Genomic DNA, 72089 nt, shown 5'->3' on the forward strand with positions numbered 1-72089 from the left:
TTCTTCCTAGAAAACTCGAATGTGTGGAGTATGTGACTCCAGGTGGAACCAATTAGCGTTTGCCAGCAGAAAACAAAAAGGGTCCTGCTCAAATGCATTCAAAACCTTAAAGTCCATAGAGAATATCCAAAAAACACAAACACACACAGAGGCTGTAGCAATATCTGGGATTGAGATAGCTACAAATCACCAGATAGTGTTGTTTTCATCCAGGACTATCTGGACAAATTGTTGTGGATTTCGGGTGAAATTTAACCAAAAATCACCGTGAAAGTGGTTTTGGAGAAAAGCACAATCTTCCTGTTTGGCAATTGAACCCAATGTCATGTTTACAGAAAGAAATATCATGTTTTCTCAGGTTTCTGAAGCTTTCTTCCTAGAAAACTCGAATGTGTGGAGGATTTGACTCCAGGTGGAACCAATTAGCGTTTGCCAGCAGAAAACAAAAAGGGTCCTGCTAAAATGCATTCAAAACCTTAAAGTCCATAGAGAATATCCAGAAAACACAAACACACACAGAGGCTGTAGCAAGATCTGGGATTGAGATAGCTACAAATCACCAGATAGTTTTGTTTTCATCCAGGAGTATCTGGACAAATTGTTGTGGATTTCGGGTGAAATTTAACCAAAAATCACCGTGAAAGTGGTTTTGGAGAAAAGCACAATCTTCCTGTTCGGCAAATGTATCCAATGTCATGTTTACAGAAAGAAATATCATGTTTTCTCAGGTTTCTGAAGCTTTCTTCCTAGAAAACTCGAATGTGTGGAGGATTTGACTCCAGCTGGAACCAATTAGCGTTTGCCAGCAGAAAACAAAAAGGGTCCTGCTAAAATGCATTCCAAACCTTAAAGTCCATAGAGAATATCCAGAAAACACAAACACACACAGAGGCTGTAGCAAGATCTGGGATTGAGATAGCTACAAATCACCAGATAGTGTTATTTTCATCCAGGAGTATCTGGACAAATTGTTGTGGATTTCGGGTGAAATTTAACCAAAAAATGACCGTGAAAGTGGTTTTGGAGAAAAGCACAATCTTCCTGTTCGGCAAATGTATCCAATGTCATGTTTACAGAAAGAAATATCATGTTTTCTCAGGTTTCTGGAGCTTTCTTCCTAGAAAACTCGAATGTGTGGGGGATTTGACCCCATGTGGAACCAAGTAGCGTTTGCCAGCAAAAAACAAACAGGGTCCTGCTAAAATGCATTCAAAACCTTAAAGTCCATAGAGAATATCCAGAAAACACAAACACACACAGAGGCTGTAGCAAGATCTGGGATTGAGATAGCTACAAATCACCAGATAGTTTTGTTTTCATCCAGGAGTATCTGGACAAATTGTTGTGGATTTCGGGTGAAATTTAACCAAAAATCACCGTAAAAGAGGTTTTGGAGAAAAGCACAATCTTCCTGTTCGGCAAATGTATCCAATCTCATGTTTACAGAAAGAAATATCATGTTTTCTCAGGTTTCTGAAGCTTTCTTCCTAGCAAACTCGAATGTGTGGAGGATTTGACTCCAGGTGGAACCAATTAGCGTTTGCCAGCAGAAAACAAAAAGGGTCCTGCTCAAATGCATTAAAAACCTTAAAGTCCATAGAGAATATCCAGAAAACACAAACACACACAGAGGCTGTAGCAAGATATGGGATTGAGATAGCTACAAATCACCAGATAGTTTTGTTTTCATCCAGGAGTATCTGGACAAATTGTTGTGGATTTCGGGTGAAATTTAACCAAAAATGACCGTGAAAGTGGTTTTGGAGAAAAGCACAATCTTCCTGTTCGGCAAATGTATCCAATGTCATGTTTACAGAAAGAAATATCATGTTTTCTCAGGTTTCTGGAGCTTTCTTCCTAGAAAACTCGAATGTGTGGGGGATTTGACCCCATGTGGAACCAAGTAGCGTTTGCCAGCAGAAAACAAACAGGGTCCTGCTAAAATGCATTCAAAACCTTAAAGTCCATAGAGAATATCCAGAAAACACAAACACACACAGAGGCTGTAGCAAGATCTGGGATTGAGATAGCTACAAATCACCAAATAGTTTTGTTTTCATCCAGGAGTATCTGGACAAATTGTTGTGGATTTCGGGTGAAATTTAACCAAAAATGACCGTGAAAGTGATTTTGGAGAAAAGCACAATCTTCCTGTTCGGCAAATGTATCCAATGTCATGTTTACAGAAAGAAATATCATGTTTTCTCAGGTTTCTGAAGCTTTCATCCTAGCAAACTCGAATGTGTGGAGTATTTGACTCCAGGTGGAACCAATTAGCGTTTGCCAGCAGAAAACAAAAAGGGTCCTGCTAAAATGCATTCAAAACCTTAAAGTCCATAGAGAATATCCAGAAAACACAAACACACACAGAGGCTGTAGCAAGATCTGGCACTGAGAAAGCTACAAATCACCAGATAGTTTTGTTTTCATCCAGGAGTATCTGGACAAATTGTTGTAGTTTTGAAGGGAAATTTAACCAAAAAATGACCGTGAAAGTGGTTTTGGAGAAAAGCACAATCTTCCTGTTCGGCAAATGTATCCAATGTCATGTTTACAGAAAGAAATATCATGTTTTCTCAGGTTTCTGAAGCTTTCTTCCTAGAAAACTCGAATGTGTGGAGGATTTGACTCCAGGTGGAACCAATTAGCGTTTGCCAGCAGAAAACAAAAAGGGTCCTACTAAAATGCATTCAAAAACTTAAAGTCCATAGAGAATGTCCAGAAAACACAAACACACACAGAGGCTGTAGCAAGATCTGGGATTGAGATAGCTACAAATCACCAGATAGTTTTGTTTTCATCCAGGAGTATCTGGACAAATTGTTGTAGTTTTGAAGTGAAATTTAACCAAAAAATGACCGTGAAAGTGGTTTTGGAGAAAAGCACAATCTTCCTGTTCGGCAAATGTATCCAATGTCATGTTTACAGAAAGAAATATCATGTTTTCTCAGGTTTCTGAAGCTTTCTTCCTAGAAAACTCGAATGTTTGGAGGATTTGACTCCAGGTGGAACCAATTAGCTTTTGCCAGCAGAAAACAAAAAGGGTCCTGCTAAAATTCATTCAAAACCTTAAAGTCCATAGAGAATATCCAGAAAACACAAACACACACAGAGGCTGTAGCAAGATCTGGGATTGAGATAGCTACAAATCACCAGATATTTTTGTTTTCATCCAGGAGTATCTGGACAAATTGTTGTGGATTTCGGGTGAAATTTAACCAAAAATCACCGTGAAAGTGGTTTTGGAGAAAAGCACAATCTTCCTGTTCGACAAATGTATCCAATGTCATGTTTACAGAAAGAAATATCATGTTTTCTCAGGTGTCTGGAGCTTTCTTCCTAGAAAACTCGAATGTGTGGAGTATTTGACTCCAGGTGGAACCAATTAGCGTTTGCCAGCAGAAAACAAAAAGGGTCCTGCTAAAATGCATTCAAAACCTTAAAGTCCATAGAGAATATCCAGAAAACACAAACACACACAGAGGCTGTAGCAAGATATGGGATTGAGATAGCTACAAATCACCAGATAGTTTTGTTTTCTTCCAGGAGTATCTGGACAAATTGTTGTGGATTTCGGGTGAAATTTAACCAAAAATCACCGTGAAGGTGGTTTTGGAGAAAAGCACAATCTTCCTGTTCGGCAAATGTATCCAATGTCATGTTTACAGAAAGAAATATCATGTTTTCTCAGGTTTCTGAAGCTTTCTTCCTAGAAAACTCGAATGTGTGGTGTGTTTGACTCCAGGTGGAACCAATTAGCGTTTGCCAGCAGAAAACAAAAAGGGTCCTGCTCAAATGCATTCAAAACCTTAAAGTCCATAGAGAATGTCCAGAAAACACAAACACACACAGAGGCTGTAGCAAGATCTGGGATTGAGATAGCTATAAATTGCCAGATAGTTTTGTTTTCATCCAGGTGTGTCTTGTCAAATTGTTGTAGTTTTGAAGTGAAATTTAACCAAAAAATGACCGTGAAAGTGGTTTTGGAGAAAAGCACAATCTTCCTGTTCGGCAAATGTATCCAATGTCATGTTTACAGAAAGAAATATCATGTTTTCTCAGGTTTCTGAAGCTTTCTTCCTAGCAAACTCGAATGTGTGGAGGATTTGACTCCAGGTGGAACCAATTAGCGTTTGCCAGCAGAAAACAAAAAGGGTCCTGCTCAAATGCATTCAAAACCTTAAAGTCCATAGAGAATATCCAGAAAACACAAACACACACAGAGGCTGTAGCAAGATCTGGGATTGAGATAGCTACAAATCACCAGATAGTTTTGTTTTCATCCAGGAGTATCTGGACAAATTGTTGTGGATTTCGGGTGAAATTTAACCAAAAATCACCGTGAAAGTGGTTTTGGAGAAAAGCACAATCTTCCTGTTCGGCAAATGTATCCAATGTCATGTTTACAGAAAGAAATATCATGTTTTCTCAGGTGTCTGAAGCTTTTCCTAGAAAACTCGAATGTGTGGAGTATTTGACTCCAGGTGGAACCAATTAGCGTTTGCCAGCAGAAAACAAAAAGGGTCCTGCTAAAATGCATTCCAAACCTTAAAGTCCATAGAGAATATCCAGAAAACACAAACACACACAGAGGCTGTAGCAAGATCTGGGATTGAGATAGCTACAAATCACCAGATAGTTTTGCTTTCATCCAGGAGTATCTGGACAAATTGTTGTGGATTTCGGGTGAAATTTAACCAAAAATGACCGTGAAAGTGGTTTTGGAGAAAAGCACAATCTTCCTGTTCGGCAAATGTATTCAATGTCATGTTTACAAATACAAATATCATGTTTTCTCAGGTTTCTGGAGCTTTCTTCCTAGAAAACTCGAATGTGTGGAGGATATGACCCCATGTAGAACCAATTAGCGTTTGCCAGCAGAAAACAAAAAGGGTCCTGCTCAAATGCATTCAAAAGCTTAAAGTCCATAGAGAATATCCAGAAAACACAAACACACAAAGTGGCTATAGCAAGATCTGGGATTGAGATAGCCACAAATCACCAGATAGTTTTGTTTTCATCCAGGTGTGTCTGGACAAATTGTTGTAGTTTTCAAGTGAAATTTAACCAAAAAATGACCGTGAAAGTGGTTTTGGAGAAAAGCACAATCTTCCTGTTCGGCAAATGTATCCAATGTCATGTTTACAGAAAGAAATATCATGTTTTCTCAGGTTTCTGAAGCTTTCTTCCTAGAAAACTCGAATGTGTGGTGGATTTGACTCCAGGTGGAACCAATTAGCGTTTGCCAGCAGAAAACAAAAAGGGTCCTGCTAAAATGCATTCCAAACCTTAAAGTCCATAGAGAATATCCAGAAAACACAAACACACACAGAGGCTGTAGCAAGATCTGGGATTGAGATAGCTACAAATCACCAGATAGTTTTGTTTTCATCCAGGAGTATCTGGACAAATTGTTGTAGTTTTGAAGTGAAATTTAACCAAAAAATGACCGTGAAAGTGGTTTTGGAGAAAAGCACAATCTTCCTGTTCGGCAAATGTATCCAATGTCATGTTTACAGAAAGAAATATCATGTTTTCTCAGGTTTCTGAAGCTTTCTTCCTAGCAAACTCGAATGTGTGGAGGATTTGACTCCAGGTGGAACCAATTAGCGTTTGCCAGCAGAAAACAAAAAGGGTCCTGCTAAAATGCATTCCAAACCTTAAAGTCCATAGAGAATATCCAGAAAACACAAACACACACAGAGGCTGTAGCAAGATCTGGGATTGAGATAGCTACAAATCACCAGATAGTTTTGTTTTCATCCAGGAGTATCTGGACAAATTGTTGTAGTTTTGAAGTGAAATTTAACCAAAAAATGACCGTGAAAGTGGTTTTGGAGAAAAGCACAATCTTCCTGTTCGGCAAATGTATCCAATGTCATGTTTACAGAAAGAAATATCATGTTTTCTCAGGTTTCTGAAGCTTTCTTCCTAGAAAACTCGAATGTGTGGAGGATTTGACTCCAGGTGGAACCAATTAGCGTTTGCCAGCAGAAAACAAAAAGGGTCCTGCTAAAATGCATTCAAAAACTTAAAGTCCATAGAAAATGTCCAGAAAACACAAACACACACAGAGGCTGTAGCAAGATCTGGGATTGAGATAGCTACAAATCACCAGATAGTTTTGTTTACATCCAGGAGTATCTGGACAAATTGTTGTAGTTTTGAAGTGAAATTTAACCAAAAAATGACCGTGAAAGTGGTTTTGGAGAAAAGCACAATCTTCCTGTTCGGCAAATGTATCCAATGTCATGTTTACAGAAAGAAATATCATGTTTTCTCAGGTTTCTGAAGCTTTCTTCCTAGAAAACTCGAATGTTTGGAGGATTTGACTCCAGGTGGAACCAATTAGCTTTTGCCAGCAGAAAACAAAAAGTGTCCTGCTAAAATGCATTCAAAACCTTAAAGTCCATAGAGAATATCCAGAAAACACAAACACACACAGAGGCTGTAGCAAGATCTGGGATTGAGATAGCTACAAATCACCAGATAGTTTTGTTTTCATCCAGGAGTATCTGGACAAATTGTTGTGGATTTCGGGTGAAATTTAACCAAAAATCACCGTGAAAGTGGTTTTGGAGAAAAGCACAATCTTCCTGTTCGGCAAATGTATCCAATGTCATGTTTACAGAAAGAAATATCATGTTTTCTCAGGTGTCTGAAGCTTTTCCTAGAAAACTCGAATGTGTGGAGTATTTGACTCCAGGTGGAACCAATTAGCGTTTGCCAGCAGAAAACAAAAAGGGTCCTGCTAAAATGCATTCCAAACCTTAAAGTCCATAGAGAATATCCAGAAAACACAAACACACACAGAGGCTGTAGCAAGATCTGGGATTGAGATAGCTACAAATCACCAGATAGTTTTGCTTTCATCCAGGAGTATCTGGACAAATTGTTGTGGATTTCGGGTGAAATTTAACCAAAAATGACCGTGAAAGTGGTTTTGGAGAAAAGCACAACCTTCCTGTTCGGCAAATGTATTCAATGTCATGTTTACAAATACAAATATCATGTTTTCTCAGGTTTCTGGAGCTTTCTTCCTAGAAAACTCGAATGTGTGGAGGATTTGACCCCATGTAGAACCAATTAGCGTTTGCCAGCAGAAAACAAAAAGGGTCCTACTAAAATGCATTCAAAAACTTAAAGTCCATAGAGAATATCCAGAAAACACAAACACACAAAGAGGCTGTAGCAAGATCTGGGATTGAGATAGCCACAAATCACCAGATAGTTTTGTTTTCATCCAGGTGTGTCTGGACAAATTGTTGTAGTTTTGAAGTGAAATTTAACCAAAAAATGACCGTGAAAGTGGTTTTGGAGAAAAGCACAATCTTCCTGTTCGGCAAATGTATCCAATGTCATGTTTACAGAAAGAAATATCATGTTTTCTCAGGTTTCTGAAGCTTTCTTCCTAGAAAACTCGAATGTGTGGTGGATTTGACTCCAGGTGGAACCAATTAGCGTTTGCCAGCAGAAAACAAAAAGGGTCCTGCTAAAATGCATTCCAAACCTTAAAGTCCATAGAGAATATCCAGAAAACACAAACACACACAGAGGCTGTAGCAAGATCTGGGATTGAGATAGCTACAAATCACCAGATAGTTTTGTTTTCATCCAGGAGTATCTGGACAAATTGTTGTAGTTTTGAAGTGAAATTTAAACAAAAAATCACCGTGAAAGTGGTTTTGGAGAAAAGCACAATCTTCCTGTTCGGCAAATGTATCCAATGTCATGTTTACAGAAAGAAATATCATGTTTTCTCAGGTTTCTGAAGCTTTCTTCCTAGCAAACTCGAATGTGTGGAGGATTTGACTCCAGGTGGAACCAATTAGCGTTTGCCAGCAGAAAACAAAAAGGGTCCTGCTCAAATGCATTCAAAACCTTAAAGTCCATAGAAAATGTCCAGAAAACACAAACACACACAGAGGCTGTAGCAAGATCTGGGATTGAGATAGCTACAAATCACCAGATAGTTTTGTTTTCATCCAGGAGTATCTGGACAAATTGTTGTGGATTTCGGGTGAAATTAACCAAAAATCAGGGTGAAAGTAGTTTTGGAGAAAAGCACAATCTTCCTGTTCGGCAAATGTATCCAATGTCATGTTTACAGAAAGAAATATCATGTTTTCTCAGGTGTCTGAAGCTTTTCCTAGAAAACTCGAATGTGTGGAGTATTTGACTCCAGGTGGAACCAATTAGCGTTTGCCAGCAGAAAACAAAAAGGGTCCTGCTAAAATGCATTCCAAACCTTAAAGTCCATAGAGAATATCCAGAAAACACAAACACACACAGAGGCTGTAGCAAGATCTGGGATTGAGATAGCTACAAATCACCAGATAGTTTTGCTTTCATCCAGGAGTATCTGGACAAATTGTTGTGGATTTCGGGTGAAATTTAACCAAAAATGACCGTGAAAGTGGTTTTGGAGAAAAGCACAACCTTCCTGTTCGGCAAATGTATTCAATGTCATGTTTACAAATACAAATATCATGTTTTCTCAGGTTTCTGAAGCTTTCTTCCTAGAAAACTCGAATGTGTGGAGGATTTGACCCCATGTAGAACCAATTAGCGTTTGCCAGCAGAAAACAAAAAGGGTCCTGCTCAAATGCATTCAAAAGCTTAAAGTCCATAGAGAATATCCAGAAAACACAAACACACAAAGAGGCTATAGCAAGATCTGGGATTGAGATAGCCACAAATCACCAGATAGTTTTGTTTTCATCCAGGTGTGTCTGGACAAATTGTTGTAGTTTTGAAGTGAAATTTAACCAAAAAATGACCGTGAAAGTGGTTTTGGAGAAAAGCACAATCTTCCTGTTCGGCAAATGTATCCAATGTCATGTTTACAGAAAGAAATATCATGTTTTCTCAGGTTTCTGAAGCTTTCTTCCTAGAAAACTCGAATGTGTGGTGGATTTGACTCCAGGTGGAACCAATTAGCGTTTGCCAGCAGAAAACAAAAAGGGTCCTGCTAAAATGCATTCAAAACCTTAAAGTCCATAGAGAATATCCAGAAAACACAAACACACACAGAGGCTGTAGCAAGATCTGGGATTGAGATAGCTACAAATCACCAGATAGTTTTGTTTTCTTCCAGGAGTATCTGGACAAATTGTTGTGCATTTCGGGTGAAATTTAACCAAAAATCACCGTGAAAGTGGTTTTGGAGAAAAGCACAATCTTCCTGTTCGGCAAATATATCCAATGTCATGTTTACAGAAAGAAATATCATGTTTTCTCAGGTTTCTGAAGCTTTCTTCCTAGCAAACTCGAATGTATGGAGGATTTGAATCCAGGTGGAACCAATTAGCGTTTGCCAGCAGAAAACAAAAAGGGTCCTGCTCAAATGCATTCAAAACCTTAAAGTCCATAGAGAATATCCAGAAAACACAAACACACACAGAGGCTGTAGCAAGATCTGGGATTGAGATAGCTACAAATCACCAGATAGTTTTGTTTTCATCCAGGAGTATCTGGACAAATTGTTGTGGATTTCGGGTGAAATTTAACCAAAAATCACCGTGAAAGTGGTTTTGGAGAAAAGCACAATCTTCCTGTTCGGCAAATGTATCCAATGTCATGTTTACAGAAAGAAATATCATGTTTTCTCAGGTGTCTGAAGCTTTCTTCCTAGAAACCTCGAATGTGTGGAGTATTTGACTCCAGGTGGAACCAATTAGCGTTTGCCAGCAGAAAACAAAAAGGGTCCTGCTAAAATGCATTCCAAACCTTAAAGTCCATAGAGAATATCCAGAAAACACAAACACACACAGAGGCTGTAGCAAGATCTGGGATTGAGATAGCTACAAATCACCAGATAGTTTTGCTTTCATCCAGGAGTATCTGGACAAATTCTTGTGGATTTCGGGTGAAATTTAACCAAAAATGACCGTGAAAGTGGTTTTGGAGAAAAGCACAATCTTCCTGTTCGGCAAATGTATTCAATGTCATGTTTACAAATACAAATATCATGTTTTCTCAGGTTTCTGGAGCTTTCTTCCTAGAAAACTCGAATGTGTGGAGGATTTGACCCCATTTAGAACCAATTAGCGTTTGCCAGCAGAAAACAAAAAGGGTCCTGCTCAAATGCATTCAAAACCTTAAAGTCCATAGAGAATGTCCAGAAAACACAAACACACACAGAGGCTGTAGCAAGATCTGGGATTGAGATAGCCACAAATCACCAGATAGTTTTGTTTTCATCCAAGAGTATCTGGACAAATTGTTGTGGTTTTGAAGGGAAATTTAACCAAAAAATGACCGTGAAAGTGGTTTTGGAGAAAAGCACAATCTTCCTGTTCGGCAAATGTATCCAATGTCATGTTTACAGAAAGAAATATCATGTTTTCTCAGGTTTCTGAAGCTTTCTTCCTAGCAAACTCGAATGTGTGGAGTGTTTGACTCCAGGTGGAACCAATAAGCGTTTGCCAGCAGAAAACAAAAAGGGTCCTCCTGAAATGCATTCAAAACCTTAAAGTCCATAGAGAATATCCAGCAAACACAAACACACACAGAGGCTGTAGCAAGATCTGGGATTGAGAAAGCTACAAATCACCAGATAGTTTTGTTTTCATCCAGGAGTATCTGGACAAATTGTTGTGGATTTTGGGTGAAATTTAACCAAAAATGACCATGAAAGTGGTTTTGGAGAAAAGCACAATCTTCCTGTTCGACAAATGTATCCAATGTCATGTTTACAGAAAGAAATATCATGTTTTCTCAGGTTTCTGAAGCTTTCTTCCTAGAAAACTCGAATGTGTGGAGTGTTTGACTCCAGGTGGAACCAATTAGCGTTTGCCAGCAGAAAACAAAAAGGGTCCTGCTCAAATGCATTCAAAACCTTAAAGTCCATAGAGAATGTCCAGAAAACACAAACACACACAGAGGCTGTAGCAAGATCTGGGATTGAGATAGCTATAAATTGCCAGATAGTTTTGTTTTCATCCAGGTGTGTCTTGTCAAATTGTTGTAGTTTTGAAGTGAAATTTAACCAAAAAATGACCGTGAAAGTGGTTTTGGAGAAAAGCACAATCTTCCTGTTCGGCAAATGTATCCAATGTCATGTTTACAGAAAGAAATATCATGTTTTCTCAGGTTTCTGAAGCTTTCTTCCTAGAAAACTCGAATGTGTGGAGGATTTGACTCCAGGTGGAACCAATTAGCGTTTGCCAGCAGAAAACAAAAAGGGTCCTGCTAAAATGCATTCCAAACCTTAAAGTCCATAGAGAATATCCAGAAAACACAAAAACACACAGAGGCTGTAGCAAGATCTGGGATTGAGATAGCTACAAATCACCAGATAGTTTTGTTTTCATCCAGGAGTATCTGGACAAATTGTTGTGGATTTCGGGTGAAATTTAACCAAAAATCACCGTGAAAGTGGTTTTGGAGAAAAGCACAATCTTCCTGTTCGGCAAATGTATCCAATGTCATGTTTACAGAAAGAAATATCATGTTTTCTCAGGTTTCTGGAGCTTTCTTCCTAGAAAACTCGAATGTGTGGAGGATTTGACCCCATGTAGAACCAATTAGCGTTTGCCAGCAGAAAACAAAAAGGGTCCTGCTCAAATGCATTCAAAAGCTTAAAGTCCATAGAGAATATCCAGAAAACACAAACACACAAAGAGGCTATAGCAAGATCTGGGATTGAGATAGCCACAAATCACCAGATAGTTTTGTTTTCATCCAGGTGTGTCTGGACAAATTGTTGTAGTTTTGAAGTGAAATTTAACCAAAAAATGACCGTGAAAGTGGTTTTGGAGAAAAGCACAATCTTCCTGTTCGGCAAATGTATCCAATGTCATGTTTACAGAAAGAAATATCATGTTTTCTCAGGTTTCTGAAGCTTTCTTCCTAGAAAACTCGAATGTGTGGTGGATTTGACTCCAGGTGGAACCAATTAGCGTTTGCCAGCAGAAAACAAAAAGGGTCCTGCTAAAATGCATTCCAAACCTTAAAGTCCATAGAGAATATCCAGAAAACACAAACACACACAGAGGCTGTAGCAAGATCTGGGATTGAGATAGCTACAAATCACCAGATAGTTTTGTTTTCATCCAGGAGTATCTGGACAAATTGTTGTGCATTTCGGGTGAAATTTAACGAAAAATCACCGTGAAAGTGGTTTTGGAGAAAAGCACAATCTTCCTGTTCGGCAAATATATCCAATGTCATGTTTACAGAAAGAAATATCATGTTTTCTCAGGTTTCTGAAGCTTTCTTCCTAGCAAACTCGAATGTGTGGAGGATTTGACTCCAGGTGGAACCAATTAGCGTTTGCCAGCAGAAAACAAAAAGGGTCCTGCTCAAATGCATTCAAAACCTTAAAGTCCATAGAGAATATCCAGAAAACACAAACACACACAGAGGCTGTAGCAAGATCTGGGATTGAGATAGCTACAAATCACCAGATAGTTTTGTTTTCATCCAGGAGTATCTGGACAAATTGTTGTGGATTTCGGGTGAAATTTAACCAAAAATCACCGTGAAAGTGGTTTTGGAGAAAAGCACAATCTTCCTGTTCGGCAAATGTATCCAATGTCATGTTTACAGAAAGAAATATCATGTTTTCTCAGGTGTCTGAAGCTTTCTTCCTAGCAAACTTGAATGTGTGGAGGATTTGACTCCAGGTGGAACCAATTAGCGTTTGCCAGCAGAAAACAAAAAGGGTCCTGCTAAAATGCATTCCAAACCTTAAAGTCCATAGAGAATATCCAGAAAACACAAACACACACAGAGGCTGTAGCAAGATCTGGGATTGAGATAGCTACAAATCACCAGATAGTTTTGCTTTCATCCAGGAGTATCTGAACAAATTGTTGTGGATTTCGGGTGAAATTTAACCAAAAATGACCGTGAAAGTGGTTTTGGAGAAAAGCACAATCTTCCTGTTCGGCAAATGTATTCAATGTCATGTTTACAAATACAAATATCATGTTTTCTCAGGTTTCTGAAGCTTTCTTCCTAGCAAACTCGAATGTGTGGAGTGTTTGACTCCAGGTGGAACCAATAAGCGTTTGCCAGCAGAAAACAAAAAGGGTCCTCCTGAAATGCATTCAAAACCTTAAAGTCCATAGAGAATATCCAGCAAACACAAACACACACAGAGGCTGTAGCAAGATCTGGGATTGAGAAAGCTACAAATCACCAGATAGTTTTGTTTTCATCCAGGAGTATCTGGACAAATTGTTGTGGATTTTGGGTGAAATTTAACCAAAAATGACCATGAAAGTGGTTTTGGAGAAAAGCACAATCTTCCTGTTCGGCAAATGTATCCAATGTCATGTTTACAGAAAGAAATATCATGTTTTCTCAGGTTTCTGAAGCTTTCTTCCTAGCAAACTCGAATGTGTGGAGTGTTTGACTCCAGGTGGAACCAATTACCGTTTGCCAGCAGAAAACAAAAAGGGTCCTGCTAAAATGCATTCAAAACCTTAAAGTCCATAGAGAATATCCAGAAAACACAAACACACACAGAGGCTGTAGCAAGATCTGGGATTGAGATAGCTACAAATCACCAGATAGTTTTGTTTTCATCCAAGGAGTATCTGCACAAATTGTTGTGGATTTCGGGTGAAATTTAACCAAAAATCAGGGTGAAAGTGGTTTTGGAGAAAAGCACAATCTTCCTGTTCGGCAAATGCATCCAATGTCATCTTTACAGAAAGAAATATCATGTTTTCTCAGGTTTCTGGAGCTTTCTTCCTAGAAAACTCGAATGTGTGGAGGATTTGACCCCATGTAGAACCAATTAGCGTTTGCCAGCAGAAAACAAAAAGGGTCCTGCTCAAATGCATTCAAAACCTTAAAGTCCATAGAGAATATCCAGAAAACACAAACACACACAGAGGCTGTAGCAAGATCTGGGATTGAGAAAGCTACAAATCACCAGATAGTTTTGTTTTCATCCAGGAGTTTCTGGACAAATTGTTGTAGTTTTGAAGTGAAATTTAACCAAAAATCACCGTGAAAGTGGTTTTGGAGAAAAGCACAATCTTCCTGTTCGGGAAATGTATCCAATGTCATGTTTACAGAAAGAAATATCATGTTTTCTCAGGTTTCTGAAGCTTTCTTCCTAGCAAACTCGAATGTGTGGAGTGTTTGACTCCAGGTGGAACCAACTAGCGTTGGCCAGCAGAAAACAAAAAGGGTCCTGCTAAAATGCATTCAAAACCTTAAAGTCCATAGAGAATATCCAGAAAACACAAACACACACTGAGGCTGTAGCAAGATCTGGGATTGAGATAGCTACAAATCACCAGATAGTTTTGTTTTCATCCAGGAGTATCTGGACAAATTGTTGTAGTTTTGAAGTGAAATTTAACCAAAAAATGACCGTAAAAGTGGATTTGGAGAAAAGCACAATCTTCCTGTTCGGCAAATGTATCCAATGTCATGTTTACAGAAAGAAATATCATGTTTTCTCAGGTTTCTGAAGCTTTCTTCCTAGCAAACTCGAATGTGTGGAGTGTTTGACTCCAGGTGGAACCAATTAGCGTTTGCCAGCAGAAAACAAAAACTTGAATGCTAAAATGCATTCAAAACCTTAAAGTCCATAGAGAATATCCAGAAAACACAAACACACACAGAGGCTGTAGCAAGATCTGGGATTGAGATAGCTACAAATCACCAGATAGTTTTGTTTTCATCCAGGAGTATCTGGACAAATTGTTGTGGATTTCGGGTGAAATTTAACGAAAAATCACCGTGAAAGTGGTTTTGGAGAAAAGCACAATCTTCCTGTTCGGCAAATGTATCCAATGTCATGTTTACAGAAAGAAATATCATGTTTTCTCAGGTTTCTGAAGCTTTCTTCCTAGCAAACTCAAATGTGTGGAGTATTTGATTCCAGGTAGAACCAATTAGTGTTTGCCAGCAGAAAACAAAAAGGGTCCTGCTAAAATGCATTCAAAACCTTAAAGTCCATAGAGAATATCCAGAAAACACAAACACACACAGAGGCTGTAGCAAGATCTGGGATTGAGAAAGCTACAAATCACCAGATAGTTTTGTTTTCATCCAGGAGTATCTGGACAAATTGTTGTAGTTTTGAAGTGAAATTTAACCAAAAAATGACCGTAAAAGTGGATTTGGAGAAAAGCACAATCTTCCTGTTCGGCAAATGTATCCAATGTCATGTTTACAGAAAGAAATATCATGTTTTCTCAGGTTTCTGAAGCTTTCTTCCTAGCAAACTCGAATGTGTGGAGTGTTTGACTCCAGGTGGAACCAACTAGCGTTGGCCAGCAGAAAACAAAAAGGGTCCTGCTAAAATGCATTCAAAACCTTAAAGTCCATAGAGAATATCCAGAAAACACAAACACACACAGAGGCTGTAGCAAGATCTGGGATTGAGATAGCTACAAATCACCAGATAGTTTTGTTTTCATCCAGGAGTATCTGGACAAATTGTTGTGGATTTTGGGTGAAATTTAACCAAAAAATGACCGTGAAAGAGGTTTTGGAGAAAAGCACAATCTTCCTGTTCGGCAAATGTATCCAATGTCATGTTTACAGAAAGAAATATCATGTTTTCTCAGGTTTCTGAAGCTTTCTTCCTAGAAAACTCGAATGTGTGGAGTGTTTGACTCCAGGTGGAACCAATTAGCGTTTGCCAGCAGAAAACAAAAAGGGTCCTGCTAAAATGCATTCAAAACCTTAAAGTCCATAGAGAATATCCAGAAAACACAAACACACACAGAGGCTGTAGCAAGATCTGGGATTCAGATAGCTACAAATCACCAGATAGTTTTGTTTTCATCCAGGAGTATCTGGACAAATTGTTGTGGATTTTGGGTGAAATTTAACCAAAAATCACCTTGACAGTGGTTTTGGAGAAAAGCACAATCTTCCTGTTCGGCAAATGTATCCAATGTCATGTTTACAGAAAGAAATATCATGTTTTCTCAGGTTTCTGGAGCTTTCTTCCTCGAAAATTCGAATGTGTGGGGGATTTGACCCCATGTGGAACCAATTAGCATTTGCCAGCAGAAAACAAAAAGGGTCCTGCTAAAATGCATTCAAAACCTTAAAGTCCATAGAGAATATCCAGAAAACACAAACACACACAGAGGCTGTAGCAAGATCTGGGATTGAGATAGCTACAAATCACCAGCTAGTTTTGTTTTCATCCAGGAGTATCTGGACAAATTGTTGTGGATTTCGGGTGCAATTTAACCAAAAATGACCGTGAAAGTGGTTTTGGAGAAAATCACAATCTTCCTGTTCGGCAAATGTATCCAATGTCATCTTTACAGAAAGAAATATCGTGTTTTCTCAGGTTTCTAAGGCTTTCTTCCTAGCAAACTCGAATGTGTGGAGTATTTCACTCCAGGTGGAACCAATTAGCGTTTGCCAGCAGAAAACAAAAAGGGTCCTGCTAAAATTCATTCAAAACCTTAAAGTCCATAGAGAATATCCAGAAAACACAAACACACACAGAGGCTGTAGCAAGATCTGAAATTGGGATAGCTACAAATCACCAGATAGTTTTGTTTTCATCCAGGAGTATCTGGACAAATTGTTGTAGTTTTGAAGGGAAATTTAACCAAAAAATAACCGTGAAAGAGGTTTTGGAGAAAAGCACAATCTTCCTGTTCGACAAATGTATCCAATGTCATGTTTACAGAAAGAAATATCATGTTTTCTCAGGTTTCTGAAGCTTTCTTCCTAGAAAACTCGAATGTGTGGAGGATTTGACTCCAGGTGGAACCAATTAGCGTTTGCCAGCAGAAAACAAAAAGGGTCCTGCTCAAATGCATTCCAAACCTTAAAGTCCATAGAGAATATCCAGAAAACACAAACACACACAGAGGCTGTAGCAAGATCTGGGATTGAGATAGCTACAAATCACCAGATAGTTTTGTTTTCATCCAGGAGTATCTGGACAAATTGTTGTAGTTTTGAAGTGAAATTTAACCAAAAAATGACCGTGAAAGTGGTTTTGGAGAAAATCACCATCTTCCTGTTCAGCAAATGTATCCAATGTCATGTTTACAGAAAGAAATATCATGTTTTCTCAGGTTTCTGAAGCTTTCTTCCTAGAAAACTCGAATGTGTGGAGTGTTTGACTCCAGGTGGAACCAATTAGCGTTTGCCAGCAGAAAACAAAAAGGGTCCTGCTAAAATGCATTCAAAACCTTAAAGTCCATAGAGAATATCCAGAAAACACAAACACACACAGAGGCTGTAGCAAGATCTGGGATTGAGATAGCTACAAATCACCAGATAGTTTTGTTTTCATCCAGGAGTATCTGGACAAATTGTTGTGGATTTTGGGTGAAATTTAACCAAAAATCACCGTGACAGTGGTTTTGGAGAAAAGCACAATCTTCCTGTTCGGCAAATGTATCCAATGTCATGTTTACAGAAAGAAATATCATGTTTTCTCAGGTTTCTGGAGCTTTCTTCCTCGAAAATTCGAATGTGTGGGGGATTTGACCCCATGTGGAACCAATTAGCATTTGCCAGCAGAAAACAAAAAGGGTCCTGCTAAAATGCATTCAAAACCTTAAAGTCCATAGAGAATATCCAGAAAACACAAACACACACAGAGGCTGTAGCAAGATCTGGGATTGAGATAGCTACAAATCACCAGCTAGTTTTGTTTTCATCCAGGAGTATCTGGACAAATTGTTGTGGATTTTGGGTGAAATTTAACCAAAAATCACCGTGAAAGTGGTTTTGGAGAAAAGCACAATCTTCCTGTTCGGCAAATGTATCCAATGTCATCTTTACAGAAAGAAATATCGTGTTTTCTCAGGTTTCTGAAGCTTTCTTCCTAGCAAACTCGAATGTGTGGAGTATTTCACTCCAGGTGGAACCAATTAGCGTTTGCCAGCAGAAAACAAAAAGGGTCCTGCTAAAATTCATTCAAAACCTTAAAGTCCATAGAGAATATCCAGAAAACACAAACACACACAGAGGCTGTAGCAAGATCTGAAATTGGGATAGCTACAAATCACCAGATAGTTTTGTTTTCATCCAGGAGTATCTGGACAAATTGTTGTAGTTTTGAAGGGAAATTTAACCAAAAAATAACCGTGAAAGAGGTTTTGGAGAAAAGCACAATCTTCCTGTTCGGCAAATGTATCCAATGTCATGTTTACAGAAAGAAATATCATGTTTTCTCAGGTTTCTGAAGCTTTCTTCCTAGAAAACTCGAATGTGTGGAGGATTTGACTCCAGGTGGAACCAATTAGCGTTTGCCAGCAGAAAACAAAAAGGGTCCTGCTCAAATGCATTCCAAACCTTAAAGTCCATAGAGAATATCCAGAAAACACAAACACACACAGAGGCTGTAGCAAGATCTGGGATTGAGATAGCTACAAATCACCAGATAGTTTTGTTTTCATCCAGGAGTATCTGGACAAATTGTTGTAGTTTTGAAGTGAAATTTAACCAAAAAATTACCGTGAAAGTGGTTTTGGAGAAAATCACCATCGTCCTGTTCAGCAAATGTATCCAATGTCATGTTTACAGAAAGAAATATCATGTTTTCTCAGGTTTCTGAAGCTTTCTTCCTAGAAAACTCGAATGTGTGGAGGATTTGACTCCAGGTGGAACCAATTAGCGTTTGCCAGCAGAAAACAAAAAGGGTCCTGCTCAAATGCATTCAAAACCTTAAAGTCCATAGAGAATATCCAGAAAACACAAACACACACAGAGGCTGTAGCAAGATCTGGGATTGAGAAAGCTACAAATCACCAGATAGTTTTGTTTTCATCCAGGAGTATCTGGACAAATTGTTGTAGTTTTGAAGTGAAATTTAACCAAAAAATGACCGTGAAAGTGGTTTTGAAGAAAAGCACAATCTTCCTGTTCGGCAAATGTATCCAATGTCATGTTTACAGAAAGAATTATCATGTTTTCTCAGGTTTCTGAAGCTTTCTTCCTAGAAAACTCGAATGTGTGGAGGATTTCACTCCAGGTGGAACCAATTAGCGTTTGCCAGCAGAAAACAAAAAGGGTCCTGCTCAAATGCATTCCAAACCTTAAAGTCCATAGAGAATATCCAGAAAACACAAACACACACAGAGGCTGTAGCAAGATCTGGGATTGAGATAGCTACAAATCACCAGACAGTTTTGTTTTCATCCAGGAGTATCTGGACAAATTGTTGTGGATTTCTGGTGAAATTTAACCAAAAATCACCGTGAAAGTGGTTTTGGAGAAAAGCACAATCTTCCTGTTCGGCAAATGTATCCAATGTCATGTTTACAGAAAGAAATATCATGTTTTCTCAGGTTTCTGAAGCTTTCTTCCTAGCAAACTTGAATGTGTGGAGGATTTGACTCCAGGTGGAACCAATTAGCGTTTGCCAGCAGAAAACAAAAAGGGTCCTGCTAAAATGCATTCAAAACCTTAAAGTCCATAGAGAATATCCAGAAAACACAAACACACACAGAGGCTGTAGCAAGATCTGGGATTGAGATAGCTACAATTCACCAGATAGTTTTACTTTCATCCAGGAGTATCTGGACAAATTGTTGTGGATTTCGGGTGCAATTTAACCAAAAATCACCGTGAAAGTGGTTTTGGGAAAAGCACAATCTTCCTGTTCGGCAAATGTATCCAATGTCATGTTTACAGAAAGAAATATCGTGTTTGCTCAGGTTTCTGAAGCTTTCTTCCTAGAAAACTCGAATGTGTGGAGTATTTGACTCCAGGTGGAACCAATTAGCGTTTGCCAGCGGAAAACAAAAAGGGTCCTGCTAAAATGCATTCAAAACCTTAAAGTCCATAGAGAATATCCAGAAAACACAAACACACACAGAGGCTGTAGCAAGATCTGGGATTGACGTAGCTACAAATCACCAGATAGTTTTGTTTTCATCCAGGAGTATCTGGACAAATTGTTGTAGTTTTGAAGTGAAATTTAACCAAAAAATGACCGTGAAGGTGGTTTTGGAGAAAAGCACAATCTTCCTGTTCGGCAAATGTATCCAATGTCATGTTTACAGAAAGAAATATCATGTTTAATCAGGTTTCTGAAGCTTTCTTCCTAGAAAACTCGAATGTGTGCAGGATTTGACTCCAGGTGGAACCAATTACCGTTTGCCAGCAGAAAACAAAAAGGTTCCTGCTAAAATGCATTCAAAACCTTAAAGTCCATAGAGAATATCCAGAAAACACAAACACACACAGAGGCTGTAGCAAGATCTGGGATTGAGAAAGCTAAAAATCACCAGATAGTTTTGTTTTCATCCAGGAGTATCTGGACAAATTGTTGTAGTTTTGAAGTGAAATTTAACCAAAAATCACCGTGAAAGTGGTTTTGGAGAAAAGCACCATCTTCCTGTTCGGCAAATGTATCCAATGTCATGTTTACAGAAAGAAATATCATGTTTTCTCAGGTTTCTGAAGCTTTCTTCCTAGCAAACTCGAATGTGTGGAGTGGTTGACTCCAGGTGGAACCAATTAGCTTTTGCGAGCAGAAAACAAAAAGGGTCCTCCTGAAATGCATTCAAAACCTTAAAGTCCATAGAGAATATCCAGAAAACACAAACACACACAGAGGCTGTAGCAAGATATGGGATTGAGAAAGCTACAAATCACCAGACAGTTTTGTTTTCATCCAGGAGTATCTGGACAAATTGTTGTGGATTTTGGGTGAAATTTAACCAAAAATCACCGTGAAAGTTTTTTGGAGAAAAGCACAATCTTCCTGATTGGCAAATGTATCCAATGTCATGTTTACAGAAAGAAATATCATGTTTTCTCAGGTTTCTGAAGCTTTCTTCCTAGAAAACTCGAATTTGTGGAGGATTTGACTCCAGGTGGAACCAATTAGCGTTTGCCAGGAGAAAACAAAAATGGTCCTGCTAAAATGCATTCAAAACCTTAAAGTCCATAGAGAATATCCAGAAAACACAAACACACACAGAGGCTGTAGCAAGATCTGGGATTGAGATAGCTACAAATCACCAGATTGTTTTGTTTTCCTCCAGGTGTATCTGGACAAATTGTTGTGGATTTTGCGTGAAATTCAACCAAAAATCACCGTGAAAGTGGTTTTGGAGAAAAGCACAATCTTCCTGTTCGGCAAATGTATCCAATGTCATGTTTACAGAAAGAATTATCATGTTTTCACAGGTTTCTGAAGCTTTCTTCCTAGAAAACTCGAATGTGTGGAGTGTTTGACTCCAGGTGGAACCAATTAGCGTTTGCCAGCAGAAAACAAAAAGGGTCCTGCTAAAATGCATTCAAAACCTAAAAGTCCATAGAGAATATCCAGAAAACACAAACACACACTGAGGCTGTAGCAAGATCTGGGATTGAGATAGCTACAAATCACCAGAATGTTTTGTTTTCATCCAGGAGTATCTGGACAAATTGTTGTGGATTTTGGGTGAAATTTAACCAAAAATCACCGTGAAAGTGGATTTGGAGAAAAGCACAATCTTCCTGATTGGCAAATGTATCCAATGTCATGTTTACAGAAAGAAATATCATGTTTTCTCAGGTTTCTGAAGCTTTCTTCCTAGCAAACTCAAATGTGTGGAGTGTTTGACTCCAGGTGGAACCAATTAGTGTTTGCCAGCACAAAACAAAAAGGGTCCTGCTAAAATGCATTCAAAACCTTAAAGTCCATAGAGAATATCCAGAAAACACAAACACACACAGAGGCTGTAGCAAGATCTGGGATTGAGAAAGCTACAAATCACCAGATAGTTTTGTTTTCATCCAGGAGTATCTGGACAAATTGTTGTGGATTTCGGGTGAAATTTAACCAAAATTCACCGTGAAAGTGGTTTTGGAGAAAAGCACAATCTTCCTGTTCGGCAAATGTATCCAATGTCATGTTTACAGAAAGAAATATCATGTTTTCTCAGGTTTCTGGAGCTTTCTTCCTCGAAAATTCGAATGTGTGGGGGATTTGACCCCATGTTGAACCAATTAGCGTTTGCCAGCAGAAAATAAAAAGGGTCCTGCTAAAATGCATTCAAAACCTTAAAGTCCATAGAGAATATCCAGAAAACACAAACACACACAGAGGCTGTAGCAAGATCTGGGATTGAGATAGCTACAATTCACCAGATAGTTTTACTTTCATCCAGGAGTATCTGGACAAATTGTTGTGGATTTCGGGTGCAATTTAACCAAAAATCACCGTGAAAGTGGTTTTGGGAAAAGCACAATCTTCCTGTTCGGCAAATGTATCCAATGTCATGTTTACAGAAAGAAATATCGTGTTTGCTCAGGTTTCTGAAGCTTTCTTCCTAGCAAACTCGAATGTGTGGAGGATTTGACTCCAGGTGGAACCAATTACCGTTTGCCAGCAGAAAACAAAAATGGTCCTGCTAAAATGCATTCAAAACCTTAAAGTCCATAGAGAATATCCAGAAAACACAAACACACACAGAGGCTGTAGCAAGATCTGGGATTGAGAAAGCTACAAATCACCAGATAGTTTTGTTTTCATCCAGGAGTATCTGGACAAATTGTTGTAGTTTTGAAGTGAAATTTAAGCAAAAATCACCGTGAAAGTGGTTTTGGAGAAAAGCACCATCTTCCTGTTCGGCAAATGTATCCAATGTCATGTTTACAGAAAGAAATATCATGTTTTCTCAGGTTTCTGAAGCTTTCTTCCTAGAAAACTCGAATGTGTGGAGTGTTTGACTCCAGGTGGAACCAATTAGCGTTTGCGAGCAGAAAACAAAAAGGGTCCTCCTGAAATGCATTCAAAACCTTAAAGTCCATAGAGAATATCCAGAAAACACAAACACACACAGAGGCTGTAGCAAGATATGGGATTGAGAAAGCTACAAATCACCAGACAGTTTTGTTTTCATCCAGGAGTATCTGGACAAATTGTTGTGGATTTTGGGTGAAATTTAACCAAAAATCACCGTGAAAGTTGTTTTGGAGAAAAGCACAATCTTCCTGATTGGCAAATGTATCCAACGTCATGTTTCCAGAAAGAAATATCATGTTTTCTCAGGTTTCTGAAGCTTTCTTCCTAGAAAACTCGAATGTGTGGAGGATTTGACTCCAGGTGGAACCAATTAGCGTTTGCCAGGAGAAAACAAAAAGGGTCCTGCTAAAATGCATTCAAAACCTTAAAGTCCATAGAGAATGTCCAGAAAACACAAACACACACAGAGGCTGTAGCAAGATCTGGGATTGAGATAGCTACAAATCACCAGATTGTTTTGTTTTCCTCCAGGTGTATCTGGACAAATTGTTGTGGATTTTGCGTGAAATTCAACCAAAAATCACCGTGAAAGTGGTTTTGGAGAAAAGCACAATCTTCCTGTTCGACAAATGTATCCAATGTCATGTTTACAGAAAGAATTATCATGTTTTCACAGGTTTCTGAAGCTTTATTCCTAGAAAACTCGAATGTGTGGAGTGTTTGACTCCAGGTGGAACCAATTAGCGTTTGCCAGCAGAAAACAAAAAGGGTCCTGCTAAAATGCATTCAAAACCTAAAAGTCCATAGAGAATATCCAGAAAACACAAACACACACTGAGGCTGTAGCAAGATCTGGGATTGAGATAGCTACAAATCACCAGACTGTTTTGTTTTCATCCAGGAGTATCTGGACAAATTGTTGTGGATTTTGGGTGAAATTTAACCAAAAATCACCGTGAAAGTGGATTTGGAGAAAAGCACAATCTTCCTGTTCGGCAAATGTATCCAATGTCATGTTTACAGAAAGAAATATCATGTTTTCTCAGGTTTCTGAAGCTTTCTTCCTAGAAAACTTGAATGTGTGGAGTGTTTGACTCCAGGTGGAACCAATTAGCGTTTGCCAGCAGAAAACAAAAAGGGTCCTGCTAAAATGCATTCAAAACCTTAAAGTCCATAGAGAATATCCAGAAAACACAAACACACACAGAGGCTGTAGCAAGATCTGGGATTGAGATAGCTACAAATCACCAGATAGTTTTGTTTTCATCCATGAGTATCTGGACAAATTGTTGTATTTTTGAAGTGAAATTTAACCAAAAAATGACCGTGAAAGTGGTTTTGGAGAAAAGCACAATCTTCCTGTTCGGCAAATGTATCCAATGTCATGTTTACAGAAAGAAATATCATGTTTTCTCAGGTTTCTGAAGCTTTCTTCCTAGAAAACTCGAATGTGTGGACTGTTTCACTCTAGGTGGAACCAATTAGCGTTTGCCAGCAGAAAACAAAAAGGGTCCTGCTCAAATGCATTCAAAACCTTAAAGTCCATAGAGAATATCCAGCAAACACAAACACACACAGAGGCTGTAGCAAGATCTGGGATTGAGAAAGATACAAATCACCAGATAGTTTTGTTTTCATCCAGGAGTATCTGGACAAATTATTGTGGATTTCGGGTGAAATTTAACCAAAAATCACCGTGAAAGAGGTTTTGGAAAAAAGCACAATCTTTCTGTTCGGCAAATGTATCCAATGTCATGTTTACAGAAAGAATTATCATGTTTGCTCAGGTTTCTGAAGCTTTCTTCCTAGAAAACTCGAATGTGTGGAGTGTTTGACTCCAGGTGGAACCAATTAGCGTTTGCCAGCAGAAAACAAAAAGGGTCCTGCTAAAATGCATTCAAAACCTTAAAGTCCATAGAGAATATCCAGAAAACACAAACACACACAGAGGCTGTAGCAAGATCTGGGATTGAGATAGCTACAAATCACCAGAGAGTTTTGTTTTCATCCAGGAGTATCTGGACAAATTGTTGTATTTTTGAAGTGAAATTTAACCAAAAAATGACCGTGAAAGTGGTTTTGGAGAAAAGCACAATCTTCCTGTTCGGCAAATGTATCCAATGTCATGTTTACAGAAAGAAATATCATGTTTTCTCAGGTTTCTGAAGCTTACCTCCTAGAAAACTTGAATGTGTGGGGTGTTTGACGCCAGGTGGAACCAATTAGCGTTTGCCAGCAGAAAACAAAAAGGGTCCTCCTGAAATGCATTCAAAACCTTAAAGTCCATAGAGAATAACCAGAGAACACAAACACACACAGAGGCTGTAGCAAGATCTGGGATTGAGAAAGATACAAATCACCAGAAAGTTTTGTTTTCATCCAGGGGTATCTGGACAAAGTACTGTGGATTTCGGGTGAAATTTAACCAAAAATCACTGTGAAAGTGGTTTTGGAGAAAAGCACAATCTTTCTGTTCGGCAAATGTATCCAATGTCATGTTTACAGAAAGAATTATCATGTTTGCTCAGGTTTCTGAAGCTTTCTTCCTAGAAAACTTGAATGTGTGGAGTGTTTGACTCCAGGTGGAACCAATTAGCGTTTGCCAGCAGAAAACAAAAAGGGTCCTGCTAAAATGCATTCAAAACCTTAAAGTCCATAGAGAATATCCAGAAAACACAAACACACACTGAGGCTGTAGCAAGATCTGGGATTGAGATAGCTACAAATCACCAGATAGTTTTGTTTTCATCCAGGAGTATCTGGACAAATTGTTGTGGATTTCGGGTGAAATTTAACCAAAAATCACTGTGAAAGTGGTTTTGGAGAAAAGCACAATCTTCCTGTTCGGGAAATGTATCCAATGTCATGTTTACAGAAAGAAATATCATGTTTTCTCAGGTTTCTGAAGCTTTCTTCCTAGCAAACTCGAATGTGTGGAGGATTTGACTCCAGGTGGAACCAATTAGCGTTTGCCAGCAGAAAACAAAAAGGGTCCTCCTGAAATGCATTCAAAATCTTAAAGTCCATAGAGAATGCCAGAAAACACAAACACACACTGAGGCTGTAGCAAAATCTGGGATTGAGATAGCTACAAATCACCAGAGAGTTTTGTTTTCATCCAGGAGTATCTGGACAAATTGTTGTAGTTTTGAAGTGAAATTTAACCAAAAAATGACCGTGAAAGTGGTTTTGGAGAAAAGCACAGTCATCCTGTTCGGCAAATGCATCCAATGTCATGTTTACAGAAAGAATTATCATGTTTTCTCAGGTTTCTGAAGCTTTCTTCCTAGAAAACTCGAATGTGTGGAGGATTTGACTCCAGGTGGAACCAATTAGCGTTTGCCAGCAGAAAACAAAAAGGGTCCTGCTCAAATGCATTCAAAACCTTAAAGTCCATAGAGAACGTACTGAAAACACAAACACACACAGAGGCTGTAGCAAGATCTGGGATTGAGATAGCTATAAATTTCCAGATAGTTTTGTTTTCATCCAGGTGTGTCTGGACAAATTGTTGTAGTTTTGAAGTGAAATTTCACAAAAAATGACCGTGAAAGTGGTTTTGGAGAAAAGCACAATCTTCCTGTTCGGCAAATGTATCCAATGTCATGTTTACAGAAAGAAATATCATGTTTTCTCAGGTTTCTGAAGCTTTCTTCCTAGAAAACTCGAATGTGTGGAGGATTTGACTCCAGGTGGAACCAATTAGCGTTTGCCAGCAGAAAACAAAAAGGGTCCTGCTAAAATGCATTCCAAACCTTAAAGTCCATAGAAAATATCCAGAAAACACAAACACACACAGAGGCTGTAGCAAGATCTGGGATTGAGATAGCTACAAATCACCAGATAGTTTTGTTTTCATCCAGGAGTATCTGGACAAATTGTTGTGGATTTCGGGTGAAATTTAACCAAAAATCACCGTGAAAGTGGTTTTGTAGAAAAGCACAATCTTCCTGTTCGGCAAATGTATCCAATGTCATGTTTACAGAAAGAAATATCATGTTTTCTCAGTTTTCTGAAGCTTTCTTCCTAGAAAACTCGAATGTGTGGAGTGTTTGACTCCAGGTGGAACCAATTAGCGTTTGCCAGCAGAAAACAAAAAGGGTCCTGCTCAAATGCATTCAAAACCTTAAAGTCCATAGAGAATATCCAGAAAACACAAACACACACAGAGGCTGTAGCAAGATCTGGGATTGAGATAGCTACAAATCACCAGATAGTGTTGTTTTCATCCAGGAGTATCTGAACAAATTGTTGTAGTTTTGAAGTGAAATTTAACCAAAAAATGACCATGAAAGTGGTTTTGGAGAAAAGCACAATCTTCCTGTTCGGCAAATGTATCCAATGTCATGTTTAGAGAAAGAAATATCATGTTTTCTCAGGTTTCTGAAGCTTTCTTCCTAGAAAACTCGAATGTGTGGAGCATTTGACTCCAGGTGGAACCAATTAGCGTTTGCCAGCAGAAAACAAAAAGGGTCCTGCTAAAATGCATTCAAAACCTTAAAGTCCATAGAGAATATCCAGAAAACACAAACACACACAGAGGCTGTAGCAAGATCTGGGATTGAGATAGCTACAAATCACCAGATAGTTTTGTTTTCATCCAGGAGTATCTGCACAAATTGTTGTGGATTTCGGGTGAAATTTAACCAAAAATCACCGTGAAAGTGGTTTTGGAGAAAAGCACAATCTTCCTGTTCGGGAAATGTATCCAATGTCATGTTTACAGAAAGAAATATCATGTTTTCTCAGGTTTCTGAAGCTTTCTTCCTAGCAAACTCGAATGTGTGGAGGATTTGACTCCAGGTGGAACCAATTAGCGTTTGCCAGCAGAAAACAAAAGGGTCCTGCTAAAATGCATTCAAAACCTTAAAGTCCATAGAGAATATCCAGAAAACACAAACACACACAGAGGCTGTAGCAAGATCTGGGATTGAGATAGCTACAAATCACCAGATAGTTTTGTTTTCATCCAGGAGTATCTGGACAAATTGTTGTGGATTTCGGGTGAAATTTAACCAAAAAATCACCGTGAAAGTGGTTTTGGAGAAAAGCACAATCTTTCTGTTCAGCAAATGAATCCAAGGTCATGTTTACAAATACAAAAATCATGTTTTCTCAGGTTTCTGGAGCTTTCTTCCTAGAAAACTCGAATGTGTGTAGGCTTTGACTCCAGGTGGAACCAATTAGCGTTTGCCAGCAGAAAACAAAAAGGGTCCTGCTAAAATGCATTCAAAACCTTAAAGTCCATAGAGAATATCCAGAAAACACAAACACACACTGAGGCTGTAGCAAGATCTGGGATTGAGAAAGATACAAATCACCAGATAGTTTTGCTTTCATCCAGGAGTATCTGGACAAATTGTTGTGGATTTCGGGTGAAATTTAACCAAAAATCACCGTGAAAGAGGTTTTGGAAAAAAGCACAATCTTTCTGTTCGGCAAATGTATCCAATGTCATGTTTACAGAAAGAATTATCATATTTGCTCAGGTTTCTGAAGCTTTCTTCCTAGAAAACTCGAATGTGTGGAGTGTTTGACTCCAGGTGGAACCAATTAGCGTTTGCCAGCAGAAAACAAAAAGGGTCCTGCTCAAATGCATTCAAAACCTTAAAGTCCATAGAGAATATCCAGAAAACACAAACACACACAGAGGCTGTAGCAAGATCTGGGATTGAGATAGCTACAAATCACCAGATAGTTTTGTTTTCATCCAGGAGTATCTGGACAAATTGTTGTATTTTTGAAGTGAAATTTAACCAAAAAATGACCGTGAAAGTGGTTTTGGAGAAAAGCACAATCTTCCTGTTCGGCAAATGTATCCAATGTCATGTTTACAGAAAGAATTATCATGTTTGCTCAGGTTTCTGAAGCTTTCTTCCTAGAAAACTCGAATGTGTGGAGGATTTGACTCCAGGTGGAACCAATTAGCGTTTGCCAGCAGAAAACAAAAAGGGTCCTGCTAAAATGCATTCCAAACCTTAAAGTCCATAGAGAATATCCAGAAAACACAAACACACACAGAGGCTGTAGCAAGATCTGGGATTGAGATAGCTACAAACCACCAGATAGTTTTGTTTTCATCCAGGAGTATCTGGACAAATTGTTGTGGATTTCGGGTGAAATTTAACCAAAAATCACCGTGAAAGTGGTTTTGGAGAAAAGCACAATCTTCCTGTTCGGCAAATGTATCCAATGTCATGTTTACAGAAAGAAATATCATGTTTGCTCAGGTTTCTGAAGCTTTCTTCCTAGCAAACTCGAATGTGTGGAGGATTTGACTCCAGGTGGAACCAATTAGCGTTTGCCAGCAGAAAACAAAAAGGGTCCTCCTGAAATGCATTCAAAATCTTAAAGTCCATAGAGAATGTCCAGAAAACACAAACACACACTGAGGCTGTAGCAAAATCTGGGATTGAGATAGCTACAAATCACCAGAGAGTTTTGTTTTCATCCAGGAGTATCTGGACAAATTCTTGTAGTTTTGAAGTGAAATTTAACCAAAAAATGACCGTGAAAGTGGTTTTGGAGAAAAGCACAGTCTTCCTGTTCGGCAAATGCATCCAATGTCATGTTTACAGAAAGAATTATCATGTTTTCTCAGGTTTCTGAAGCTTTCTTCCTAGCAAACTCGAATGTGGGGAGTGTTTGACTCCAGGTGGAACCAATTAGCGTTTGCCAGCAGAAAACAAAAAGGGTCCTGCTAAAATGCATTCAAAACCTTAAAGTCCATAGAGAATATCCAGAAAACACAAACACACACAGAGGCTGTAGCAAGATCTGGGATTGAGATAGCTACAAATCACCAGATAGTTTTGTTTTCATCCAGGAGTATCTGGACAAATTGTTGTGGATTTTGGGTGAAATTTAACCAAAAATCACCGTGAAAGTGGTTTTGGAGAAAAGCACAATCTTCCTGTTCGGCAAATGTATCCAATGTCATGTTTACAGAAAGAAATATCATGTTTTCTCAGGTTTCTGAAGCTTTCTTCCTAGAAAACTCGAATGTGTGGAGTGTTTGACTCCAGGTGGAACCAATTAGTGTTTGCCAGCACAAAACAAAAAGGGTCCTGCTCAAATGCATTCAAAACCTTAAAGTCCATAGAGAATATCCAGCAAACACAAACACACAGAGGCTGTAGCAAGATCTGGGATTGAGATAGCTACAAATCACCAGATAGTTTTGTTTTCATCCAGGAGTATCTGGACAAATTGTTGTGGATTTCGGGTGAAATTTAACCAAAAATCACCGTGCAAGTGGTTTTGGAGAAAAGCACAATCTTCCTGTTCGGGAAATGTATCCAATGTCATGTTTACAGAAAGAAATATCATGTTTTCTCAGGTTTCTGAAGCTTTCTTCCTAGCAAACTCGAATGTGTGGAGGAGTTGACTCCAGGTGGAACCAATTAGCGTTTGCCAGCAGAAAACAAAAGGGTCCTGCTAAAATGCATTCAAAACCTTAAAGTCCATAGAGAATATCCAGAAAACACAAACACACACAGAGGCTGTAGCAAGATCTGGGATTGAGATAGCTACAAATCACCAGATAGTTTTGTTTTCATCCAGGAGTATCTTGACAAATTGTTGTGGATTTCGGGTGAAATTTAACCAAAAAATCACCGTGAAAGTGGTTTTGGAGAAAAGCACAATCTTTCTGTTCAGCAAATGAATCCAAGGTCATGTTTACAAATACAAATATCATGTTTTCTCAGGTTTCTGGAGCTTTCTTCCTAGAAAACTCGAATGTGTGTAGGCTTTGACTCCAGGTGGAACCAATTAGCGTTTGCCAGCAGAAAACAAAAAGGGTCCTGCTAAAATGCATTCAAAACCTTAAAGTTCATAGAGAATATCCAAAAAACACAAACACACACAGAGGCTGTAGCAAGATCTGGGATTGAGATAGCTACAAATCACCAGATAGTTTTGTTTTCATCCAGGAGTATCTGGACAAATTGTTGTGGATTTTGGGTGAAATTTAACCAAAAATCACCGTGAAAGTGGTTTTGGAGAAAAGCACAATCTTCCTGTTCGGCAAATGTATCCAATGTCATGTTTACAGAAAGAATTATCATGTTTGCTCAGGTTTCTGAAGCTTTCTTCCTAGAAAACTCGAATGTGTGGCGTGTTTGACTCCAGGTGGAACCAATTAGCGTTTGCCAGCAGAAAACAAAAAGGGTCCTGCTAAAATGCATTCAAAACCTTAAAGTCCATAGAGAATATCCAGCAAACACAAACACACACAGAGGCTGTAGCAAGATCTGGGATTGAGATAGCTACAAACCACCAGATAGTTTTGTTTTCATCCAGGAGTATCTGGACAAATTGTTGTGGATTTCGGGTGAAATTTAACCAAAAATCACCGTGAAAGTGGTTTTGGAGAAAAGCACAATCTTCCTGTTCGGGAAATGTATCCAATGTCATGTTTACAGAAAGAAATATCATGTTTGCTCAGGTTTCTGAAGCTTTCTTCCTAGCAAACTCGAATGTGTGGGGGATTTGACTCCAGGTGGAACCAATTAGCGTTTGCCAGCAGAAAACAAAAAGGGTCCTCCTGAAATGCATTCAAAATCTTAAAGTCCATAGAGAATGTCCAGAAAACACAAACACACACTGAGGCTGTAGCAAAATCTGGGATTGAGATAGCTACAAATCACCAGAGAGTTTTGTTTTCATCCAGGAGTATCTGGACAAATTCTTGTAGTTTTGAAGTGAAATTTAACCAAAAAATGACCGTGAAAGTGGTTTTGGAGAAAAGCACAGTCTTCCTGTTCGGCAAATGCATCCAATGTCATGTTTACAGAAAGAATTATCATGTTTTCTCAGGTTTCTGAAGCTTTCTTCCTAGCAAACTCGAGTGTGGGGAGTGTTTGACTCCAGGTGGAACCAATTAGCGTTTGCCAGCAGAAAACAAAAAGGGTCCTGCTAAAATGCATTCAAAACCTTAAAGTCCATAGAGAATATCCAGAAAACACAAACACACACAGAGGCTGTAGCAAGATCTGGGATTGAGATAGCTACAAATCACCAGATAGTTTTGTTTTCATCCAGGAGTATCTGGACAAATTGTTGTGGATTTTGGGTGAAATTTAACCAAAAATCACCGTGAAAGTGGTTTTGGAGAAAAGCACAGTCTTCCTGTTCGGCAAATGTATCCAATGTCATGTTTACAGAAAGAAATGTCATGTTTTCTCAGGTTTCTGAAGCTTTCTTCCTAGAAAACTCGAATGTGTGGAGTGTTTGACTCCAGGTGGAACCAATTAGTGTTTGCCAGCAGAAAACAAAAAGGGTCCTGCTAAAATGCATTCAAAACCTTAAAGTCCATAGAGAATATCCAGCAAACACAAACACACACAGAGGCTGTAGCAAGATCTGGGATTGAGATAGCTACAAATCACCAGATAGTTTTGTTTTCATCCAGGAGTATCTGGACAAATTGTTGTAGTTTTGAAGTGAAATTTAACCAAAAAATGACCATGAAAGTGGTTTTGGAGAAAAGCACAATCTTCCTGTTCGGCAAATGTATCCAATGTCATGTTTAGAGAAAGAAATATCATGTTTTCTCAGGTTTCTGAAGCTTTCTTCCTAGAAAACTCGAATGTGTGGAGCATTTGACTCCAGGTGGAACCAATTAGCGTTTGCCAGCAGAAAACAAAAAGGGTCCTGCTAAAATGCATTCAAATCCTTAAGGTCCATAGAGAATATCCAGAAAACACAAACACACACAGAGGCTGTAGCAAGATCTGGGATTGAGATAGCTACAAATCACCAGATAGTTTTGTTTTCATCCAGGAGTATCTGGACAAATTGTTGTGGATTTCGGGTGAAATTTAACCAAAAATCACCGTGAAAGTGGTTTTGGAGAAAAGCACAATCTTCCTGTTCGGCAAATGTATCCAATGTCATGTTTACAGAAAGAAATATCATGTTTTCTCAGGTTTCTGAAGCTTTCTTCCTAGCAAACTCGAATGTGTGGAGGATTTGACTCCAGGTGGAACCAATTAGCGTTTGCCAGCAGAAAACAAAAAGGGTCCTGCTAAAATGCATTCAAAACCTTAAAGTCCATAGAGAATATCCAGAAAACACAAACACACACAGAGGCTGTAGCAAGATCTGGGATTGAGATAGCTACAAATCACCAGATAGTTTTGTTTTCATCCAGGAGTATCTGGACAAATTGTTGTAGTTTTGAAGTGAAATTTAACCAAAAAATGACCGTGAAAGTGGTTTTGGAGAAAAGCACAATCTTCCTGTTCGGGAAATGTATCCAATGTCATGTTTACAGAAAGAAATATCATGTTTTCTCAGGTTTCTGAAGCTTTCTTCCTAGAAAACTCGAATGTGTGGAGGATTTGACTCCAGGTGGAACCAATTAGCTTTTGCCAGCAGAAAACAAAAAGGGTCCTGCTAAAATGCATTCCAAACCTTAAAGTCCATAGAGAATATCCAGAAAACACAAACACACACAGAGGCTGTAGCAAGATCTGGGATTGAGATAGCTACAAATCACCAGACTGTTTTGTTTTCATCCAGGAGTATCTGGACAAATTGTTGTGGATTTCGGGTGAAATTTAACCAAAAATGACCGTGAAAGTGGTTTTGGAGAAAAGCACAGTCTTCCTGTTCGGCAAGTGCATCCAATGTCATGTTTACAGAAAGAAATATCATGTTTTCTCAGGTTTCTGAAGCTTTCTTCCTAGCAAACTCGAATGTGGGGAGTGTTTGACTCCAGGTGGAACCAATTAGCGTTTGCCAGCAGAAAACAAAAAGGGTCCTGCTAAAATGCATTCAAAACCTTAAAGTCCATAGAGAATATCCAGAAAACACAAACACACACAGAGGCTGTAGCAAGATCTGGGATTGAGATAGCTACAAATCACCAGATAGTTTTGTTTTCATCCATGAGTATCTGGACAAATTGTTGTGGATTTCGGGTGAAATTTAACCAAAAAATGACCGTGAAAGTGGTTTTGGAGAAAATCACAATCTTCCTGTTCGGGAAATGTATCCAATGTCATGTTTACAGAAAGAAATATCATGTTTTCTCAGGTTTCTGAAGCTTTCTTCCTAGAAAACTCGGATGTGTGGAGGATTTGACTCCAGGTGGAACCAATTAGCTTTTGCCAGCAGAAAACAAAAAGGGTCCTGCTAAAATGCATTCAAAACCTTAAAGTCCATAGAGAATATCCAGAAAACACAAACACACACAGAGGCTGTAGCAAGATCTGGGATTGAGATAGCTACAAATCACCAGATAGTTTTGTTTTCATCCAGGAGTATCTGGACAAATTGTTGTGGATTTCGGGTGCAATTTAACCAAAAATCACCGTGAAAGTGGTTTTGGAGAAAAGCACAATCTTCCTGTTCGGCAAATGTATCCAATGTCATGTTTACAAAAGAATTATCATGTTTTCTCAGGTTTCTTAAGCTTTCTTCCTAGCAAACTCGAATGTGTGGAGTGTTTGACTCCAGGTGGAACCAATTAGCGTTTGCCAGCAGAAAACCAAGAGGGTCCTGCTAAAATGCATTCAAAACCTTAAAGTCCATAGAGAATATCCAGAAAACACAAACACACACAGAGGCTGTAGCAAGATCTGGGATTGAGATAGCTACAAATCACCAGATAGTTTTGTTTTCATCCAGGAGTACCTGGACAAATTGTTGTGGATTTCGGGTGAAATTTAACCAAAAATCACCGTGAAAGTGGTTTTGGAGAAAAGCACAATCTTCCTGTTCGGCAAATGTATCCAATGTCATGTTTACAAAAGAATTATCATGTTTTCTCAGGTTTCTGAAGCTTTCTTCCTAGCAAACTCGAATGTGTGAAGCATTTGACTCCTGGTGGAACCAATTAGCGTTTCCCAGCAGAAAACAAAAAGGGTCCTGCTAAAATGCATTCAAAACCTTAAAGTCCATAGAGAATATCCAGAAAACACAAACACACACAGAGGCTGTAGCAAGATCTGGGATTGAGATAGCTACAAATCACCAGATAGTTTTGTTTTCATCCAGGAGTATCTGGACAAATTGTTGTGGATTTTGGGTGAAATTTAACCAAAAATCACCGTGAAAGTGGTTTTGGAGAAAAGCACAATCTTCCTGTTCGGGAAATGTATCCAATGTCATGTTTACAGAAAGAAATATCATGTTTTCTCAGGTTTCTGAAGCTTTCTTCCTAGCAAACTCGAATGTGTGGAGGATTTGACTCCAGGTGGAACCAATTAGCGTTTGCCAGCAGAAAACAAAAAGGGTCCTGCTAAAATGCATTCAAAACCTTAAAGTCCATAGAGAATATCCAGAAAACACAAACACACACAGAGGCTGTAGCAAGATCTGGGATTGAGATAGCTACAAATCACCAGATAGTTTTGTTTTCATCCAGGAGTATCTGGACAAATTGTTGTGGATTTCGGGTGAAATTTAACCAAAAAATCACCGTGAAAGTGGTTTTGGAGAAAAGCACAATCTTTCTGTTCAGCAAATGAATCCAAGGTCATGTTTACAAATACAAATATCATGTTTTCTCAGGTTTCTGGAGCTTTCTTCCTAGAAAACTCGAATGTGTGTAGGCTTTGACTCCAGGTGGAACCAATTAGCGTTTGCCAGCAGAAAACAAAAAGGGTCCTGCTAAAATGCATTCAAAACCTTAAAGTCCATAGAGAATATCCAGAAAACACAAACACACACTGAGGCTGTAGCAAGATCTGGGATTGAGATAGCTACAAATCACCAGATAATTTTGTTTTCATCCAGGAGTATCTGGACAAATTGTTGTGGATTTCGGGTGAAATTTAACCAAAAATCACCGTGAAAGTGGTTTTGGAGAAAAGCATAATCTTCCTGTTCGGCAAATGTATCCAATGTCATGTTTACAGAAAGAAACATCATGTTTTCTCAGGTTTCTGGAGCTTTCTTCCTAGAAAACTCGAATGTGTGGAGGATTTGACTCCAGGTGGAACCAATTAGCTTTTGCCAGCAGAAAACAAAAAGGGTCCTACTAAAATGCATTCCAAACCTTAAAGTCCATAGAGAATATCCAGAAAACACAAACACACACAGAGGCTGTAGCAAGATCTGGGATTGAGATAGCTACAAATCACCAGATAGTTTTGTTTTCATCCAGGAGTATCTGGACAAATTGTTGTGGATTTCGGGTGAAATTTAACCAAAAATCACCGTGAAAGTGGTTTTGGAGAAAAGCACAATCTTCCTGTTTGGCAAATGTATCCAATGTCATGTTTACAGAAAGAAATATCATGTTTTCTCAGGTTTCTGAAGCTTTCTTCCTAGCAAACTCGAATGTGTGGAGGATTTGACGCCAGGTGGAACCAATTAGCGTTTGCCAGCAGAAAACAAAGAGGGTCCTGCTCAAATGCATTCAAAACCTTAAAGTCCATAGAGAATATCCAGAAAACACAAACACACACAGAGGCTGTAGCAAGATCTGGGATTGAGATAGCTACAAATCACCAGATAATTTTGTTTTCATCCAGGAGTATCTGGACAAATTGTTGTAGTTTTGAAGTGAAATTTAACCAAAAAATGACCGTGAAAGTGGTTTTGGAGAAAAGCACAATCTTCCTGTTCAGCAAATATATCCCATGTCAAGTTTACAGAAAGAAATATCATGTTTTCTCAGGTTTCTGAAGCTTTCCTCCTACCAACTCGAATGTGTGGAGGATTTGACTCCAGGTGGAACCAATTAGCGTTTGCCAGCAGAAAACAAAAAGGGTCCTGCTCAAATGCATTCAAAACCTTAAAGTCCATAGAGAATATCCAGAAAACACAAACACACACAGAGGCTGTAGCAAGATCTGGGATTGAGATAGCTACAAATCACCAGATAGTTTTCTTTTCATCCAGGAGTATCTGGACAAATTGTTGTGGATTTCAGGTGCAATTTAACCAAAAATCACCGTGAAAGTGGTTTTGGAGAAAATCACAATCTTCCTGTTCGGCAAATGTATCCAATGTCATGTTTACAAAAGAATTATCATGTTTTCTCAGGTTTCTGAAGCTTTCTTCCTAGCAAACTCGAATGTGTGGAGTGTTTGACTCCAGGTGGAACCAATTAGCGTTTGCCAGCAGAAAACCAAAAGGGTCCTGCTAAAATGCATTCAAAACCTTAAAGTCCATAGAGAATATCCAGAAAACACAAACACACACAGAGGCTGTAGCAAGATCTGGGATTGAGATAGCTACAAATCACCAGATAGTTTTGTTTTCATCCAGGAGTACCTGGACAAATTGTTGTGGATTTCGGGTGAAATTTAACCAAAAATCACCGTGCAAGTGGTTTTGGAGAAAAGCACAATCTTCCTGTTCGGCAAATGTATCCAATGTCATGTTTACAGAAAGAAATATCATGTTTTCTCAGGTTTCTGGAGCTTTCTTCCTAGAAAACTCGAATGTGTGGAGTGTTTGACTCCAGGTGGAACCAATTAGCGTTTGCCAGCAGAAAACCAAAAGGGTCCTGCTAAAATGCATTCAAAACCTTAAAGTCCATAGAGAATATCCAGAAAACACAAACACACACAGAGGCTGTGGCAAGATCTGGGATTGAGATAGCTACAAATCAGCAGATAGTTTTGTTTTCATCCAGGAGTATCTGGACAAATTGTTGTAGTTTTGAAGTGAAATGTAACCAAAAAATGACCGTGAAAGTGGTTTTGGAGAAAAGCACAATCTTCCTGTTCAGCAAATATATCCCATGTCAAGTTTACAGAAAGAAATATCATGTTTTCTCAGGTTTCTGAAGCTTTCTTCCTAGAAAACTCGAATGTGTGGAGGATTTGACTCCAGGTGGAACCAATTAGCGTTTGCCAGCAGAAAACAAAAAGGGTCCTGCTCAAATGCATTCAAAACCTTAAAGTCCATAGAGAATATCCAGAAAACACAAACACACACAGAGGCTGTAGCAAGATCTGGGATTGAGATAGCTACAAATCACCAGATAGTTTTGTTTTCGTCCAGGCGTATCTGGACAAATTGTTGTGGATTTCGGGTGAAATTTAACCAAAAATCACCGTGAAAGTGGTTTTGGAGAAAAGCACAGTCTTCCTGTTCGGCAAATGCATCCAATGTCATGTTTACAGAAAGAATTATCATGTTTTCTCAGGTTTCTGAAGCTTTCTTCCTAGAAAACTCGAATGTGTGGAGTGATTGACTCCAGGTGGAACCAATTAGCGTTTGCCAGCAGAAAACAAAAAGGGTCCTGCTAAAATGCATTCAAAACCTTAAAGTCCATAGAGAATATCCAGAAAACACAAACACACACAGAGGCTGTAGCAAGATCTGGGATTGAGATAGCTACAAATCACCAGATAGTTTTGTTTTCATCAAGGAGTATCTGGACAAATTCTTGTGGATTTCGGGTGAATTTTCACCAAAAATCACCGTGAAAGTGGTTTTGGAGAAAAGCACAATCTTCCTGTTTGGCAAATGTATCCAATGTCATGTTTACAGAAAGAAATATCATGTTTTCTCAGGTTTCTGAAGCTTTCTTCCTAGAAAACTCGAATGTGTGGAGTATTTGACTCCAGGTGGAACCAGTTATCGTTTCCCAGCAGAAAACAAAAAGGGTCCTGCTAAAATGCATTCAAAACCTTAAAGTCCATAGAGAATATCCAGAAAACACAAACACACACAGAGGCTGTAGCAAGATCTGGGATTGAGATAGCTACAAATCACCAGACAGTTTTGTTTTCATCCAGGAGTATCTGGACAAATTGTTGTTTATTTCGGGTGAAATTTAACCAAAAATCACCGTGAAAGTGGTTTTGGAGAAAAGCACAATCTTCCTGTTCGGGAAATGTATCCAATGTCATGTTTACAGAAAGAAATATCATGTTTTCTCAGGTTTATGAAGCTTTCTTCATAGAAATCTCGAATGTGTGGAGCATTTGACTCCAGGTGGAACCAATTAGCGTTTGCCAGCAGAAAACAAAAAGGGTCCTGCTAAAATGCATTCAAAACCTCAAAGTCCATAGAGAATATCCAGAAAACACAAACAGACACAGAGGCTGTAGGAAGATCTGGGATTGAGATAGCTACAAATCACCAGATAGTTTTGTTTTCATCCAGGAGTATCTGGACAAATTGTTGTAGTTTTGAAGTGAAATTTAACCAAAAAATGACCGTGAAAGTGGTTTTGGAGAAAAGCACAATCTTCCTGTTCGGCAAATGTATCCAATGTCATGTTTACAGAAAGAAATATCATGTTTTCTCAGGTTTTTGAAGCTTTCTTCCTAGAAAACTCGAATGTGTGGAGTATTTGACTCCAGGTGGAACCAATCAGCGTTTGCCAGCAGAAAACAAAAAGGGTCCTGCTAAAATGCATTCAAAACCTCAAAGTCCAAAGAGAATATCCAGAAAACACAAACACACACAGAGGCTGTAGCAAGATCTGGGATTGAGATAGCTACAAATCACCAGATAGTTTTGTTTTCATCCAGGAGTATCTGCAAAATTGTTGTATATTTGAAGTGAAATTTAACCAAAAAATGACCGTGAAAGTGGTTTTGGAGAAAAGCACAATCTTCCTGTTTGGCAAATGTATCCAATGTCATGTTTACAGAAAGAAATATCATGTTTTCTCAGGTTTCTGAAGCTTTCTTCCTAGAAAACTCGAATGTGTGGAGTATTTGAGTCTAGCTGGAACCAGTTATCGTTTCCCAGCAGAAAACAAAAAGGGTCCTGCTAAAATGCATTCAAAATCTTAAAGTCCATAGAGAATATCCAGAAAACACAAACACACACAGAGGCTGTAGCAAGATCTGGGATTGAGATAGCTACAAATCACCAGATAGTTTTGTTTTCATCCAGGAGTATCTGGACAAATTGTTGTATTTTTGAAGTGAAATTTAACCAAAAAATGACCGTGAAAGTGGTTTTGGAGAAAAGCACAATCTTCCTGTTCGGCAAATGTATCCAATGTCATGTTTACAGAAAGAAATATCATGTTTTCTCAGCTTTCTGGAGCTTTCTTCCTAGCAAACTCGAATGTGTGGAGTATTTGACTCCAGGTGGAACCAATTAGCTTTTTCCAACAGAAAACAAAAAGGGTCCTGCTAAAATGCAATCAAAACCTTAAAGTCCATAGAGAATATCCAGAAAACACAAACACACACAGAGGCTGTAGCAAGATCTGGGATTGAGATTGCTACAACTCACCAGATAGTTTTGTTTTCATCCAGGAGTATCTGGACAAATTGTTTTGGATTTCGGGCGAAATTTAACCAGAAATCACCGTGAAAGTGGATTTGCAGAAAAGCACAATCTTCCTGTCGGCAAATGTATCCAATGTCATGTTTACAGAATGAAATATCATGTTTTCTCAGGTTTCTGAAGCTTTCTTCCTAGAAAACTCGAATGTGTGGAGTGTTTGACTCCAGGTGGAACCAATTAGCGTTTGCCAGCAGAAAACCAAAAGGGTCCTGCTAAAATGCATTCAAAACCTTAAAGTCCATAGAGAATATCCAGAAAACACAAACACACACAGAGGCTGTGGCAAGATCTGGGATTGAGATAGCTACAAATCACCAGATAGTTTTGTTTTCATCCAGGAGTATCTGGACAAATTGTTGTAGTTTTGAAGTGAAATTTAACCAAAAAATGACCGTGCAAGTGGTTTTGGAGAAAAGCACAATCTTCCTGTTTGGCAAATGTATCCAATGTCATGTTTACAGAAAGAAATATCATGTTTTCTCAGGCTTATGAAGCTTTCTTCATAGAAATCTCGAATGTGTGGAGCATTTGACTCCAGGTGGAACCAATTAGCGTTTGCCAGCAGAAAAAAAAAAGGGTCCTGCTAAAATGCATTCAAAACCTCAAAGTCCATAGAGAATATCCAGAAAACACAAACACACACAGAGGCTGTAGCAAGATCTGGGATTGAGATAGCTACAAATCACCAGATAGTTTTGTTTTCATCCAGGAGTATCTGGACAAATTGTTGTAGTTTTGAAGTGAAATTTAACCAAAAAATGACCGTGAAAGTGGTTTTGGAGAAAAGCACAATCTTCCTGTTCGGCAAATGTATCCAATGTCATGTTTACAGAAAGAAATATCATGTTTTCTCAGGTTTCTGGAGCTTTCTTCCTAGAAAACTCGAATGTGTGGAGGATTTGACTCCAGGTGGAACCAATTAGCGTTTGCCAGCAGAAAACAAAAAGGGTCCTGCTAAAATGCATTCAAAACCTGAAAGTCCATAGAGAATATCCAGAAAACACAAACACACACAGAGGCTGTAGCAAGATCTGGGATTGAGATAGCTACAAATCACCAGATAGTTTTGTTTTCATCCAGGAGTATCTGGACAAATTGTTGTATTTTTGAAGTGAAATTTAACCAAAAAATCACCGTGAAAGTGGTTTTGGAGAAAAGCACAATCTTCCTGTTCGGCAAATGTATCCAATGTCATGTTTACAGAAAGAAATATCATGTTTTCTCAGCTTTCTGGAGCTTTCTTCCTAGCAAACTCGAATGTGTGGAGTATTTGACTCCAGCTGGAACCAATTAGCTTTTTCCAACAGAAAACAAAAAGGGTCCTGCTAAAATGCAATCAAAACCTTAAAGTCCATAGAGAATATCCAGAAAACACAAACACACACAGAGGCTGTAGCAAGATCTGGGATTGAGATTGCTACAACTCACCAGATAGTTTTGTTTTCATCCAGGAGTATCTGGACAAATTGTTTTGGATTTCGGGCGAAATTTAACCAGAAATCGCCGTGAAAGTGGATTTGCAGAAAAGCACAATCTTCCTGTCGGCAAATGTATCCAATGTCATGTTTACAGAATGAAATATGTTTTCTCAGGTTTCTGGAGTTTTCTTCCTAGAAAACTCGAATGTGTGGAGTATTTGACTCCAGGTGGAACCAATTAGCGTTTCCCAGCAGAAAACAAAAAGGGTGCTGCTAAAATGCATTCGAAACCTTAAAGTCCATAGAGAATGTCCAGAAAACACAGACACACACAGAGGCTGTAGCAAGATCTGGGATTGAGATAGCTACAAATCACCAGATAGTTTTGTTTTCATCCAGGAGTATCTGGACAAATTGTTGTGGATTTCGGGTGAAATTTAACCAAACATCACCGTGAAAGTGGTTTTGGAGAAAAGCACAATCTTCCTGTTCGGCAAATGTATCCAATGTCATGATTACAGAAAGAAATATCCTGTTTTCTCAGGTTTCTGAAGCTTTCTTCCTAGAAAACTCGAATGTGTGGAGTATTGGACTCCAGGTGGAACCAATTAGCGTTTGCCAGCAGAAAACAAAAAGGGTCCTGCTAAAATGCATTCAAAACCTTAAAGTCCATAGAGAATATCCAGAAAACACAAACAAACACAGAGGCTGTAGCAAGATCTGGGATTGTGATAGCTACAAATCACCAGATAGTTTTGTTTCCATCCAGGAGTATCTGGACAAATTGTTGTGGATTTCGGGTGAAATTTAACCAAAAATCACCGTGAAAGTGGTTTTGGAGAAAAGCACAATCTTCCTGTTTGGCAAATGTATCCAATGTCATCGTTACAGAAAGAAATATCATGTTTTCTCAGGTTTCTGAATCTTTCTTCCTAGAAAACTCGAATGTGTGGAGTATTTGAGTCCAGCTGGAACCAATTAGCATTTGCCAGCAGAAAACGAAAAGGGTGCTGCTAAAATGCATTCAAAACCTTAAAGTCCATAGAGAATATCCAGAAAACACAAACACACACAGAGGCTGTAGCAAGATCTGGGATTGAGATAGCTACAAATCACCAGATAGTTTTGTTTTCATCCAGGAGTATCTGGACAAATTGTTGTGGATTTCGGGTGCAATTTAACCAAAAATCACCGTGAAAGCTGTATTGGAGAAAATCACAATCTTCCTGTTCGGCAAATGTATCCAATGTCATGTTTACAAAAGAATTATCATGTTTTCTCAGGTTTCTGAAGCTTTCTTCCTAGCAAACTCGAATGTGTGGAGTGTTTGACTCCAGGTGGAACCAATTAGCGTTTGCCAGCAGAAAACCAAAAGGGTCCTGCTAAAATGCATTCAAAACCTTAAAGTCCATAGAGAATATCCAGAAAACACAAACACACACAGAGGCTGTAGCAGGATCTGGGATTGAGATAGCTACAAATCACCAGATAGTTTTGTTTTCATCCAGGAGTACCTGGACAAATTGTTGTGGATTTCGGGTGAAATTTAACCAAAAATCACCGTGCAAGTGGTTTTGGAGTAAAGCACAATCTTCCTGTTCGGCAAATGTATCCAATGTCATGTTTACAGAAAGAAATATCATGTTTTCTCAGGTTTCTGGAGCTTTCTTCCTAGAAAACTCGAATGTGTGGAGTGTTTGACTCCAGGTGGAACCAATTAGCGTTTGCCGGCAGAAAACAAAAAGAGTCCTGCTAAAATGCATTCAAAACCTTAAAGTCCATAGAGAATATCCAGAAAACACAAACACACACAGAGGCTGTGGCAAGATCTGGGATTGAGATAGCTACAAATCAGCAGATAGTTTTGTTTTCATCCAGGAGTATCTGGACAAATTGTTGGAGTTTTGAAGTGAAATTTAACCAAAAAATGACCGTGAAAGTGGTTTTGGAGAAAAGCACAATCTTCCTGTTTGGCAAATGTATCCAATGTCATGTTTACAGAAAGAAATATCATGTTTTCTCAGGTTTATGAAGCTTTCTTCATAGAAATCTCGAATGTGTGGAGTGTTTGACACCAGGTGGAACCAATTAGCGTTTGCCAGCAGAAAACAAAAAGGCTCCTGCTAAAATGCATTCAAAACCTCAAAGTCCATAGAGAATATCCAGAAAACACAAACAGACACAGAGGCTGTAGCAAGATCTGGGATTGAGATAGCTACAAATCACCAGATAGTTTTGTTTTCATCCAGGAGTATCTGGACAAATTGTTGTAGTTTTGAAGTGAAATTTAACCAAAAAATGACCGTGAAAGTGGTTTTGGAGAAAAGCACAATCTTCCTGTTCGGCAAATGTATCCAATGTCATGTTTACAGAAAGAAATATCATGTTTTCTCAGCTTTCTGGAGCTTTCTTCCTAGCAAACTCGAATGTGTGGAGTATTTGACTCCAGGTGGAACCAATTAGCTTTTTCCAACAGAAAACAAAAAGGGTCCTGCTAAAATGCATTCAAAACCTTAAAGTCCATAGAGAATATCCAGAAAACACAAACACACACAGAGGCTGTAGCAATATCTGGGATTGAGATAGCTACAACTCACCAGATAGTTTTGTTTTCATCCAGGAGTATCTGGACAAATTGTTTTGGATTTCGGGCGAAATTTAACCAGAAATCACCGTGAAAGTGGATTTGCAGAAAAGCACAATCTTCCTGTCGGCAAATGTATCCAATGTCATGTTTACAGAATGAAATATCATGTTTTCTCAGGTTTCTGGAGTTTTCTTCCTAGAAAACTCGAATGTGTGGAGTATTTGACTCCAGGTGGAACCAATTAGCGTTTCCCAGCAGAAAACAAAAAGGGTGCTGCTAAAATGCATTCGAAACCTTAAAGTCCATAGAGAATGTCCAGAAAACACAGACACACACAGAGGCTGTAGCAAGATCTGGGATTGAGATAGCTACAAATCACCAGATAGTTTTGTTTTCATCCAGGAGTATCTGGACAAATTGTTGTGGATTTCGGGTGAAATTTAACCAAACATCACCGTGAAAGTGGTTTTGGAGAAAAGCACAATCTTCCTGTTCGGCAAATGTATCCAATGTCATGATTACAGAAAGAAATATCATGTTTTCTCAGGTTTCTGAAGCTTTCTTCCTAGAAAACTCGAATGTGTGGAGTATTTGACTCCAGGTGGAACCAATTAGCGTTTGCCAGCAGAAAACAAAAAGGGTCCTGCTCAAATGCATTCAAAACCTTAAAGTCCATAGAGAATATCCAGAAAACACAAACACACACAGAGGCTGTAGCAAGATCTGGGATTGAGATAGCTACAAATCACCAGATAGTTTTGTTTCCATCCAGGAGTATCTGGACAAATTGTTGTGGATTTCGGGTGAAATTTAACCAAAAATCACCGTGAAAGTGGTTTTGGAGAAAAGCACAATCTTCCTGTTTGGCAAATGTATCCAATGTCATCGTTACAGAAAGAAATATCATGTTTTCTCAGGTTTCTGAATCTTTCTTCCTAGAAAACTCGAATGTGTGGAGTATTTGAGTCCAGCTGGAACCAATTAGCATTTGCCAGCAGAAAACGAAAAGGGTGCTGCTAAAATGCATTCAAAACCTTAAAGTCCATAGAGAATATCCAGAAAACACAAACACACACAGAGGCTGTAGCAAGATCTGGGATTGAGATAGCTACAAATCACCAGAGAGTTTTGTTTTCATCCAGGAGTATCTGGACAAATTGTTGTGGATTTCGGGTGAAATTTAACCAAAAATCACCGTGCAAGTGGTTTTGGAGAAAAGCACAATCTTCCTGTTCGGCAAATGTATCCAATGTCATGTTTACAGAAAGAAATATCATGTTTTCTCAGGTTTCTGGAGCTTTCTTCCAAGAAAACTCGAATGTGTGGAGTGTTTGACTCCAGGTGGAACCAGTTAGCGTTTGCCAGCAGAAAACCAAAAGGGTCCTGCTAAAATGCATTCAAAACCTTAAAGTCCATAGAGAATATCCAGAAAACACAAACACACACAGAGGCTGTGGCAAGATCTGGGATTGAGATAGCTACAAATCAGCAGATAGTTTTGTTTTCATCCAGGAGTATCTGGACAAATTGTTGTAGTTTTGAAGTGAAATTTAACCAAAAAATGACCGTGAAAGTGGTTTTGGAGAAAAGCACAATCTTCCTGTTCGGCAAATGTATCCAATGTCATGTTTACAGAAAGAAATATCATGTTTTCTCAGGTTTATGAAGCTTTCTTCATAGAAATCTCGAATGTGTGGAGTATTTGACTCCAGGTGGAACCAATTAGCGTTTGCCAGCAGAAAACCAAAAGGGTCCTGCTAAAATGCATTCAAAACCTAAAAGTCCATAGAGAATATCCAGAAAACACAAACACACACAGAGGCTGTAGCAAGATCTGGGATTGAGATAGCTACAAATCACCAGATAGTTTTGTTTTCATCCAGGAGTATCTGGACAAATTGTTGTGGATTTCGGGTGAAATTTAACCAAAAATCACCGTGAAAGTGGTTTTGGAGAAAAGCACAATCTTCCTGTTCGGCAAATGTATCCAATGTCATGTTTACAGAAAGAAATATCATGTTTGCTCAGGTTTCTGGAGCTTTCTTCCTAGAAAACTCGAATGTGTGGAGGATTTGACTCCAGGTGGAACCAATTAGCGTTTGCCAGCAGAAAACAAAAAGGGTCCTGCTAAAATGCATTCAAAACCTGAAAGTCCATAGAGAATATCCAGAAAACACAAACACACACAGAGGCTGTAGCAATATCTGGGATTGAGATAGCTACAACTCACCAGATAGTTTTGTTTTCATCCAGGAGTATCTGGACAAATTGTTTTGGATTTCGGGCGAAATTTAACCAGAAATCACCGTGAAAGTGGATTTGCAGAAAAGCACAATCTTCCTGTCGGCAAATGTATCCAATGTCATGTTTACAGAATGAAATATCATGTTTTCTCAGGTTTCTGGAGTTTTCTTCCTAGAAAACTCGAATGTGTGGAGTATTTGACTCCAGGTGGAACCAATTAGCGTTTCCCAGCAGAAAACAAAAAGGGTGCTGCTAAAATGCATTCGAAACCTTAAAGTCCATAGAGAATGTCCAGAAAACACAGACACACACAGAGGCTGTAGCAAGATCTGGGATTGAGATAGCTACAAATCACCAGATAGTTTTGTTTTCATCCAGGAGTATCTGGACAAATTGTTGTGGATTTCGGGTGAAATTTAACCAAACATCACCGTGAAAGTGGTTTTGGAGAAAAGCACAATCTTCCTGTTCGGCAAATGTATCCAATGTCATGATTACAGAAAGAAATATCATGTTTTCTCAGGTTTCTGAAGCTTTCTTCCTAGAAAACTCGAATGTGTGGAGTATTTGACTCCAGGTGGAACCAATTAGCGTTTGCCAGCAGAAAACAAAAAGGGTCCTGCTCAAATGCATTCAAAACCTTAAAGTCCATAGAGAATATCCAGAAAACACAAACAAACACAGAGGCTGTAGCAAGATCTGGGATTGAGATAGCTACAAATCACCAGATAGTTTTGTTTCCATCCAGGAGTATCTGGACAAATTGTTGTGGATTTCGGGTGAAATTTAACCAAAAATCACCGTGAAAGTGGTTTTGGAGAAAAGCACAATCTTCCTGTTTGGCAAATGTATCCAATGTCATCGTTACAGAAAGAAATATCATGTTTTCTCAGGTTTCTGAATCTTTCTTCCTAGAAAACTCGAATGTGTGGAGTATTTGAGTCCAGCTGGAACCAATTAGCATTTGCCAGCAGAAAACGAAAAGGGTGCTGCTAAAATGCATTCAAAACCTTAAAGTCCATAGAGAATATCCAGAAAACACAAACACACACAGAGGCTGTAGCAAGATCTGGGATTGAGATAGCTACAAATCACCAGAGAGTTTTGTTTTCATCCAGGAGTATCTGGACAAATTGTTGTGGATTTCGGGTGAAATTTAACCAAAAATCACCGTGCAAGTGGTTTTGGAGAAAAGCACAATCTTCCTGTTCGGCAAATGTATCCAATGTCATGTTTACAGAAAGAAATATCATGTTTTCTCAGGTTTCTGGAGCTTTCTTCCAAGAAAACTCGAATGTGTGGAGTGTTTGACTCCAGGTGGAACCAGTTAGCGTTTGCCAGCAGAAAACCAAAAGGGTCCTGCTAAAATGCATTCAAAACCTTAAAGTCCATAGAGAATATCCAGAAAACACAAACACACACAGAGGCTGTGGCAAGATCTGGGATTGAGATAGCTACAAATCAGCAGATAGTTTTGTTTTCATCCAGGAGTATCTGGACAAATTGTTGTAGTTTTGAAGTGAAATTTAACCAAAAAATGACCGTGAAAGTGGTTTTGGAGAAAAGCACAATCTTCCTGTTCGGCAAATGTATCCAATGTCATGTTTACAGAAAGAAATATCATGTTTTCTCAGGTTTATGAAGCTTTCTTCATAGAAATCTCGAATGTGTGGAGTATTTGACTCCAGGTGGAACCAATTAGCGTTTGCCAGCAGAAAACCAAAAGGGTCCTGCTAAAATGCATTCAAAACCTAAAAGTCCATAGAGAATATCCAGAAAACACAAACACACACAGAGGCTGTAGCAAGATCTGGGATTGAGATAGCTACAAATCACCAGATAGTTTTGTTTTCATCCAGGAGTATCTGGACAAATTGTTGTGGATTTCGGGTGAAATTTAACCAAAAATCACCGTGAAAGTGGTTTTGGAGAAAAGCACAATCTTCCTGTTCGGCAAATGTATCCAATGTCATGTTTACAGAAAGAAATATCATGTTTGCTCAGGTTTCTGGAGCTTTCTTCCTAGAAAACTCGAATGTGTGGAGGATTTGACTCCAGGTGGAACCAATTAGCGTTTGCCAGCAGAAAACAAAAAGGGTCCTGCTAAAATGCATTCAAAACCTGAAAGTCCATAGAGAATATCCAGAAAACACAAACACACACAGAGGCTGTAGCAAGATCTGGGATTGAAATAGCTACAAATCACCAGATAGTTTTGTTTTCATCCAGGAGTATCTGGACAAATTGTTGTGGATTTCGGGTGAAATTTAACCAAAAATCACCGTGAAAGTGGTTTTGGAGAAAAGCACAATCTTCCTGTTTGGCAAATGCATCCAATGTCATGTTTACAGAAAGAAATATCATGTTTTCTCAGGTTTCTGGAGCTTTCTTCCTAGAAAACTCGAATGTGTGGAGTGTTTGACTCCAGGTGGAACCAATTAGCGTTTGCCAGCAGAAAACAACAAGGGTCCTGCCAAAATGCATTCAAAATTTTAAAGTCCATAGAGAATATCCAGAAAACACAAACACACACAGAGGCTGTAGCAAGATCTGGGACTGAGATAGCTACAAATCACCAGATACTTTCTTGTTTTCATGCAGGAGTATCTGGACAAATTGTTGTGGATTTCGGGTGAAATTTAACCAAAAATCACCGTGAAAGTGGTTTTGGAGAAAAGCACAATTTCCTGTTCGGCAAATGTATCCAATGTCATGTTTACAGAAAGAAATATCATGTTTTCTCAGGTTTCTGGAGCTTTCTTCCTAGAAAACTCGAATGTGTGGAGTATTTGACTCCAGGTGGAACCAATTAGCTTTTTCCAGCAGAAAACAAAAAGGGTCCTGCTAAAATGCATTCAAAACCTTAAAGTCCATAGAGAATATCCAGAAAACACAAACACACACAGAGGCTGTAGCAAGATCTGGGATTGAGATAGCTACAAATCACCAGACTGTTTTGTTTTCATCCAGGAGTATCTGGACAAATTGTTGTGGATTTCGGGTGAAATTTAACCAAAAATCAAAGTGAAAGTGGATTTGCAGAAAGGCATAATCTTCCTGTTCGGCAAATGTATCCAATGTCTTGTTTACATAAAGAAATATCATGTTTTCTCAGGTTTCTGAAGCTTTCTTCCTAGAAAACTCGAATGTGTGCAGGATTTGACTCCAGGTGGAAATAATTAGCGTTTGCCAGCAGAAAACAAAAAGGGTCCTGCTCAAATGCATTCAAAACCTTAAAGTCCATAGAGAATATCCAGAAAACACAAACACACACAGAGGCTGTAGCAAGATCTGGGATTGAGATAGGTACAAATCACCAGATAGTTTTGTTTTCATCCAGGAGTATCTGGACAAATTGTTGTGGATTTCGGGTGAAATTTAACCAAAAATCACCGTGAAAGTGGTTTTGGAGAAAAGCACAATCTTCCTGTTCGGCAAATTTATCCAATGTCACGTTTACAGAAAGAAATATCATGTTTTCTCAGGTTTCTGGAGCTTTCTTCCTAGAAGACTCGAATGTGTGGAGTATTGACTCCAGGTGGAACCAATTAGCGTTTGCCAGCAGAAAACAAAAAGGGTCCTGCTAAAATGCATTCAAAACCTTAAAGTCCATAGAGAATATCCAGAAAACACAAACACACACAGAGGCTGTAGCAAGATCTGGGATTGAGATAGCTACAAATCACCAGATAGTTTTGTTTTCATCCAGGAGTATCTGGACAAATTGTTGTGGATTTCGGGTGAAATTTAACCAAAAATCACCGTGAAAGTGGTTTTGGAGAAAAGCACAATTTCCTGTTCGGCAAATGTATCCAATGTCATGTTTACAGAAAGAAATATCATGTTTTCTCAGGTTTCTGAATCTTTCTTCCTAGAAAACTCGAATGTGTGGAGTATTTGAGTCCAGCTGGAACCAATTAGCGTTTTCCAGCAGAAAACGAAAAGGGTGCTGCTAAAATGCATTCAAAACCTTAAAGTCCATAGAGAATATCCAGAAAAGACAAACACACACAGAGGCTGTAGCAAGATCTGGGATTGAGATAGCTACAAATCACCAGAGAGTTTTGTTTTCATCCAGGAGGATCTGGACAAATTGTTGTGGATTTCGGGTGAAATTTAACCAAAAATCAAAGTGAAAGTGGATTTCCAGAAAAGCACAATATTCCTGTTCGGCAAATGTATCCAATGTCATGTTTACAGAAAGAAATATCATGTTTTCTCAGGTTTCTGAAGCTTTCTTCCTAGAAAACTCGAATCTGTGGTGTATTTGACTCCAGCTGTAACCAATTAGCGTTTGCAACCTGAAAACAAAAAGGTTCCTGCTAAAATGCATTCAAAACCTTAAAGTCCATAGAGAATATCCAGAAAACACAAACACACACAGAGGCTGTAGCAAGATCTGGGATTGAGATAGCTACAAATCACCAGAGAGTTTTGTTTTCATCCAGGAGTATGGACTAATTGTTGTGGATTTCGGGTGAAATTTAACCAGAAATCACCGTGAAAGTGGATTTGCAGAAAAGCACAATCTTCCTGTTCGGCAAATGTATCCAATGTCATGTTTACAGAATGAAGTATCATGTTTTCTCAGGTTTCTGGAGCTTTCTTCCTAGAAAACTCAAATGTGTGCAGGATTTGACTCCAGGTGGAACCAATTAGCGTTTGCCAGCAGAAAACAAAAAGGGTCCTGCTAAAATGCAATCAAAACCTTAAAGTCCATAGAGAATATCCAGAAAACAGAAACACACACAGAGGCTGTAGCAAGATCTGGGATTGAGATAGCTACAAATCACCAGATAGTTTTGTTTTCATCCAGGAGTATCTGGACAAATTGTTGTGGATTTCGGGTGAAATATAACCAAAAATCACCGTAAAAGTGGTTTTGGAGAAAAGCACAATCTTCCTGTTCGGCAAATGTATCCAATGTCATGTTTACAGAAAGAAATATCATGTTTTCTCAGGTTTCTGAATCTTTCTTGCTAGAAAACTCGAATTTGTGCAGTATTTGACTCCAGGTGGAACCAATTAGCGTTTTCCAGCAGAAAACAAAACGGGTCCTGCTAAAATGCCTTCCAAACCTTAAAGTCCATAGAGAATATCCAGAAAACACAAACACACACAGAGGCTGTAGCAAGATCTGGGATTGAGATAGCTACAAATCACCAGATAGTTTTGTTTTCATCCAGGAGTATCTGGACAAATTGTTGTGGATTTCGGGTGAAATTTAACTAAAAATCAAAGTGAAAGTGGTTTTGGAGAAAAGCACAATCTTCCTGTTCGGCAAATGTATCCAATGTCATGTTTACAGAAAGAAATATCATGTTTTCTCAGGTTTCTGAAGCTTTCTTCCTAGAAAACTAGAATCTGTGGAGTATTTGACTCCAGCTGGAACCAATTAGCGTTTGCCACCTGAAAACAAAAAGGGTGCTGCTAAAATGCATTCAAAACCTTAAAGTCCATAGAGAATATCCAGAAAACACAAACACACACAAAGACTGTAGCAAGATCTGGGATTGAGATAGCTACAAATCACCAGATAGTTTTGTTTTCATCCAGCAGTATCTGGACAAATTGTTGTGGATTTCGGGTGAAATTTAACCAAAAATCACTGTGCAAGGGTTTTGTAGAAAAGCACAATCTTCCTGTTCGGCAAATGCATCCAATGTCAAGTTTACAGAAAAAATATCATGTTTTCTCAGGTTTCTGGAGCTTTCTTCCTAGAAGACTCGAATGTGTGGAGTATTTGACTCCAGGTGGAAGCAATTAGCATTTGCCAGTAGAAAACAAAACGGGTCCTGCTAAAATGCATTCAAAACCTTAAAGTCCATAGAGAATATCCAGAAAACAGAAACACACACAGAGGCTGTAGTAAGATCTGAGATTGAGATAGGTACTAATCACCAGATACTTTTGTTTTCATCCAGGAGTATCTGGACAAATTGTTGTGGATTTTGGGTGAAATTTAAACAAAAATCACCGTGAAAGTGGTTTAGGAGAAAAGCACAATCTTTCTGTTCAGCAAATGAATCCAATGTCATCTTTACAAGTACAACTATCATGTTTTCTCAGGTTTCTGGAGCTTTCTTCCTAGAAGACTCGAATGTGTGCAGGATTTGACTCCAGGTGGAACCAATTAGCGTTTGCCAGCAGAAAACAAAAAGGGTCCTGCTAAAATGCATTCAAAAACTTAAAGTCCATAGAGAATATCCAGAAAACACAAACACACACAGAGGCTGTAGCAAGATCTGGGATTGAGATAGCTACAAATCACCAGATAGTTTTGTTTTCATCCAGGAGTATCTGGACAAATTGTTGTAGTTTTGAAGTGAAATTTCATCAAAAAATCACCGTGAAAGTGGTTTTGGAAAAAAGCACAATCTTTCTGTTCAGCAAATGAATCCAATGTCATGTTTACAAATACAAATATCATGTTTTCTCAGGTTTCTGGAGCTTTCTTCCTTGAAAACTCGAATGTGTACAGGATTTGACTCCTGGTAGAACCAATTAGTGTTTGCCAGCAGAAAACAAAAAGGGTCCTGCTAAAATGCATTCAAAACCTTAAAGTCCATAGAGAATATCCAGAAAACACAAACACACACAGAGGCTGTAGCAAGATCTGGGATTGAGATAGCTACAAATCACCAGAGAGTTTTGTTTTCATCCAGGAGTATCTGCACAAATTGTTGTGGATTTTGGGTGAAATTTAACCAAAAAATCACCGTGAAAGTGATTTTGGAGAAAAGCACAATCTTCCTGTTCGGCAAATGTATCCAATGTCATGTTTACAGAAAGAAATATCATGTTTTCTCAGGTTTCTGAAGCTTTCTTCCAAGAAGATTCGAATGTGTGGAGTATTGATTCCAGGTGGAACCAATTAGCGTTTGCCAGCAGAAAACAAAAAGGGTCCTGCTCAAATGCATTCAAAACCTTAAAGTCCATAGAGAATATCCAGAAAACACAAACACACACAGAGGCTGTAGCAAGATCTGGGATTGAGATAGCTACAAATCACCAGATAGTTTTGTTTTCATCCAGGAGTATCTGGACAAATTGTTGTGGATTTCGGGTGAAATTTAACCAAAAATCACCATGAAAGTGGTTTTGGAGAAAAGCACAGTGTTCCTGTTCGGCAAATGTATCCAATGTCATGTTTACAGAAAAAATATCATGTTTTCTCAGGTTTCTGGAGCTTTCTTCCTAGAAGACTCGAATGTGTGGAGGATTTGACTCCAGGTGGAACCAATTAGCGTTTGCCAGCAGAAAACACAAAGGGTCCTGCTAAAATGCATTCAAAACCTTAAAGTGCATAGGGAATATCCAGAAAACACAAACACACACAGAGGCTGTTGCAAGATCTGGGATTGAGATAGCTACAAATCACCAGAGAGTTTTGTTTTCATCCAGGAGTATCTGGACAAATTGTTGTGGATTTCGGGTGAAATTTAACCAAAAATCACCATGAAAGTGGTTTAGGAGAAAAGCACAATCTTTCTGTTCAGCAAATGAATCCAATCTCATGTTTACAAATACAAATATCATGTTTTCTCAGGTTTCTGTAGCTTTCTTCCTAGAAGACTCGAATGTGTGGAGTATTTGACTCCAGGTGGAACCAATTAGCGTTTGCCAGCAGAAAACAAAAAGGGTCCTGCTAAAATGCATTCCAAACCTTAAAGTCCATAGAGAATATCCAGAAAACACAAACACACACAGAGGCTGTAGCAAGATCTGGGATTGAGATAGCTACAAATCACCAGATAATTTTGTTTTAATCCAGCAGTATCTGGACAAATTGTTGTGGATTTCGGATGAAATTTAACCAAAAACCACCGTGCAAGTGGTTTTGGACAAAAGCACAATCTTCCTGTTCGGCAAATGCATCCAATGTCATGTTTACAGAAAGAAATATCATGTTTTCTCAGGTTTCTGAAGCTTTCTTCCTAGAAACCTTGAATGTGTGGAGGATTTGACTCCAGGTACAACCATTTAGCGTTTGGCAGTTAAAAACAAAAACTTACATGCTAAAATGCATTGAAAACCGTAAGGTCCATAGAGAATGTCCAGAAAACACAAACACACACAGAGGCTGTAGCAAGATCTGGGATTGAGATAGCCACAACACACCAGAGAGTTTTGTTTTCATCCAGGAGTATCTGGACAAATTGTTGTGGATTTCGGGTGAAATTTAACCAAAAATCACCGTGCAAGTGGTTTTGGAGAAAAGCACAATGTTCCTGTTCGGCAAATGTATCCAATGTCATGTTTACAGAAAGAAATATCATGTTTTCTCAGGTTTCTGAAGCTTTCTTCCTAGAAAACTCGAATGTGTAGAGTATTTGAGTCCAGCTGGAACCAATTAGCGTTTGACAGCAGAAAACAAAAATGGTCCTGCTAAAATGCATTCAAAACCTTAAAGTGCATAGAGCATATCCAGAAAACACAAACACACACACAGGCTTTAACAAGATCTGGGATTGAGATAGCTACAAATCACCAGATAGTTTTGTTTTCATCCAGGAGTATCTGGACAAATTGTTGTGGATTTTGGGTGAAATTTAACCAAAAATCACCGTGCAAGTGGTTTTGGAGAAAAGCACAATGTTCCTGTTCGGCAAGAGCATCCAATGTCATGTTTACAGAAAAAATATCATGTTTTCTCAGGTTTCTGAAGCTTTCTTCCTAGAAAACTCGAATGTGTGTAGGCTTTGTCTCCAGGTGGAACCAATTAGCGTTTGCCAGCAGAAAACAAAATGGTCCTGCTAAAATGCATTCAAAACCTTAAAGTCCATAGAGAATGTCCAGAAAACACAAACACACACAGAGGCTGTAGAAAGATCTGGGATTGAGATAGCTACAAATCACCAAATAGTTTTGTTTTCATCCAGCAGTATCTGGACAAATTGTTGGAATTTTTGAAGTGAAATTTAACCAAAAAATCAGCGTGAATGTGGTTTTGGAGAAAAGCACAATCTTCCTGTTCGGCAAATGCATCCAATGTCATGTTTACAGAAAGAAATATCATGTTTTCTCAGGTTTCTGAAGCTTTCTTCCTAGAAAACTTGAATGTGTGGAGGATTTGACTCCAGGTGGAAGCAATTAGCATTTGGCAGCTAAAAACAAAAACTTACATGCTAAATGCATTCAAAACCGTAAAGTCCATAGAGAATGTCCAGAAAACACAAACACACAGAGGCTGTAGGAAGATCTGGGATTGAGATAGCCACAACACAACAGATACTTTTGTTTTCATCCAGAGTATCTGGACAAAATGTTGTGGATTTCGGGTGAAATTTAACCAAAAATCACCGTGAAAGTGGTTTTGGAGAAAAGCACAATCTTCCTGTTAGGCAAATGCATCCAATGTCATGATTACAGAAAGAAATATCATGTTTTCTCAGGTTTCTGAAGCTTTCTTCCTAGAAAACTTGAATGTGTGGAGGATTTGACTCCAGGTGGAACCAATTAGCGTTTGCCAGCAGAAAACACAAAGGGTCCTGCTAAAGTGCATTCAAAACCTTAAAGTCCATAGAGAATGTCCAGAAAACACAAACACACACAGAGGCTGTAGCAAGATCTGGGATTGAGATAGCCACAACACACCAGATAGTTTTGTTTTCATCCAGGAGTATCTGGACAAATTGTTGTAGTTTTGAAGTGAAATTTCACCAAAAATCACCGTGACAGTGGTTTTGAAGAAAAGCACAATCTTCCTTTTCGGCAAGTGCATCCAATGTCATGTTTACAGAAAAAATATCATGTTTTCTCAGGTTTCTGAAGCTTTCTTCCTAGAAAACTCGAATGTGTGGCGTATTTGTCTCCAGGTGGAACCAATTAGCGTTTGCCAGCAGAAAACAAAAAGGGTCCTGCTAAAATGCATTCAAAACCTTAAAGTCCATAGAGAATGTCCAGAAAACACAAACACACACAGAGGCTATAGCAAAATCTGGGATTGAGATAGCCACAACACACCAGATACTTTGTTTTCATCCAGAGAATCTGGACAAAATATTGTAGTATCAGGGTGAAATTTTACCAAAAAAAGACCATGAAAGTAGTCTTGCAGAAAAGCACAATCTTCCTGTTCTGCAAATGCATCCAATGTCATGTTTACAGAAAGAAATATCATGTTTTCTCAGGTTTCTGGAGCTTTCTTCCTAGAAAACTCGAATGTGTGGAGGATTTGACTCCAGGTGTTACCAATTAGCGTTTGCCAGCAGAAAACACAAAGGGTCCTGCTAAAGTGCATTCAAAACCTTAAAGTCCATAGAGAATATCCAGAAAACACAAACACACACAGAGGCTGTAGCAAGATCTGGGATTGAGATAGCTACAAATCACCAGATAGTTTTGTTTTCATCCAGAGTATCTGGAAATATGTTATAGTATCAGGGTGAAATTTAACCAAAAAATCACCGTGAAAGTGATTTTGGAGAAAAGCACAATCTTCCTGTTCGGAAAATGCATCCAATGTCATGTTTACAGAAAGAAATATCATGTTTTCTCAGGTTTCTGGAGCTTTCTTCCTAGAAAATACGAATATGTGGAGGATTTGACTCCAGGTAGAACCAATTAGCTTTTGGCAGCTAAAAACAAAAACTAACATGCTAAAATGCATTCAAAACCGTAAAGTCCATAGAGAATGTCCATAAAACACAAACACACACAGAGGCTGTAGCAAGATCTGGGATTGAGACAGGTGAAAATCACCAGATAGTTTTGTTTTCATTCAGGAGAATCTGGAAAAAATGTAGTAGTTTTTAAGTGAAATTTAACCAAAAAATCACCGTGAAAGTGGTGTTGGAGAAAAGCACCATCTTCCTGTTCGGCAAATGCATCCAATGTCATGTTTACAAATAAAATATCATGTTTTCTCAGGTTTCTGAAGCTTTCTTCCTAGAAAACTCGAATGTGTGGAGGATTTGATTCCAGGTGAAACCAATTAGCTTTTGCCAGCAGAAAACAAAATGGGTCCTGCTAAAATGCATTCAAAACCTTAAAGTCCATAGAGAATGCAGAGAAAACACAAACACACAGAGAGGCTGTAGCAAGATCTGGGATTGAGATAGCCACAACACACCAGATAGCTTTGTTTTCATCCAGGAGTATCTGGACAAATTGTTGTAATTTTTGAAGTGAAAGTTAACCAAAAATTACCGTGACAGTGGTTTTGGAGAAAAGCAAAATCTACCTGTTCAGCAAATGCATCCAAAGTCATGTTTATAGAAAGAAATATCATGTTTTCTCAGGTTTCTGAAGCTTTCTTCCTAGAAAACTTGAATGTGTGGAGGATTTGACTCCAGGTGGAAGCAATTAGCATTTGGCAGCTAAAAACAAAAACTTACATGCTAAATGCATTCAAAACCGTAAAGTCCATAGAGAATGTCCAGAAAGCACAAACACACACAGAGGCTGTAGCAAGATCTGGAATTGAGATAGCCACAACACTCCAGATAGTTTTGTTTTCATCCAGGAGTATCTGGACAAATTATTGTGGATTTTGGGTGAAATTTAACCTAAAATCACCGTGACAGTGGTTTTGGAGAAAAGCACAATCTTCCTGTTCGGCAAATGCATCCAATGTCATATTTACAGAAAGAAATATCATGTTTTCTCAGGTTTCTGGAGCTTTCTTCCTAGAAAACTCGAATGTGTGGAGGATTTGACTCCAGGTGGAACCAATTAGCGTTTGCCAGCAGAAAACCAAAAGGGTCCTGCTAAAATGCATTCAAAACCTTAAAGTCCATAGAGAATGTCCAGAAAACACAAACACACAGAGGCTGTAGGAAGATCTGGTATTGAGATAGCCACAACACAACAGATACTTTTTTTTTCATCCAGAGTATCTGGACAAAATGTTGTGGATTTCGGGTGAAATTTAACCAAAAATCACCGTGAAAGTGGTTTTGGAGAAAAGCACAATCTTCCTGTTAGGCAAATGCATCCAATGTCATGTTTACAGAAAGAAATATCATGTTTTCTTAGGTTTCTGAAGCTTTCTTCCTAGAAAACTTGAATGTGTGGAGGATTTGACTCCAGGTGGAACCAATTAGCGTTTGCCAGCAGAAAACACAAATGGTCCTGCTAAAGTGCATTCAAAACCTTAAAGTCCATAGAGAATGTCCAGAAAACACAAACACACACAGAGGCTGTAGCAAGATCTGGGATTGAGATAGCCACAACACACCAGATAGTTTTGTTTTCATCCAGGAGTATCTGGACAAATTGTTGTAGTTTTGAAGTGAAATTTCACCAAAAATCACCGTGACAGTGGTTTTGGAGAAAAGCAAAATCTTCCTGTTCGGCAAATGCATCCAATGTCATGTTTACAGAAAGAAATATCATGTTTTCTCAGGTTTCTGAAGCTTTCTTCCTAGAAACCTTGAATGTGTGGAGGATTTGACTCCAGGTACAACCATTTAGCGTTTGGCAGTTAAAAACAAAAACTTACATGCTAAAATGCATTGAAAACCGTAAGGTCCATAGAGAATGTCCAGAAAACACAAACACACACAGAGGCTGTAGCAAGATCTGGGATTGAGATAGCCACAACAAACCAGAGAGTTTTGTTTTCATCCAGGAGTATCTGGACAAATTGTTGTGGATTTCGGGTGAAATTTAACCAAAAATCACCGTGCAAGTGGTTTTGGAGAAAAGCACAATGTTCCTGTTCGGCAAGTGCATCCAATGTCATGTTTACAGAAAAAATATCATGTTTTCTCAGGTTTCTGAAGCTTTCTTCCTAGAAAACTCGAATGTGTGGCGTATTTGTCTCCAGGTGGAACCAATTAGCGTTTGCCAGCAGAAAACAAAAGGGTCCTGCTCAAATGCATTCAAAACCTTAAAGTCCATAGAAAATGTCCAGAAAACACAAACACACACAGAGGCTGTAGCAAGATCTGGGATTGAGATAGCTACAAATCACCAAATAGTTTTGTTTTCATCCAGCAGTATCTGGACAAATTGTTGGAATTTTTGAAGTGAAATTTAACCAAAAAATCAGCGTGAAAGTGGTTTTGGAGAAAAGCACAATCTTCCTGTTCGGCAAATGCATCCAATGTCATGTTTACAGAAAGAAATATCATGTTTTCTCAGGTTTCTGAAGCTTTCTTCCTAGAAAACTCGAATGTGTGGAGTATTTGACTCCAGCTGGAACCAATTAGCGTTTCCCAGCAGAAAACAAAAAGGGTCCTGCTAAAATGCATTCAAAACCTTAAAGTCCATAGAGAATATCCAGAAAACACAAACACACACAGAGGCTGTAGCAAGATCTGGGATTGAGATAGCTACAAATCAGCAGATAGTTTTGTTTTCATCCAGCAGTATCTGGACAGATTGTTGTGGATTTTGGGTGAAATTTAACCAAAAATCACCGTGCAAGTGGTTTTGGACAAAAGCACAATGTTCCTGTTCGGCAAATGCATCCAATGTCATGTTTTCAGAAAAAACATCATGTTTTCTCAGGTTTCTGGAGCTTTCTTCCTAGAAGACTCGAATGTGTGGAGGATTTGACTCCAGGTGGAACCAATTAGCGTTTGCCAGCAGAAAACAAAAAGGGTCCTGCTAAAATGCATTCAAAACCTTAAAGTCCATAGAGAATATCCAGAAAACACAAACACACACAGAGGCTGTAGCAAGATCTGGGATTGAGATAGCTACAAATCACCAGATAGTTTTGTTTTCATCCAGGAGTATCTGGAAATATGTTATAGTATCAGGGTGAAATTTAACCAAAAAATCACCGTGAAAGTGATTTTGGAGAAAAGCACAATCTTCCTGTTCGGAAAATGCATCCAATGTCATGTTTACAGAAAGAAATATCATGTTTTCTCAGGTTTCTGGAGCTTTCTTCCTAGAAAATACGAAAATGTGGAGGATTTGACTCCAGGTAGAACCAATTAGCTTTTGGCAGCTAAAAACAAAAACTAACATGCTAAAATGCATTCAAAATCGTAAAGTCCATAGAGAATGTCCATAAAACACAAACACACACAGAGGCTGTAGCAAGATCTGGGATTGAGACAGGTGAAAATCACCAGATAGTTTTGTTTTCATTCAGGAGTATCTGGACAAAATGTAGTAGTTTTTAAGTGAAATTTAACCAAAAAATCACCGTGAAAGTGGTGTTGGAGAAAAGCACCATCTTCCTGTTCGGCAAAGGCATCCAATGTCATGTTTACAAATAAAATATCATGTTTTCTCAGGTTTCTGAAGCTTTCTTCCTAGAAAACTCGAATGTGTGGAGGATTTGATTCCAGGTGAAACCAATTAGCTTTTGCCAGCAGAAAACAAAATGGGTCCTGCTAAAATGCATTCAAAACCTTAAAGTCCATAGAGAATGCCCAGAAAACACAAACACACAGAGAGGCTGTAGGAAGATCTGGGATTGAGATAGCCACAACACACCAGATAGCTTTGTTTTCATCCAGGAGTATCTGGACAAATTGTTGTAATTTTTGAAGTGAAAGTTAACCAAAAATCACCGTGACAGTGGTTTTGGAGAAAAGCAAAACCTTCCTGTTCGGCAAATGCATCCAATGTCATGTTTATAGAAAGAAATATCATGTTTTCTCAGGTTTCTGAAGCTTTCTTCCTAGAAAACTTGAATGTGTGGAGGATTTGACTCCAGGTGGAAGCAATTAGCATTTGGCAGCTAAAAACAAAAACTTACATGCTAAATGCATTCAAAACCGTAAAGTCCATAGAGAATGTCCAGAAAACACAAACACACAGAGGCTGTAGGAAGATCTGGGATTGAGATAGCCACAACACACCAGATAGTTTTGTTTTCGCCCAGGTGTAAATTGACAAAATGTTGTGGATTTCGGGTGAAATTTAACCAAAAATCACCGTGAAAGTGGTTTTGGAGAAAAGCACAATCTTCCTGTTAGGCAAATGCATCCAATGTCATGTTTACAGAAAGAAATATCATGTTTTCTCAGGTTTCTGAAGCTTTCTTCCTAGAAAACTTGAATGTGTGGAGGATTTGACTCCAGGTGGAACCAATTAGCGTTTGCCAGCAGAAAACACAAAGGGTCCTGCTAAAGTGCATTCAAAACCTTAAAGTCCATAGAGAATGTCCAGAAAACACAAACACACACAGAGGCTGTAGCAAGATCTGGGATTGAGATAGCCACAACACACCAGATAGTTTTGTTTTCATCCAGGAGTATCTGGACAAATTGTTGCAGTTTTGAAGTGAAATTTCACCAAAAATCACCGTGACAGTGGTTTTGGAGAAAAGCAAAATCTTCCTGTTCGGCAAATGCATCCAATGTCATGTTTACAGAAAGAAATATCATGTTTTCTCAGGTTTCTGAAGCTTTCTTCCTAGAAACCTTGAATGTGTGGAGGATTTGACTCCAGGTACAACCATTTAGCGTTTGGCAGTTAAAAACAAAAACTTACATGCTAAAATGCATTGAAAACCGTAAGGTCCATAGAGAATGTCCAGAAAACACAAACACACACAGAGGCTGTAGCAAGATCTGGGATTGAGATAGCCACAACACACCAGAGAGTTTTGTTTTCATCCAGGAGTATCTGGACAAATTGTTGTGGATTTCGGGTGAAATTTAACCAAAAATCACCGTGCAAGTGGTTTTGGAGAAAAGCACAATGTTCCTGTTCGGCAAATGTATCCAATGTCATGTTTACAGAAAGAAATATCATGTTTTCTCAGGTTTCTGAAGCTTTCTTCCTAGAAAACTCGAATGTGTAGAGTATTTGAGTCCAGCTGGAACCAATTAGCGTTTGACAGCAGAAAACAAAAATGGTCCTGCTAAAATACATTCAAAACCTTAAAGTGCATAGAGAATATCCAGAAAACACAAACACACACACAGGCTTTAGCAAGATCTGGGATTGAGATAGCTACAAATCACCAGATAGTTTTGTTTTCATCCAGGAGTATCTGGACAAATTGTTGTGGATTTCGGGTGAAATTTAACCAAAAATCACCGTGAAAGTGGTTTTGGAGAAAAGCACAATCTTCCTGTTCGGCAAATGTATCCAATGTCATGTTTACAGAAAGAAATATCATGTTTTCTCAGGTTTCTGAAGCTTTCTTCCTAGAAAACTCGAATGTGTGGAGGATTTGACTCCAGGTGGAACCAATTAGCATTTGGCAGCTAAAAACAAAAACTTACATGCTAAATGCATTCAAAACCGTAAAGTCCATAGAGAATGTCCAGAAAACACAAACACACAGAGGCTGTAGGAAGATCTGGGATTGAGATAGCCACAACACAACAGATACTTTTGTTTTCATCCAGAGTATCTGGACAAAATGTTGTGGATTTCGGGTGAAATTTAACCAAAAATCACCGTGAAAGTGGTTTTGGAGAAAAGCACAATCTTCCTGTTAGGCAAATGCATCCAATGTCATGTTTACAGAAAGAAATATCATGTTTTCTCAGGTTTCTGAAGCTTTCTTCCTAGAAAACTTGAATGTGTGGAGGATTTGACTCCAGGTGGAACCAATTAGCGTTTGCCAGCAGAAAACACAAAGGGTCCTGCTAAAGTGCATTCAAAACCTTAAAGTCCATAGAGAATGTCCAGAAAACACAAACACACACACAGGCTTTAGCAAGATCTGGGATTGAGATAGCTACAAATCACCAGATAGTTTTGTTTTCATCCAGGAGTATCTGGACAAATTGTTGTGGATTTCGGGTGAAATTTAACCAAAAATCACCGTGCAAGTGGTTTTGGAGAAAAGTACAATGTTCCTGTTCGGCAAGTGCATCCAATGTCATGTTTACAGAAAAAATATCATGTTTTCTCAGGTTTCTGAAGCTTTCTTCCTAGAAAACTCGAATGTGTGGCGTATTTGTCTCCAGGTGGAACCAATTAGCGTTTGCCAGCAGAAAACAAAAGGGTCCTGCTCAAATGCATTCAAAACCTTAAAGTCCATAGAGAATGTCCAGAAAACACAAACACACACAGAGGCTGTAGCAAGATCTGGGATTGAGATAGCTACAAATCACCAAATACTTTTGTTTTCATCCAGCAGTATCTGGACAAATTGTTGGAATTTTTGAAGTGAAATTTAACCAAAAAATCAGCGTGAAAGTGGTTTTGGAGAAAAGCACAATCTTCCTGTTCGGCAAATGCATCCAATGTCATGTTTACAGAAAGAAATATCATGTTTTCTCAGGTTTCTGAAGCTTTCTTCCTAGAAGACTCGAATGTGTGGAGTATTTGACTCCAGGTGGAACCAATTGGCGTTTGCCAGCAGAAAACAAAAAGGGTCCTGCTAAAATGCATTCAAAACCTTAAAGTCCATAGAGAATATCCAGAAAACACAAACACACACAGAGGCTGTAGCAAGATCTGGGATTGAGATAGCTACAAATCACCAGATAGTTTTGTTTTCATCCAGCAGTATCTGGACAGATTGTTGTGGATTTCGGGTGAAATTTAACCAAAAATCACCGTGCAAGTGGTTTTGGACAAAAGCACAATGTTCCTGTTCGGCAAATGCATCCAATGTCATGTTTTCAGAAAAAACATCATGTTTTCTCAGGTTTCTGGAGCTTTCTTCCTAGAAGACTCGAATGTGTGGAGGATTTGACTCCAGGTGGAACCAATTAGCGTTTGCCAGCAGAAAACAAAAGGGTCCTGCTCAAATGCATTCAAAACCTTAAAGTCCATAGAGAATGTCCAGAAAACACAAACACACACAGAGGCTGTAGCAAGATCTGGGATTGAGATAGCTACAAATCACCAGATAGTTTTGTTTTCATCCAGGAGTATCTGGAAATATGTTATAGTATCAGGGTGAAATTTAACCAAAAAATCACCGTGACAGTGGTTTTGGAGAAAAGCACAATCTTCCTGTACGGAAAATGCATCCAATGTCATGTTTACAGAAAGAAATATCATGTTTTCTCAGGTTTCTGGAGCTTTCTTCCTAGAAAATACGAAAATGTGGAGGATTTGACTCCAGGTAGAACCAATTAGCTTTTGGCTGCTAAAAACAAAAACTAACATGCTAAAATGCATTCAAAATCGTAAAGTCCATAGAGAATGTCCATAAAACACAAACACACACAGAGGCTGTAGCAAGATCTGGGATTGAGACAGGTGAAAATCACCAGATAGTTTTGTTTTCATTCAGGAGTATCTGGACAAAATGTAGTAGTTTTTAAGTGAAATTTAACCAAAAAATCACCGCGAAAGTGGTGTTGGAGAAAAGCACCATCTTCCTGTTCGGCAAAGGCATCCAATGTCATGTTTACAAATAAAATATCATGTTTTCTCAGGTTTCTGAAGCTTTCTTCCTAGAAAACTCGAATGTGTGGAGGATTTGATTCCAGGTGAAACCAATTAGCTTTTGCCAGCAGAAAACAAAATGGGTCCTGCTAAAATGCATTCAAAACCTTAAAGTCCATAGAGAATGCCCAGAAAACACAAACACACAGAGAGGCTGTAGGAAGATCTGGGATTGAGATAGCCACAACACACCAGATAGCTTTGTTTTCATCCAGGAGTATCTGGACAAATTGTTGTAATTTTTGAAGTGAAAGTTAACCAAAAATCACCGTGACAGTGGTTTTGGAGAAAAGCAAAATCTTCCTGTTCGGCAAATGCATCCAATGTCATGTTTATAGAAAGAAATATCATGTTTTCTCAGGTTTCTGAAGCTTTCTTCCTAGAAAACTTGAATGTGTGGAGGATTTGACTCCAGGTGGAAGCAATTAGCATTTGGCAGCTAAAAACAAAAACTTACATGCTAAATGCATTCAAAACCGTAAAGTCCATAGAGAATGTCCAGAAAACACAAACACACAGAGGCTGTAGGAAGATCTGGGATTGAGATAGCCACAACACAACAGATACTTTTGTTTTCATCCAGAGTATCTGGACAAAATGTTGTGGATTTCGGGTGAAATTTAACCAAAAATCACCGTGAAAGTGGTTTTGGAGAAAAGCACAATCTTCCTGTTAGGCAAATGCATCCAATGTCATGTTTACAGAAAGAAATATCATGTTTTCTCAGGTTTCTGAAGCTTTCTTCCTAGAAAACTTGAATGTGTGGAGGATTTGACTCCAGGTGGAACCAATTAGCGTTTGCCAGCAGAAAACACAAAGGGTCCTGCTAAAGTGCATTCAAAACCTTAAAGTCCATAGAGAATGTCCAGAAAACACAAACACACACAGAGGCTGTAGCAAGATCTGGGATTGAGATAGCCACAACACACCAGATAGTTTTGTTTTCATCCAGGAGTATCTGGACAAATTGTTGTAGTTTTGAAGTGAAATTTCACCAAAAATCACCGTGACAGTGGTTTTGGAGAAAAGCACAATCTTCCTTTTCGGCAAATGCATCCAATGTCATGTTTACAGAAACAAATATCATGTTTTCTCATTTTCTGAAGCTTTCTTCCTAGAAAACTCGAATGTGTGGAGGATTTGACTCCAGGTGGAACCAATTAGCGTTTGCCAGCAGAAAACAAAAAGGGTCCTGCTAAAATGCATTCAAAACCTTAAAGTCCATAGAGAATGTCCAGAAAACACAAACACACACAGAGGCTATAGCAAAATCTGGGATTGAGATAGCCACAACACACCAGATACTTTTGTTTTCATCCAGAGAATCTGGACAAAATATTGTAGTATCACGGTGAAATTTTACCAAAAAAAGACCATGAAAGTAGTTTTGCAGAAAAGCACAATCTTCCTGTTCTGCAAATGCATCCAATGTCATGTTTACAGAAAGAAATATCATGTTTTCTCAGGTTTCTGGAGCTTTCTTCCTAGAAAACTCGAATGTGTGGAGGATTTGACTCCAGGTGGAACCAATTAGCGTTTGCCAGCAGAAAACACAAAGGGTCCTGCTAAAGTGCATTCAAAACCTTAAAGTCCATAGAGAATATCCAGAAAACACAAACACACACAGAGGCTGTAGCAAGATCTGGGATTGAGATAGCTACAAATCACCAGATAGTTTTGTTTTCATCCAGAGTATCTGGAAATATGTTATAGTATCAGGGTGAAATTTAACCAAAAAATCACCGTGAAAGTGATTTTGGAGAAAAGCACAATCTTCCTGTTCGGAAAATGCATCCAATGTCATGTTTACAGAAAGAAATATCATGTTTTCTCAGGTTTCTGGAGCTTTCTTCCTAGAAAATACGAATATGTGGAGGATTTGACTCCAGGTGGAAGCAATTAGCATTTGGCAGCTAAAAACAAAAACTTACATGCTAAATGCATTCAAAACCGTAAAGTCCATAGAGAATGTCCAGAAAACACAAACACACAGAGGCTGTAGGAAGATCTGGGATTGAGATAGCCACAACACAACAGATACTTTTGTTTTCATCCAGAGTATCTGGACAAAATGTTGTGGATTTCGGGTGAAATTTAACCAAAAATCACCGTGAAAGTGGTTTTGGAGAAAAGCACAATCTTCCTGTTAGGCAAATGCATCCAATGTCATGTTTACAGAAAGAAATATCATGTTTTCTCAGGTTTCTGAAGCTTTCTTCCTAGAAAACTTGAATGTGTGGAGGATTTGACTCCAGGTGGAACCAATTAGCGTTTGCCAGCAGAAAACACAAAGGGTCCTGCTAAAGTGCATTCAAAACCTTAAAGTCCATAGAGAATGTCCAGAAAACACAAACACACACAGAGGCTGTAGCAAGATCTGGGATTGAGATAGCCACAACACACCAGATAGTTTTGTTTTCATCCAGGAGTATCTGGACAAATTGTTGTAGTTTTGAAGTGAAATTTCACCAAAAATCACCGTGACAGTGGTTTTGGAGAAAAGCACAATCTTCCTTTTCGGCAAATGCATCCAATGTCATGTTTACAGAAAGAAATATCATGTTTTCTCATTTTCTGAAGCTTTCTTCCTAGAAAACTCGAATGTGTGGAGGATTTGACTCCAGGTGGAACCAATTAGCGTTTGCCAGCAGAAAACAAAAAGGGTCCTGCTAAAATGCATTCAAAACCTTAAAGTCCATAGAGAATGTCCAGAAAACACAAACACACACAGAGGCTATAGCAAAATCTGGGATTGAGATAGCCACAACACACCAGATACTTTTGTTTTCATCCAGAGAATCTGGACAAAATATTGTAGTATCACGGTGAAATTTTACCAAAAAAAGACCATGAAAGTAGTTTTGCAGAAAAGCACAATCTTCCTGTTCTGCAAATGCATCCAATGTCATGTTTACAGAAAGAAATATCATGTTTTCTCAGGTTTCTGGAGCTTTCTTCCTAGAAAACTCGAATGTGTGGAGGATTTGACTCCAGGTGGAACCAATTAGCGTTTGCCAGCAGAAAACACAAAGGGTCCTGCTAAAGTGCATTCAAAACCTTAAAGTCCATAGAGAATATCCAGAAAACACAAACACACACAGAGGCTGTAGCAAGATCTGGGATTGAGATAGCTACAAATCACCAGATAGTTTTGTTTTCATCCAGAGTATCTGGAAATATGTTATAGTATCAGGGTGAAATTTAACCAAAAAATCACCGTGAAAGTGATTTTGGAGAAAAGCACAATCTTCCTGTTCGGAAAATGCATCCAATGTCATGTTTACAGAAAGAAATATCATGTTTTCTCAGGTTTCTGGAGCTTTCTTCCTAGAAAATACGAATATGTGGAGGATTTGACTCCAGGTGGAAGCAATTAGCATTTGGCAGCTAAAAACAAAAACTTACATGCTAAATGCATTCAAAACCGTAAAGTCCATAGAGAATGTCCAGAAAACACAAACACACAGAGGCTGTAGGAAGATCTGGGATTGAGATAGCCACAACACAACAGATACTTTTGTTTTCATCCAGAGTATCTGGACAAAATGTTGTGGATTTCGGGTGAAATTTAACCAAAAATCACCGTGAAAGTGGTTTTGGAGAAAAGCACAATCTTCCTGTTAGGCAAATGCATCCAATGTCATGTTTACAGAAAGAAATATCATGTTTTCTCAGGTTTCTGAAGCTTTCTTCCTAGAAAACTTGAATGTGTGGAGGATTTGACTCCAGGTGGAACCAATTAGCGTTTGCCAGCAGAAAACACAAAGGGTCCTGCTAAAGTGCATTCAAAACCTTAAAGTCCATAGAGAATGTCCAGAAAACACAAACACACACAGAGGCTGTAGCAAGATCTGGGATTGAGATAGCCACAACACACCAGATAGTTTTGTTTTCATCCAGGAGTATCTGGACAAATTGTTGTAGTTTTGAAGTGAAATTTCACCAAAAATCACCGTGACAGTGGTTTTGGAGAAAAGCACAATCTTCCTTTTCGGCAAATGCATCCAATGTCATGTTTACAGAAAGAAATATCATGTTTTCTCATTTTCTGAAGCTTTCTTCCTAGAAAACTCGAATGTGTGGAGGATTTGACTCCAGGTGGAACCAATTAGCGTTTGCCAGCAGAAAACAAAAAGGGTCCTGCTAAAATGCATTCAAAACCTTAAAGTCCATAGAGAATGTCCAGAAAACACAAACACACACAGAGGCTATAGCAAAATCTGGGATTGAGATAGCCACAACACACCAGATACTTTTGTTTTCATCCAGAGAATCTGGACAAAATATTGTAGTATCAGGGTGAAATTTTACCAAAAAAAGACCATGAAAGTAGTTTTGCAGAAAAGCACAATCTTCCTGTTCTGCAAATGCATCCAATGTCATGTTTACAGAAAGAAATATCATGTTTTCTCAGGTTTCTGGAGCTTTCTTCCTAGAAAACTCGAATGTGTGGAGGATTTGACTCCAGGTGGAACCAATTAGCGTTTGCCAGCAGAAAACACAAAGGGTCCTGCTAAAGTGCATTCAAAACCTTAAAGTCCATAGAGAATGTCCAGAAAACACAAACACACACAGAGGATGTACCAAGATCTCGGATTGAGATAGCTACAAATCACCAGATAGTTTTGTTTTCATCCAGAGTATCTGGAAATATGTTATAGTATCAGGGTGAAATTTAACCAAAAAATCACCGTGAAAGTGATTTTGGAGAAAAGCACAATCTTCCTGTTCGGAAAATGCATCCAATGTCATGTTTACAGAAAGAAATATCATGTTTTCTCAGGTTTCTGGAGCTTTCTTCCTAGAAAATACGAATATGTGGAGGATTTGACTCCAGGTAGAACCAATTAGCTTTTGGCAGCTAAAAACAAAAACTAACATGCTAAAATGCATTCAAAATCGTAAAGTCCATAGAGAATGTCCATAAAACACAAACACACACAGAGGCTGTAGCAAGATCTGGGATTGAGACAGGTGAAAATCACCAGATAGTTTTGTTTTCATTCAGGAGTATCTGGACAAAATGTAGTAGTTTTTAAGTGAAATTTAACCAAAAAATCACCGTGAAAGTGGTGTTGGAGAAAAGCACCATCTTCCTGTTCGGCAAATGCATCCAATGTCATGTTTACAAATAAAATATCATGTTTTCTCAGGTTTCTGAAGCTTTCTTCCTAGAAAACTCGAATGTGTGGAGGATTTGATTCCAGGTGAAACCAATTAGCTTTTGCCAGCAGAAAACAAAATGGGTCCTGCTAAAATGCATTCAAAACCTTAAAGTCCATAGAGAATGCCCAGAAAACACAAACACACACAGAGGCTGTAGCAAGATCTGGGATTGAGATAGCCACAACACACCAGATAGCTTTGTTTTCATCCAGGAGTATCTGGACAAATTGTTGTAATTTTTGAAGTGAAAGTTAACCAAAAATCACCGTGACAGTGGTTTTGGAGAAAAGCAAAATCTTCCTGTTCGGCAAATGCATCCAATGTCATGTTTATAGAAAGAAATATCATGTTTTCTCAGGTTTCTGAAGCTTTCTTCCTAGAAAACTTGAATGTGTGGAGGATTTGACTCCAGGTGGAAGCAATTAGCATTTGGCAGCTAAAAACAAAAACTTACATGCTAAATGCATTCAAAACCTTAAAGTCCATAGAGAATGTCCAGAAAACACAAACACACACAGAGGCTGTAGCAAGATCTGGAATTGAGATAGCCACAACACTCCAGATAGTTTTGTTTTCATCCAGGAGTATCTGGACAAATTATTGTGGATTTTGGGTGAAATTTAACCTAAAATCACCGTGACAGTGGTTTTGGAGAAAAGCACAATCTTCCTGTTCGGCAAATGCATCCAATGTCATATTTACAGAAAGAAATATCATGTTTTCTCAGGTTTCTGGAGCTTTCTTCCTAGAAAACTCGAATGTGTGGAGGATTTCACTCCAGGTGGAACCAATTAGCGTTTGCCAGCAGAAAACAAAAAGGGTCCTGCTAAAATGCATTCAAAACCTTAAAGTCCATAGAGAATGTCCAGAAAACACAAACACACAGAGGCTGTAGGAAGATCTGGGATTGAGATAGCCACAACACAACAGACACTTTTTTTTTCATCCAGAGTATCTGGACAAAATGTTGTGGATTTCGGGTGAAATTTAACCAAAAATCACCGTGAAAGTGGTTTTGGAGAAAAGCACAATCTTCCTGTTCGGCAAATGCATCCAATGTCATGTTTTCAGAAAGAAATATCATGTTTTCTCAGGTTTCTGGAGCTTTCTTCCTAGAAAACACGAATGTGTGGAGGATTTGACTCCAGGTGGAACCAATAAGCGTTTGCCAGCAGAAAACACAAAGGGTCCTGCTAAAGTGCATTCAAAACCTTAAAGTCCATAGAGAATGTCCAGAAAACACAAACAAACACAGAGGCTGTAGCAAGATCTGGGATTGGGATAGCCACAACACACCAGATAGTTTTGTTTTCATCCAGGGCTATCTGGACAAAATGTTGTGGATTTCGGGTGAAATTTAACCAAAAATCACCATGAAAGTGGTTTTGGAGAAAAGCACAATCTTCCTGTTCGGCAAATGCATCCAATGTCATGTTTACAGAAAGAAATATCATGTTTTCTCAGGTTTCTGAAGCTTTCTTGCTAGAAAACTTGAATGTGTGGAGGATTTGACTCCAGGTGGAACCAATTAGCGTTTGCCAGCAGAAAACACAAAGGGTCCTGCTAAAGTGCATTCAAAACCTGAAAGTCCATAGAGAATGTCCAGAAAACACAAACACACACAGAGGCTGTAGCAAGATCTGGGATTGAGATAGCCACAACACACCAGATAGTTTTGTTTTCATCCAGGAGTATCTGGACAAATTGTTGTAGTTTTGAAGTGAAATTTAACCAAAAAACCACCGTGAAAGTGGTTTTGGAGAAAAGCACAATCTTCCTTTTCGGCAAATGCATGCAATTTCATGTTTACAGAAAGAAATATCATGTTTTCTCATTTTCTGAAGCTTTCTTCCTAGAAAACTCGAATGTGTGGAGGATTTGACTCCAGGTGGAACCAATTAGCGTTTGCCAGCAGAAAACAAAAAGGGTCATGCTAAAATGCATTCAAAACCTTAAAGTCCATAGAGAATGTCCAGAAAACACAAACACACACAGAGGCTATAGCAAAATCTGGGATTGAGATAGCCACAACACACCAGATAGTTTTGTTTTCATCCAGAGTATCTGGACAAAATGTTGTAGTATCAGGGTGAAATTTTACCAAAAAATCACCGTGAAAGTGGTTTTGGAGAAAAGCACAATCTTCCTGTTCGGCAAATGCATCCAATGTCATGTTTTCAGAAAGAAATATCATGTTTTCTCAGGTTTCTGGAGCTTTCTTCCTAGAAAACACGAATGTGCGGAGGATTTGACTCCAGGTGGAACCAATTAGCGTTTGCCAGCAGAAAACACAAAGGGTCCTGCTAAAATGCATTCAAAACCTTAAAGTCCACAGAGAATGTCCAGAAAACACAAACAAACACAGAGGCTATAGCAAGATCTGGGATTGAGATAGCCACAACACACCAGATAGTTTTGTTTTCATCCAGGAGCATCTGGAAAAATTGTTATAGTTTTGAAGTGAAATTTAACCAAAAATCACCATGAACGTGTTTTTGGAGAAAAGCACAATCTTCCTGTTCGGCAAATGCATCCAATGTCATGTTTA

The sequence above is a fragment of the Oryctolagus cuniculus genome, chromosome 18 (assembly GCF_051225735.1).
Source record: "Oryctolagus cuniculus isolate XC-2025 breed Fujian yellow rabbit chromosome 18, ASM5122573v1, whole genome shotgun sequence".
Classification (NCBI taxonomy): Eukaryota; Metazoa; Chordata; class Mammalia; order Lagomorpha; family Leporidae; genus Oryctolagus; species Oryctolagus cuniculus.